The sequence below is a fragment of the Sinohyriopsis cumingii genome, chromosome 15, assembly GCF_028554795.1.
Source record: "Sinohyriopsis cumingii isolate HCF-2022 chromosome 15, ASM2855479v2, whole genome shotgun sequence".
Classification (NCBI taxonomy): Eukaryota; Metazoa; Mollusca; class Bivalvia; order Unionida; family Unionidae; genus Sinohyriopsis; species Sinohyriopsis cumingii.
In genome coordinates, this window is record NC_142975.1 from 8,331,899 (window position 1) to 8,392,846 (window position 60,948).

Below are 60,948 nucleotides of genomic sequence, written 5' to 3' on the forward strand. Positions count from 1 at the left end.
TCGCTAATCTGACCCACGATTTTTCTCCATGTTAAATTTCCATTGTCGCTAATCGTTCCCAGGGGGGTCTGTAATGCTAATTCCCATTGTCGCTAATGTATCCCTATTCACTACTTATATTTATATATATATATATATATATATATATATATATATATATATATATATATATATATATATATATATATATATATATATATATATATAAAATCAGTTATTTCATAGTAAATTAAGTTCCTTTTGAATCAAGCAATTTACAAGGTGATTAAATTTGTCAAGAAGTAGTGTAAACAAAATTTTGAATGTGAGGAGGATTGTGGCTTGAATTTTCCATTACGAGCTTCAACGTTCTAAGGAATCGTGATGATGGAGTTCCATGAATTTTATATGTGATTAAATCAAACCCGTTTCACAGAACATGTCAGTTTTGATTTTTCAATTACTTGGTTTGGAATAATGTGTGTGTGTGTGTGTGTGTGTGTGTGTTTGTGTGTTTGTGTATGTGTGTGTATTTGTGTGTATGCGTATGTGTGTTTGTGTGTGTATATGTGTGTGTATGTGTTGGTGTGTATGCGTGGGTGTGTATGCGTGGGTGTGAATGTGTAAGTGTGTGTGGGTGTTTGTATTTTGGGGTGTTTTTGTTCATCGAAGTTTAAGTAGGCATAACATTAAAATGCAGTCATTATATCATTGTCCAGAAAATAACCATTTTTATTTAAAAGGAAACGCTGAGAAATTTGAAGAATTCCATTTGTTTTAATTCAACACTGAAGGGACTTCCACGTGTGCAATTTTAGAATTATAAAAAGTTATTTTCAACTCTTGTAATCAGGGCCGTAAAGAGCGAACACAAGCCATGTGGTAAGAAACACCCGGGGCTATCCTAGTTCTTGTTCAAACCAAATGTTTCTTTTATAAAATTAAAAAGTGTTGTTCGGTCCGGGCCCCATTACCAAACAGGGGGACGGGGAGATATCCCTGGTTGTCCCCCCCCCCCGCCTTGTGATATATGTAGGTCACAATAAGGATAAGCTAAAAGATGAATCATTTTCAGAAATTTAATAAAAGTGAGACCACATTATTGATGATGGAGATGTCAGCATGTCATTATTCAAATGAGACGAATACAGCAATCATATTCCCTGAAAATGATCGGAAATACGTCATTTCATTTTTAGGTCTCGATCAATCGATCAGAAGAAAACGACGAAGAAAACGAAAACGAAATTTTACTGCCGGATTATGACAAAAGTGGACTTTTTCATGACTCGAAGCGTAAAATCCTAACGTACTTTTAATAATATGCTTAACTGTAGTTTCCTACTTTAACCGTGTTATATGCTAAGCTACTGGCTTCACGCCATGTTAATTTCACGGCGACCTTCGTTCACTATCATCCGATGCAGCTCTTTGCGAGGTCAGTCCCTCATGATGGTTATGTTCATCGTGAGCGGCAAGAGAGTTTAGATTTAACTTGACATAACAAACGTTGTCATTTAACCAAGCCAAGGTCACGACATATCTAAAATCGGAAGGGACAGATCGTTGGGAAAACGGATTATCTGAGTCATACACTTGTCTTGGGAACAAAATGGAGAAAAGTTCAATATACAGGAATCAAGGTTAAACTTACCTTCTAGTCTTCAGAAACAAATGATTTACACCTAAGTGAAGCTGATGTTGGAGTTCGTTCTGCCCGGCTACTTCAACTCATTTCGTCTTCTCTCTCTCTCTCTCTCTCTCTCTCTCTCTCTCATACACACACATGCATACAAACATGCACACATGAACATAACAAGAACACAACACACACAATTTGAGCTACAAATAATAACACTGAATGTGATAAAGTGGAAAGAGAGTCTTTGAGCATGACTTCGCAAAACTGTCACATTGTCCCCATTCAGATATACCAAAGCAAAACAATCCCATTTAATGTCATCTGTGCACTTTTGGTTTGATTTAATGGCTAGATGATTGGATGAAAACTCGTATTTTACCTTTTTAAAACTTCTAGTTATGTATCAAAAAGACTTGTTAACCAAATCGGATCACAAACCACTATGACCGTCATTTCTTTTCTGTTCATTTCAGTTTGTTGGTCGCGCCAACCTATATTTAGCTAATGAAAGTAATGATGAAACAATTCATTAAATTTTTTAAAGTTAACTGGACAATACAAGTTGGTATTTTGACCCACAAAGTTACACGTTACTTATTAATTGCAATTAGTATTACGTGACAGCATATGGCACTATGTGTATAAATACAGTTTTGCTTCCTAAATTTAAGCAAGCCTAGGAAAACTCCTTCTATTAAAAACGCCTGTCAATTTAGTAATTTTCCACACACACACACACACACACACACACACACATATATATATATATATATATATATATATATATATATATATATATATATATATGCATCACACTCTGTCTTGGATTTCCAAGTCGGATGAAAAGTCAGAGTAATATTACGACACTTTGATGAACCTTGTTAGTTTCCGATTTATTTTGACTTAATATAAAAGACACAAACATTCAGTCTATCATGACAAGGTCTCTGTACAACTGCAAACAGCAAAATAATGCCGCAGCTTTGAGAAAAAACAGTGTTATGTTACATGTATAAAACACTCATAAGACAAACTGTCCTAAACAAAACCGCAACATATAGGAGTTGCTTTGACAGGGTTCAATATTTCTATAAATTCGTGATCAATCCGTCTTCAGTGAAAGCAAATTAATCAGTAAAAATAAAATAGCAGAAAGTTCAATAAATAAGCACCTGCATTCATATGTCTGACATATTTAATATAGGCATTCTCTGGAATAAAGTCCTATAGAAATAAGCACACAAAACTCAAAATAGTCATAAGATGAGAAGATCCATGTTGGCACGGTGAAAATAAACCCGTTGTGCAATATTTGTTTTGACAAGATCCAAAAGAGAAGATCAATCGACGAGAATGCAATTGGACATACTAAACGTATTGTAAAGATAGTACTATCCAAACGTCACGGAAAAGGCCAGGCAGTGATCAGCATTACGTCCGGTTACCATAAGGAGCAGGGATCATCTAGCTTCATGTAACTCCCAGGCTTGCAATGAAATGCTTCTGCGAATTCGTGGTTATTTCGTAATTCACCTAAAACCCTGAAATAAAAAAGGTGCACAAAAACCAAATATACTGCAGGTGCTAACTATGATATGTTAAACTATGGTTTAATTTGGCACTATTAATTTCCATTACACTCAATCGTTATTATAGCTCTTTATACCAAAGTCTGCAAAACTGATCCGAAATAAGGTCGTCATTTAATATGGATGCAAACCCAGTCTTCCTATAAACATTGTGATCATATTAAGCCCGTTTGAACGACTCCATATTTTCTGTCAGTTCGTTACGTACCTATTTTTTAAATACTTGTTTCGCTTACACTTTCTGCAGGAAAATTAAGGGCACTAACTTTGAATTCCGAACTTCTTGAAAATCCACAAAGAGTTATCAGGCAGAACAGCCATTCTGTGCATCACAATGTCCGTTACTGTGTTGCTAGCAAAACTATTTCAAACTTAGTATGTACAGTCATCAGTTTTGACAGTAGGCAAGAAGTGCAAAAATAATAAGTTGCATAGGTCTAGCAAACGTCACGGTTTCCGGAAACTGTCGCATTTACTCTGGATAATACTGATGGTAAAAATGTCCTTGTAAGATCATCTGTCGACTTTAAAGTCTCCAGAGAAAATCGTAATAAAACATAACAGCCATGCTTAAAATAATGATGGGACCAGTTATTGCAGATATATATATATATATATATATATATATATATATATATATATATATATATATATATATATATATATATATATATAATTTGTTCTAGAACATTCGATTCTAATAAATGAAAGACAATTTCTTAACACAATGACGTACTGTAGAGCAATAGTGTTGTTGCTTTTTTCCAGAAAAGAGCAACACGAGTTAAAAATTTTAGACTTATAAAAAACCATAACCGCTTGTCCCACGGAATAAAGAGAGTAAGTGCACCAGCACCTGTATTTTGACGGACTGTGTGTATCAACCATTAAAAGTGTCCGGGCATATTCGTTAGAATATTTAGCACACCAGATCTGGAAAGATACAATGGACAATGAAAATTAGGAAATATAAGTATATCATTCTAGATACTGAAAAGCAGCAATGGATATACATGTTCTCGATGTACATTATGTGATATTAGTACTCTTAGGAATTATATCGCTAAAATTGTACGTATTAGTTTCATGCTGTAGCATTCACACCCCCTCCTGGCAGCTTGTTTAAAGAATAAAACAAAGGACTATATTAGATATAATTGCTGCATACGATTGTTTGCAGCGTCTGTTACCACAGTTTACCTCCCTTTTGCCGAAAAGCAATCTTGCCGACCTACTGACAAATGCGGATTATAACATTTTTTGGGCTGGTAACTCAGACTGATAAGAAAACAACACGCCATTACTCCTCTCTCTCATAACATATTATAATATATTTGGACCATGAATTAGATATTTCCTACTTTGTGAGCTAATCAAGGTTTACGTACAAGCTCCATTTCTCAATTCTTTACATTTATAGCACTACACCTGTTTGAAACTTTAAAACAGTGTGATACGAGCTGATAGATAGATAGATAGATAGATAGATAGACAGACAGACAGAAAATATTTCCAGGAAAGCATCAAAGAAATGCTAAAATGCCACCCTTCTAAAGCATATTTATCCAAAAGACAGCCAATATACCAGATTGTATATGTGCAACCCACTATTTCATGACATACAGATGAACGGACGAACAAATAGATGCTATCACACTAAACTGGACTTAAAGGATGTCTGCAACCTAACTAACAATGTCCACCAGTTTCTCAACTAACCGCGTCTAAAGACTCTTTCTTACCTGCGCGTTATTTATGAAGAATAGTTGTTCATTAGTAAAATGAAGTCCAGGTAGTTTCATGGTTTCTTCTCCATTCTCGTGTACCCAAAGTTTGTATGCCTAAAACAATTGAAACCATGATGTCATTATTGATGGATGTGCCCTTTTATTTGTTGTCTACAATCAGGATACCCAGGGGTGAATTCAATAAACTTTTTAACGTTGTCTGTGATTTCAAAGACATTCAATAATAATAATAATAATAATAATAATATAAATAAATAAAAAATAAATAAATAAATAAATAAAATTTCACTTCTGTAGCATCCTATGTTACAATATTACGAGAAACATCAAATCTATAACAAATAAGATCACAAGATACTGTAATCGTTTATGTTTAGCACATGTCCCCAGCTGACATGGTATCATTTACCATGCATATCAAGGTCGAAAATTCAGTCAAAAGATGTTTCGCTCTCCGATTTGGTCAAAATTGATCAAGACTATTAGGTTGTTATGTTTGTCAGAGCCTCGTTTCAACGATTAAGCTGGAGCCAGTGTTGCTGTATACCGATTCCGCAGGTTCTTGACATCATCCGGGATCTTGTCAGCTGACGCTACATATAACGTTACATCTAAATCCATAAATAACGCCTTTAAAGCAAGGTTAGCATTAAATGCACCACGTTATCGAAGCATGGGATCTTGTTGATATATAACTAGATCATAAATTTAATCAATATCTGAGCATAAGGTCATAAAGAACGCCCTCGGTGTTTTGACTGAGACAGCTGACATCTTATTATATCTCTAGTTATCGAACTCATTCGAGATCTTGTCTATAAAAAAGTACATAGTAAATTTAATCAACTCTGATCATACATAATACCTCTGATGAAAAAAACGTATTAGCCAATCAAAACCAAGACCCTTCGATAATTTTGATGGTTATGAAAATTGTGTGGTCTTTCTGCTATTAAATATACAATACAAGTTTCGTAAAATATGTTAATAAATAAAACAGTATGAGCATCATGGAGCCATTGGTGACTGACGCACGACACATGATGCACGACGTACGACGGACGCATGGCCATGTTATAAGCTCAACTGGTCAGCCACACAGTTAAAAAGAACCCAAATTTCGTCTAAAGTGGTGGCTTGAATAAAATCATTTACATCGTGCAATTAGAATTTAATAGCATTGCGTAAAATGCGGAACTTAGCATTGTGTAAAATACTATAATAGTTGTTGTAGGGTTTAACGCCATTTTTCAGCACAAGATAGGCTATACATAGCGGCCAGTATTAATGGTGGAGGAAGAACCAGGGAAAATTCCTGAAAGAACCATCGTCCCATGAGAAGCTGCTGGCAAGATTCTCTCTAACACACGCAGACAGAGGTGAGATGGCAGTACGTATCGGTTAGCGCTTAATACCACTCGTCCATAGCGTAGTGATTACAATAGCTAATGTAAAGCGAGTGTTACAACATCGATGTGAGTTTAATAGCATTTGTAATAAGCATAGCATGCTAGTGTCAAGTGAGTATACTAGCATGGTGCAAAGTGAATTTCATAGCATAATTTTCAGTGACTACAATAGCATAGTGAAAAGTGATTACACTACAATAGCATAAGTGAGCAGTACAGTGTGTGTGTGTGTGTGTGTGTGTGTGTGTATGTATGTATGTGTGTGGAAGATCACGGTGTAAATTAAGAATAATAACAGTGTCAAATAGCAAAGTGAGCTTGAGAGCATATTGTTAAATAATTAGCATAGTCTAGTGTGAGCATAAGAGCACATTATTAGTTTAATATTATAGTGTAAAGTGGGTATCATATTACAGTGTCAAGTACATATAATAGCATAGCGTCAGTTGAGTATAATGCATAGGGTATAGTGATTTCATAGTGTAAAGTGAGCGTAATATTAAAGTTTAAAGTGTGTTTAATAGCATAATGTTGAGCATAATAGCATAGTGTACAGTGAGTACAATGGCAAAATTGTGACTTGAGTGATATAGGAAGCGAGTTTAATGACAATGTGTGAAATACAATTAAAACGTAGTGTCATATGAACCTAATAGCATAAAGTTAGTTTAACAGCATAGTGTAAAGTAAATATATTAGAATAAATATTACAGTAAATATTACAGTAAATATATTACCACAACATTCAATTTCGACCACACATCGTTTGAACTAGTCCAAACAACATTCACACTGGAGCAAAGGTCAGTTCATTTTTTCTGCCTATACCGCCCTCCTCCTAGTAGAAAAAACAAGCTGGCTGACTCTCTTTTTGGAGCAGTTTCCGAATCTCCTGGACTATGAAAATTCGATAGGTGGCAACCTGGTTATTTTTGGAAATTTCAACTTTCACTTTGACTGTCCCGGAAACCCAAATACATCAAAACGTATAGATTCCATTAATGTTTTCATCTTCAAACAGTCAGTTAACCAACCCACCCATAAAATGGTCACATTTTAGACTGGATTCTTCATAGACCTTATGATAACATTATACGGTCCTCCCTGGTATCCCATGACCTTGCATCAGATCACCTCTGCATTATATGCCATCTTGACGTATCAGTCCCTAACCCTCCACCTTTATCTGCTACTAAGAGAAACCTCCGTATGATAAATAGAACCAAACTAATGCAGGACATCCAATCTATCTTAACAACTTGCTTACCTCCTACCGCAGAACAACTCGATAACTGCCTGCGTTCATTGCTTGACAAACATGCACCAGCTACCAAGTGCAGAGTATCAATTCGAAAGTGTTCTCCATGGTATAGCAGTGTTAGGGACCTGCTTCGCACTGCTAAAAGAGACCGCCGTAAAGTTGATAGGCTTTGGCCCAGACTCACTATTCATAAGAAAATCTATGAAGCCGCTAAGAAGAATGTCACAAATATAGTCCATGCTGCGAAATCAGCCCACTACACTACTAAGATCATGGAAAGTTCCAGCTGCGAAGAGCTCTTCGAGATTACTAACAAGCTAATGACAAGGAACAAATCTACACCACTTCCAACTACCTCCTCTCCAGTCGACCTTCCGTCCATGTTTGCAAATGTCTTCCGTGACAAAGTACGAACCATTATAGATAAGCATGACACCACAATTTCAATTGACTCGTCGTCACCATACAGTTGGGATACAGAATTGGAGCAGCAAAAAATAGCAGCATTTGAACCTGTCTCTATGGATTTCGTACGTACAGTCCTGATGAAGAGTGCACCAAGTCATGTGAACTTGATCCAATTCCAACATCACTGCTGCTTGAGCGCTTAGATCCAGTATTGCCTTCACTAACTGATGTTACTAATACCTCTCTCTCATCCGGGGAATTCCCACCATTTTTCAAAACTGCCATTGCAAAGCCTCTGCTGAAGAAACCAACACTAGACCATAACGATTTAAAGAACTACCGCCCAGTTTCTAATCTCCCATTCACATCAAAAATCTTAGAAAAGGTTGTTCTATCCCAGCTTGTATCTCATCTTTCTAGCAATGTACAATCTGCATATTGCCCTTGCCACAGTACTGAAACTACCCTTCTAAAAGTAGTTAATGACACTCTCTCTGCGGTGGATAACGGAAAGATTACAGTCCTCACCCTCCTTGATTCGTCTGCAGCATTTGACAAATAGACCATGATATATTACTTCACCATCTCCAGCATGTATTTGGCATTGATGATACAGCCTTACTGTGGTTCAAGTCCTACTTGGTCAACAGTACACAAATTGTATCTGCAAATGGAATACACTCCAGCCCAGTTGATCTATGTTGTAGTGTTCCACAGGGGTCTGTTTTTGGACCTGTTCTCTTCATTCTGTACACTCAGCCGCTCTTAAGTGTCATATATCATCATCCAGTGTCTCACCAATTGTACGCTGATGACACCCAAATATACAAATCTAGCCACCCAACTGAAGTTGATGCTACCATCCAAGGTGTAGAGAGGTGCATTTCTGATGTGAAATCATGGATGACATGTAACAAGCTGCAGATGAATGATGATAAAACTGAGGACATTCTGATCACAACACAAAGACTTTCTCATTCACATCCTTTACTTCAAACAATAAATATCAACAACACCAACATTAAATTCACACAATCAGTAAGAAACCTAGGTGTTACTCTGGACAGTACTCTCACATTGCACCAACATGTCATGAACATATGCAAGGCTGCATATCTTGAGCTGAGACGCATCAGCTCCGTTCGCAAATATCTTTCAGTTGATGCCACTAAAACACTTGTGTGGTCATTAGTACTTTCAAGACAGGACTATTGTAACTCAATTCTGTCTGGTTCATCTCAATATCTACTCCAGAAACTTCAAAAAGTTAAAAACACAGCTGCTCGAATCATACTTAGAGTACCACGATCTGAGCACACCTCCCTGCTGCTCTGTACCCTACACTGGTCATCCATTCGATCTAGAATCAAACACAAAATGTGTTTTCTGTGCTACGTTTCACTGCCGGACTCTAGTCCAACATACGTATCCGACCTTACCCATGTATACACACCAGCAAGATACTTACGCTCCTCTTCTGACAATCGTATACTCATTATTCCCACTATGAAAACAAAGTCATATGGACAGCGTTCTTTTGCATACCAGGGCCCAGCAACGTGGAATGAATTGCCCACTGAACTTCGACATAAAGACACTGTGATCACATTCAAGAGGGCTTACAGAACGCACTTATTTCGACTGCAAGAACAAACTTAAAGACCTAATAATGTTTCCTACCTTAAATATTCTCAGCATGTTTGTATTTTAATCTTTTCTAATTTCATGGTGTTTGTTTTTGGAATCATATCATTATATGTTTCTTATCTTATAGGTGTTGTCTAATGTTGTAAAGCGCTTAGAGCTTCTAAAAATCAGGCGCTATACAAAGTCCTCATTATTATTATAATGTGCGTGTAATAGGATAATGTAAAGTGAGTTAAATAACATAGTGTAATGTGAGTATATTAGCATAGTGTAAAGTGTGTGTAACAGTTCAGTAGCACCTATCGATAATGGCATAGTGTGATTATAATAAGAGTGTAAAGTGAGTTTAATTGCATAATGCAAAATGGATAAGACCTTTCGCGTATAAGCCCGTTCGCGTATAAACCGACCCCCCCCCCCCACCAACCGAACAGGTATAAACACTACAAACTGCAAAGCGAGTTTAAAGCATAGTGTAAAGTGAGCGTGATAAAATTGTTTCAAGTGAGTATGTTAACAGTGTGAAACGTGAGTATAAAAATATAGCGTCAAGTGAGTATAATACTATAGTGTTAATTTAGTATAATAGTATAGAATAAATTGAGTTTAATAGCATGGCATCGGGTGCGTAAAAAAGCAGTATTAAGTGAGTATACTAGCATAGTGTTAATTTAGTATAATATTATAGCATAAATTGAGTTTAATAGCATGACAAAATGTGACCATAATAGCAGTGTCAATTGAGTATAATATCATAATGTTAAATTAACATAATACTATAGTATAAAATGATTTTAATAACATGGCAAAACGTGAGTATAATATAATATTGTCTAGTGAATATAACAGCATAATGTTAATTTAATACAGTAATACAGTATACATTGAATTTAATAGCATGACAAAACGTGCGTATAATATTATGGTGTCAAGTGAGTATAATAGCATAATGTTAATTTAGTATAATAATACAGTATAAATTGAGTTTAATAGCATGGTAAAACATGAATACAACAATAGCACAGATTCAATTTGGAATAATTGCCGACATCAAAATATCTGCAAAACGCACTTTGGAATGAGAAGATATTTAACAAAGAAATACAAAATACTAAGGGGGGCCCCGAGTGGCCGAGTGGTCTAAAGCGCTCTCCGTTACGGATCACTGTTATCTCACCTCTGTCTGCGTGGGTTCTAGTCTAAGATTCGGCCAATGTTGGTATGTGAGAAAGCTTGCCAGTAGCTTCTCGTGGGTCGGTGGTTCTTTCCGCGGTTTTCCCGGGTTCTTTCTCCACCATTAATACTGGCCGCCATGTATCGTGTGCTGAAAAATGGCGTTAAATCCTACAACAACAACAACAACAAAATACTAATAAAAGATATTTTTCTCGTAATAAACTCACATAAAAACTTTGCCTTATCCCGCCAACGTCAGCTATATTTTCATCCAGAGTTTTGATACCATTCACCTGCAAGGAAAATAAACTTAGTTCAAGTTGCAGCAATACACTTGGTACAAGTTACAGTAATACACTTGGTACAAGTTACAGTAATACACTTGGTACAAATTGCAGTAATACGCTTGGTTCAAGTTGCAGTCATACACTTGTTACAAGTTACAGTAATACACTTGGTACAAGTTACAGTAATACACTTGGTACAAATTGCAGTAATACGCTTGGTTCAAGTTGCAGTCATACACTTGTTACAAGTTACAGTAATACACTTGGTACAAATTGCAGTAATACACTTAGTTCAAGTTGCAGTAATACACTTGGTACAAGTTACAGTAATACACTTGGTGCAAGTTGCAATAATACACACGAAAAAAGTTGCAGTAGGCTATTTACATGTGGAGATTTTCCCATCTTATACCTATCGTCATAGTTGCTGATTTAAAGAGAGAAATAGCGGTGCGGTGCTGTGTGTGGGTGGGTGGGGGGAGTTGCTTCATAAGATACATTTTGTTGATAAAATGGCAATTTTCGTTTAAATTTATGCATCCTACACATACTGTTCTTTTCAAATATTGCTGGTATTTGAAAACATTGCAAGCTGAGATCTAAATTATAGCAAAAATGCAATGCACATTTACTTTAATGCATCGATTTTCTATGGTACGTTATTTTTTATTTACGTCCTTTGTGATTTCCTTACCGTACTGATTTTATTCCTCAACTGCAGATAAAGTTAAGTCATAAAAACAAAATTCAATGGTCACCCTGTTATAATAATAGCGACAGCACTGAAAACACAATTCACGGCAGCAGCAATAAAAATTACTACCACCATTGACAAAAATAATAATCATGAACACATCGCTCCGGTGACCTCGGGGTTATAGCGTCCGTCTCTTATACGGTAGGTCACGGGTTCGGACCCCCACCAAGTCATACAAAAGATTTATCAAAATGGTAATAGCATCTGCCTCGCTTGGCGTTCAGCATTAAGAGGTTAATGTTAGGACTGGTCGACCAGGTGTCACGATAATGTGACTGGGTGGGACATCATGCTACCTGTATGCGGCATGATGTCCCAGTGCTAGACATCGCTGTAAACTGTCACACTGCAGATATCATAGCGATATGACTGAATAATTGTTAAAGCTACATTAAAAATCTTAACACACATACACCCACACACACACATACACACACAGATGAAAAAGTGAAAGTACCAGGTTTGATGGCTATAGTTTACAATAGTAACAAAAAGTAAAAGAGACAAGTAAACTAGCAAAACGATAGACAAAACGAAAATCAGAGACGATTAAAGTCAACGATTTCCTGCCTCGACAACTCATTGAGCTCAGAAATAATCTTACGTGTTAAATTATTCATGTATTGTAGGAATGTCATACAATATTTCATTATATGAAGCTCCAGACGCGACCGCACAGTCGAGAGAGCGCAGTCGGCAACCAAGAGGCAAGATCAAGTCTAGGTTATGTGCTATTTGTATTTACGTCTAATGTTTGTTATATTTTAGTGAGTATTTGTTTTCATCGCGAGGAGTTTGTGCTGGGAAGAGATTTTTCAAACCGATTAATTAGCCAGTTACTGGAATCAGGTCTCGTAATGTACAGTATTTATGAGACTTTAAGGTAGCATGTATTAATTTCATAATGTGGACTAATTTCTTAACATAGAGAATTATCGAAATATTCTGACGCATACTCATTTTGTTATTTGAGATAGGACTAATTCTGTTTATTACGTGTTTGTTTCATTTTTGGCAATACGTGGCAGGAAAATACCGATTTACGACTGAGAAAAGCTTACTGATAAATTATACGAATGTGAAGCAAGATGGAAAATGTGAGAAATTTTGCGTCGCTAGAAAGTGTGTTCGTTAGTTGATTAAAGAAACAAATTTTGTGTTATTAGCGCGTTTAAGAACCACTCAATTTATAGTAACTTATGCCTTTGGTGGAAACACCAGTATCAAGCCAGATTCACACAGGTGTTCGCCGTTGCTTGATTCGATTGGATGTGATGTGTTGTTAGACCTCTTGCATGTCTTGCCATACTATTCATCCTTACAAACAATTATATAAGTTTGGACTTTAAAAATATATGGGGATTCCCCCAGGGTTTCGAATACAACATATTTTATAAGACCCTGTTTCAGTTACAAAGACTTTAAACAAACAAAGAAACAAAAAGCCATTACCTTCATTTGTATATCTTTCACCATATAGTCTGCATAATGGTCTGATAAACATTTTGATTTGTTTTTGAATTTGTCGAGAGAAAAACTGCTCCACCAGTTTCTTATGAGCCCTCTTTCGTCATATGCATGTCCTATAAAACATAATATTGTAAATTGAACAAAAGAAAAGGATAGGTAATTCGGATAACTAGACACTCATCCAATTTGCAGACTAGTGTACTCTACATCAGTATTTTTGAAAAAAAAGTAATCTTGTCCATAGCCTTATGACGAATACTTCATTATCAAATGAAATATACTTTATGTTCAAGGTTAAGGAGGTCCTTCTGATTTTCTTTATTTTCCCTCTTTTTCTCTGTGGTACTTATTTCTTCTACAAAGATATAAAATGCTCACCTGATAAATCATAACCGTGGGTTATTTCATGGCCAATGGCCATCCCAATACCACCAAAGTTCATGGACCTGGAAGGAAGATGTTTTATAGAATGTACTTGTTGATAGCTCTTGCTAAAGAGAAAGAAAACTCATTTTTTTAATTGCACGTAAAACAATTAACCACTAAACTTTAATGTCTGAAAGGGGCCCCGATTGGCCGAGTGGTCTAAAGCGCTCTCCGTTGCGGATCACTGCCATCTCACCTCTGTCTGCGTGGGTTAAAGCCTAAGATTCGGCCAATGTGGGTATGTGAGAAAGCTTGCCAGTAGCTTCTCGTGGGTCAGTGGTTCTTCCTGAAGTTTTCCTGGGTTCTTCCTCCACCATTAATACTGGCCACCATGCATAGCCTATCGTGTGCTGAAAAATGGCGTTAAACCCCACAACAACAGCAACAACATCAATGTCTGAAAAACAGCAAAATCAGTAAGGACAATCATCGGACAGAAGACTAGCATGACTATATTGGTATAATCATCGGACAGGAGACTAGCATGACTTTGTGCGTACAATCATCGGATAGGAGATGAGCATGACTATACGCGTACAATCATCGGTCAGGGGACTAATATAATTATGTAAGCGTATAATCATCGGTTATGAGACTAGTATAACTATATAGGCGTACAATCATTGGACTGGGGACTAGTATAGCTATGTAAGCGTACAATCATCTGTCAGGGAACTAATATAATAATGTACGCGTACAATCATCGGTTAGGAAACTAGTATAACTAAGTAAGCGTGCAATTATTGGACTGGGGACCAGTATAACTATGTAAGCGTGCAATCATTGGACTGGGGACCAGTATAACTATGTAAGCGTGCAATTACTGGACTGGGGACCAGTATAACTATGTAATGTTCAACATTGTCATCGAACTAGACAGGGCATTCGATGATGCTTTAATTTTGTTCTTGAAATTTATTCAAATTAGGACTGTTTTGCTTTAAAAATTGGTAAATGTGATATTTTGATTAGTTTTCATATACGTTGGCACAAGATTGTTTGTTCTGAGTAAGACCTTCAAACATTACTATCCTTGCCAAGCGTTTTGAAGTCTAATATCCCCTGGTGTCGTTATATTCTCTATCTACTTTCTAGACATTAATTATGAAACAAAATATTCACCTTGACATAAAATTATATACCAGTTAGATTGAAACACATTATTATGATGATCAATAAGATGCGTTCTTGGTAAAATGTCTGCTTTGCTTTTGTTTTGTATTGCTTTGCTTTTGTTTTGTATTGTTTTGTTTTGTTTCTAAAGCTTGGCAAACAATGCTCATACCTTGGATAATTCCAGTTGTAAAATGGTTCTTTAATTATTCCGGCAGGAAATACTGCAAACAAAGATGTTATATATATATATATATATATATATATATATATATATATATATATATATATATATATATATATATATATGTGTGTGTGTGTGTGTGTGTGTGTGTGTTAGCATATACGATCTTATAATTGTATTTGCTCTGAAACTTATCAAACATACGTACTACATGCCGAGCCTAGGTTTTTAAAATCATGGGAATATTTAACAGTAATTTAGTTCTTGGATATTTAACTATGAAAAAAATACACACTAAATTCTAATATTCTACAAGCCACGAGAAATATTTTTATAGACAAACAACAACTTGCCTATTGCATTTTGCCCATTGTGATAGTAAGCATTCACCTCGGCTGGAATAGTGGGCCATCTGAAAACATTTAGAGAAGCATCAATAGATCAATAGCTGATGATGTAACGAATTATATATTCGTCGAAAGGTGAGGGAATTCAGCAAATGTTTAATTCTGATCAGACATGAGTGATGTATAATATAACCTTGACACTGCACGAATTTATCCTCTTCAGTCTCATGGCATCTCCCGTACAAGGCTCACCTGATACAGCTGACTGATTCCTGAAGTATCTTCTACATAAATCTCATTTTATACAGCTTTGTATTTCAAAGACTGATTCCCGGAGCATCTTCTACATAAATCTCATTTTATACAACTTTGTATTTAAAAGACTGATTCCGGGAGCATCTTCTACATAAATCTCATTTTATACAGCTTTGTATTTCAAAGACTGATTTCAGAAGTATCTTCTACATAAATATATTCTAAAACAGCTTTGTATTTCAGAGACTGACTCAAAGTATCTTCTACATAAATCTCATCTAATACAGCGGTATATTTCCGAGACTGACTTTCGGTGTATCTTTTACATAAATCTTATCTAATTCAGCTTTGTTTTTCAAAGACTGTTTTGACGCAGGATTGTATTTTCTGAGACTGATCTCGAATATCTTCTACTTACGGCTAGATTGATACAGCGATGTATTTCAGATAAATGATTCCGAAATATCTTCTATACAAATCCCAAATGATACAGCGAGGTATTTATGACAAAAATTCTCGTAGCATCAGCTCCTACAGAACGGTATTTAATCAATACAATTTACACATATTGTCACCAGTTCTACTCAGTCTTAGCTTTCTTTTACTAAAGCAAAGACAGAAGCCTCAATAGCTCACAAATACTCAGCAAAATCTCCACTTGATGTTTTAAGCTTACGATAATCTCGCGAAGAGAAAAGACAGTGAATACACCTTCTCACAACCGAGAGAGAGAGAGAGAGAGAGAGAGAGAGAGAGATTGCTGGGCTGATGATAGTGCTTAACATCTTAAGAACGATAATAGATGAAATCTGACAATAACTTCTCTTCTTATATATGTAGGTAATTTAGATCTATTACTTACGAGCATTTCATTTAATCGTTGTCAAATGGCATGTGATTATTTGGAAGAAGAAAAAAAAACAACCCCATATCCCTCCAGAGAATTCCAATATCTTATAAATAGATGATGTCCCAATGTCATGAAAACTTACATACTCGAATGTCCACAATATTTCCTAGAATGGACAGACATTTAATGTGGAGACGCAATTGCTGATATAGCAAAAGAAAAATAGGAATTAAAAATTTCGCATACTTCTTTTCGGCTTTCTTGGTCAGAAGTCGGAGCTGTTTGATGGCCAGTGCTTTCTGAGATCTTATAATATTTCCATATAGGTCATCAGGACGAACGTCAAACTGTGCGGTATATAAAGCGTAACATGACATGTATACAAAAGTAAAATGTATACCCCTATTTCAAGCTATGACTTTTGCCACAAGGCAGCTATTAAAAATGACCTAGTTATGGGTGCCATTGATAACCAAGAATGTTTTTTTTCTTCTTGTAATTTCGAAAGGTCTTTATAGGTATATTAGCTCAAAACATAATACCACAATACCAATGTAATTAAAGTATTGTATGTGCTTTGTATACGTCAATTAACCTCGTTATTTCATAAAATAATCAAGATCATATGATATGTATTGTCAAGGCTAATTAATATACGACCATAAAGAGATATAATATTTCATGTAACAGGTGCATGAAGGTATGCATATTGAAAACATACATTCCACTTCAGCATGTATCATATCTTAAAGTAGTATAATTTAGTTTCTCGTCCTTTTCCTTTCAAAAAATCTTTTCTTGCATAAAATGTTATAAAGGGAAAATGTAAACAATTCATGTCTTATCATGCGTCCATACTAAAGTATATGTCGTGTAAAATCATTTACAACATCTGATGTTTTATCTTTGTATATAATTCATATATAGAAACATAATACTAAACTTCAACTATATATAGAATAATTAAAAATGTTCTTATTTCACTCTTCAGAATTAATTTTCGTGAACAAATTATGTGAATGACTTTAAGAATACGAGTCTTTAATGACTGGAAAAAAACAATAGAAACAGTTATTTATCAGACATAAAAATATTCTGAAATCATACATACACCAGAATACTATTCAATGAATTGATACATACATCAAACTAATTCAGTCAAAATAATACATGCTTCAATAATATTCATTAAAATGATAATATCTTAAGAGTATTCAGTACAATGATACATACCTAAATATTATTCATTACAATGATACATACCTCAATAGTATTCATTGCAATGATAGTACCTCCATAGTATTAATTACAATGATACACACCTCAATAGTATTCACTACAATGATACACACCTCAATAATATTTATTACAATGATACATACCTCTGTAGTATTCATTACAATGATACATACCTCAATAGTATTCATTACAATGATAGTACCTCAATAGTTTAATTACAATGATATACACCTCAATAGTATTCACTACAATGATACATACCTCAATATTATTCATTGTAATGATACATACCTCAATAGTATTCATTACAATGATAGTACCTCAATAGTATTAATTACAATGATACACACCTCAATAGTATTCACTACAATGATACACACCTGAATAATATTTATTACAATGATACATACCTCTGTAGCATTCATTACAATGATACATACCTCAATATTATTCATTACAATGATACATACCTCAATATTATTCATTACAATGATACATACCTCAATATTATTCAGTACAATGATACATACCTCAATATTGTTCAGTACAATGATACATACTTCAATATTATTCAGTGCAATGATACATACCTCAATAATATTCAGTACAATGCCGCATGCATCAGTAGTATTCAGTACAATGATACATAAATCAGAAAAGCATTCATTGAAATGATACATACCTCAGAATAGTATTCAGTCAAATAGGTGTCGTTCTTTATGTCGTCTGGGTAGCCTATCATTTTAGTCATTGCATTAAGCTGGAAAATTGATGCAATAAATTACATATGGATATTTATTCTCAATTTTACTCTTTCCGTACGAATAATTTTTCATTTGCAAATGTATATTTATTCAACACCAAAATCAATATATTTCACAAAAAGACGATATAAATACTTAACTTGGAACAAATTGAAAAAATATTTAATTCTCCATAACCGTCATATCGATTAAATTTTGAACTTAAAAACAATATCTATAGAAGAACATCAAAAATTACGATCGATTAGGTTCCTTATGATAAAACTGAATAAATTACGGTTTATAAATTTATGAAATTCCTTTCTTTTGAAAAAAAAATAATTACGGTGTATAAATTGATGAAATTTCTTCTTTGTGATAAAACTAATTATGGTTTATAAATTTATGAAATTTCTTCCTTGTGATAAAACTAATTAGGGTTTATAAGTTTATGAAATTTCTTCCTTGTTATAAAACTATTTACGGTGTTTAAATTTATAAACTTATTTCTTGTGAAAGAACTAATTATGTTTTTTAAATTTATGAAATTCCCTTCTTTTGATAAAACTATTTACGGTTTATACATTTATGAAATTTCTTCTTTGTGATAAAACTACTTACGGTTTATAAATGTATGAAATTCCTACCTTATGATACAATTAATTACGGCTTATAAATTTATTAAATTCCTTCGAGAACCGGAATGTTTACGGAAATAGCTAAATAATTAAAAGGGGATTCCAAGACAGAGAAAATAGGGTCGATTAAATCAAAAGATGTAAGTTATGAGAGAGAGAGAGAGAGAGAGAGAGAGAGAGAGAGAGAATAACTTTTTAAATCCTATGACTATTTAAAAGTATGCGATTCATCTTTAGAAGCAAGCATTCAAATTAAATAAACACTATTATAATACTCATATTGTAGCTTAATACCTTTAATAGAGCGTGGGCTTTTGTAGAGTCATCCATCCACCCATTTTCCTTCACCATATTCATAAATGTTCTTTGAAGATACTTAATTATATCCAGTACCTGTCGAAAGTACATTCAAAGAGAATAATACCATTAACAACATTGATAAAGTAAGACGTAAAAAACATTGTTCAAAGACGAATCATTTGGAAAACTTTTCTAAGTAGATAAGTAGTATATACTTTCCTTAAAGATAGAAAAACAGGAGGTGACGGGCCCTTAGTTTATGTCAGAAATGGCATTGCAGCAGAACGACGTGAAGATCCTGAATTTAACTAAACAGATCTGTTTTGATACAGATTTCTCCATAATATATCATGTCCCATTTTATTGTCTTCATATACAGACCACCTACATCCCGCGTAAAATAGAATGCATATTTCGAATTAGAAATTGAAAAGGTTCCGGTTGATGACAATGAATAATACATTCTTGCTGATATAAACAAGGGTGTAAAAGATAGACTAATTTTGTTGAACCTTTTGGAATGGCAAAAATATTTAAGGAACCCAAAAGAATAACGGCAAATTCAAAACAGTTTATTGATTATATTTATACTAACACTCCAGAAAATGTTGCTGAAGTATATACAGTATCCATCAGATCGAACTGATTGATCACTATGTCATTCATTTTACACTAAAAACAAGCAACAACAGTAAGTAAAAGCATGTCCGCAAATTAATTTCTTAAGGGCTTTTTAAAACGTCTAACAACAAAAACATTATGTTTGACTTGGAACAGATTCCAAGGGATACTAGGGGCATTTTTGAAGAAAAAAATATGATATCTTAGATAGGCGCAAGACTTGTTTTAAATGTAGTCAATCAGAATGTTCATTTCAAAATACCTAGAATAAAGCATGATGAGCAACCAGCTGGATTACTCCAGAAATAGTGGATGATATTAAAACAAGAGACTATTTGAAAGCTTCAGGTTGTGAACTACAATCACAAAAAGACACAAGACCAAACTTTTCTTGATGGAAATAAGAATAATCTCGAAACTATTTGGAGACTGATGACTTAAGAACTGTAGAATCCAAAAACAAAAATGGTATTCCAGGCAGGTCGGCTTTAGTTAGCCAAAGGTTAAGGGAGTAAACCCTATAAGAAAATCCGGAGTGGAGACTTTAAGGCAGCTGGACGATATACTGCATCCCCTTCTGGCAACTCATTGGCCTGGAGAGGGATGGGCTCCAAGACATACTGATAATGCTGGACAAATCTGAACTTACCATACCGGATGGGTCGTCGCCCGGGTCAACAAGGACCGCGCCTGCCGTTGTCCACCAGGACGGAGGTGACAAGTGTGCTACTGGTACTCTGCATAAAATCAGAGCGAGAGACAGCATTGCCATCGCCACCTGGAACATTAGAACTCTCGCGCAAATTGGAAGACTCCAAGAGTTGACACATGAGCTGGAACACTACACTTGGCACATTCTGGGACTCTGTGAAGTTAGATGGAAAGCCCTAGGAGAACACCAAACTGAAGATGGGCATATATTATACTATAGTGGAGAGTGTGACAAGTCTATAAATGGAGTAGGCTTCCTTGTAAACAAAGTCATCAAGGGATCTGTGCTTGAATGCTGCCCCATATCTCGCAGAATCATTTCCATTGGTCTGAAAGCATCTCCCTTCAACATGAAAAGTATCCAAGTCTATGCTCCAACTACCGATCATGATGATGAAACAATATAGGAGTTTTACAACAAACTACACGGTATTCTAAACATGGTCAGTAAAAGAGACATCCTCGTCATCAAAGGAGACTGGATGGCAAAGTTGGCAAAGATGCTCTAAAAGACTGGGAAGATCATTGTGGACCTACTTGCAATGAGTTTACCAATGAAAGAGGGAGATGGCTGCTCGAGTTCGCAAGCTACAACAACTAGGTACTTGGCAACACCCTGGGCCATCATAAAGCTTCGCGATGCTGGACATGGCACTCACCAAATTGAACCCATCACAACCAGATCGACTATATACTGGATCAAAACCTTTACCGATCTGGCAACAATAAAGCAAAAACAAGGACGTTCCGAGGTGCTGCTGTTGGGAGTGATCACGACTTCGTGATTATGAACTTCCGAGTGAGTCTAAAGAAAATTAACAACCCAAAGAACATCAGGCTCAAATTCAACCTTGAACAACTGAAGGACCCTAACATCTGCAAGTCATTCCAATTCACATTGGAGGAACATTTGCTCCACGCCTTGTGACAGATGGTGATGTCAAAGGGATGATAGACACCTTCAACACAGTCATGATAGCAGCTTCCAAGGACATCATTGGCCTCCATCGCCTGAAGAAAAAACCCTGGGTTACAGAAGAGATTCTGCAGTTGTGTGATGTCAGAAGAGAACTCAAAAACACCAGACACACAACAGGGTAATGGTGGAGTACCGAGAAATAAACAGGAATATCAGAAAAAACTTGAAGAAAGCAAAAGAAGATTGGATTGGACAAAAGTGAACAGAAATAGAAATCAGTGTGATAAAGAATAACAGCAAAAAGGCATTCCAAATTGTGAAAGACCTCACCAGACAGAAACAACCAAGAGCCAGTACCATTCAAGACAAAAATGGAGAATGCCTCACAGAAGCGAGTGACATTGCAGAGAGATGAACTGAGCATTGCAAAGAACTATACAACCATCAGTCCACAGGAGACCCAGAGGTGCTTGAAGTTCCAAACTCATCAAATGATGATGACCTCCCCATTCTCAAAGAAGAGGTGGAGTCAGCAATAAGAGCACTGAAGAATGGAAAGGCAGCTGGAGTAGACAACATCCAAGCTGAACTTATCAAGAATGGGGGGGGGGGAGTGAAAGAGCTACTAACAAAAATCTGCAACAAGATCTGGCAGACAGGTGAATGGCCAACACAATAGACCCAGTCACTGATATTAACACTCCCCAAAAAAGGCAATCTCCAGCTGTGCCAAAATTACAGAACTATCAGTTTGATAAGTCATGCTAGTAAGGTAACGCTGAAGATCATTTTGAACAGACTGAAACCACAAGCAGAAGAAATAATCGCTGAAGAAGAGGCCTGGTTCCGGAGTGGAAGACGCACAACAGAACAAATATTCAATCTCAGGGTTCTGTGTGAAAAGTACTCGCAACACCAACAAGACAGCTATCATGTGTTCATAGATTTCAAAAAGGCCTTTGACAGAGTGTGGCATGAGGCATTGTGGGCCACAATGAAGAAGTATAACATGGGTCAAACGTTAACCAATACCATCAAGCAGCTGTACGCCAAGGCTACCAGTGCAGTAATTGCCCAAGGTTCTGGGGGGGGGGGGACTGGTTCCAGACAACAGTGGGAGTGCGTCAAGGCTGTCTCCTGTCACCCACGCTTTTCAACATCTACTTAGAGCGCATCATGAGCGAAGCCCTGGAAAACCACTGTGGGATAGTCAGCATTTATGGACGTAACATCACCAACCTCCGCTTTGCAGACGACATTGATGGGCTGGCCGGCAGTGAAGACGAGCTTGCCACCTTACTGAAGAACCTGGATGAAACATCTTCTAAACTTTACATGGAGATAAGCACTGAGAAGACAAAGCTGATGTCAAATAGTGGCAAACAAATCTCATCCAAAATTAAAGTCAGAGGACATGCGCTGGAAACAGTGAGCCAGTTCAAATATCTTGGTTCCATAATCACCGAAGAGGGATCAAGATCAGAAATTTTGTCAAGAGCAGCACAAACAATAGCAGCTATGTCAAAGCGAAGACCCTTCTGGAGAGACAAGAATATCTGCCTGAAAACTACAATCAGACTATTGCGAGCTCTAGTCATCTCAACCTTTTTTACTCATGTGAGGCCTGGACCCTGGCAGCAGAATTACAAAGAAGAATCCAGTCACTTGAAATGAGATGCTACAGGACCATTCTTTGCATCTCTTACATGGACCACATCACACATGAAGAAGTGCGTAAAACCATCAGGCGCAAAGTGGGCCAATATGAGGACCTCCTTATCACCGTCAAAAAGAGAAAGCTGAAATGGTATGGCCATGTCACTAGAGCCAACAGTCTATCCACAACAGTCCTGCAGGGCAGCATCCAGGGTGGCAGAAGGAGAGGTAGACAGATAAAAAGTGGACTGACAACAACATCACATAATGGACCAGGATTTTTTTTGCGGAGACACATGCATTGGCATATGATCGAGACAAGTGGAGGGAACTGGTCAGATGTTCATCAGCACAGTGCCTCGATGACCACACTAGGTCATGAGACTGATGATGATGATGATGATGATGATGATTCCATCTTTGAATAGTGATGGTGTACGATTGCAAGCATGAGCCTGTAAAACGTTATTAAATGGACAAAAAACTGGAAACATTTTATATTCAATGGATACTTTAATTATCAAACCTTTCCAAAAAAAGGCTTCCCTTAAAGAATGCCAAGGCAGTATATAACATTTCTGTTAGGTCTGTCGCAGTATACTTAAGACATACTTTTAAATGCACAGAAAGAGCAACCCTCCAAACTTTGATCGATGACAGCGAAAATAGTTCCAATTCCAAAACTGTAATTTTCAGCACTCTGTGACCACCATTATATGGAATAATATCCCAAAAGAACTTCAAGGATATCAGTTTTTCAGCATAGGTGTAAAAAAAATAGATGAAATTTAACTCATAATTAATATCCTCCAGGTACATGTTTGTATATAAGTATATGTTGCTACCTTGAACTTTAACATTGATTAGTGACATCTGTTAGTGTCTTTACAATTTTCATGAATGAGTGATTGGTAGTAAATGTACTCTGTATATATTTGTACATACGGCCTTAAGGAAGATTAGTTCTAATTTTCATCTAATTGATTACTGTCATGAAATAAAGTTATTATTAGTATTATCATTATTATTAATAATCGACTGGATGTATCTGTTCGAATACGACAGTACTTAGCTCCCATAGTAAATCATACAAATCACGAGATAATTATTTTTAGGAAAATGAAATATGCACGCATACTTGCTGGGCCGTAGAGAGCGATCACGGTCCATGGGGTAAGAAACACCCGGGCTTCTCCTAGTTCTTGTTAAAACAAAAATGTTCTTTTATCAAATTAAGAAGTGTTGTTCGACCCGGGCCCGTAAGGGTATATCCCCGGTTACCCCCCCCCCCCCCGTCGGACGTGTATACATCCTTACTTAAATGCATACGTACAAACATACAGATAGAAAGACTGTTGACAGAGATGCATGATATCCGGGATTTCTGTGTTTCAAGCGTACAATATACTAAAAGCAATAAATGGATGCATTTTGTTACAAATTTCCTTTGCTTTTATTTTTTATTAAAACGTCGATGTTGATGTACCCGTTGTTATTAGCGTTAACTGAGTCCTGGCAATAAACAAAGCGGAGGCTCATTGTCATGCCAGGAGAAGAAGGGCAAAAAAGAACTTTTACTTGAATCATGATGGACATTTTTTTTCTTCTCACGATTGACGAATCGCCCAGAGATAACTACGCCTACTAGTACTATTACGACTCTATGATCACAAACTAAGCAACAGTTAGAAGCACAACCAACAAGTGTTTTCACAACTTGACAAACAATTAAATTACCAATGCCATAAAATGAATAAAGGAACTTAACGAATTATGAGCTGAATCCAAACTAGTCCTGAAAAAGTTATAAAAAATATATGAAATGTTCCGTATAACTTTTAAGATCCAAGAATATACAGCACCGCTAACAGTCCTGATGTGTCAAAATGGTGTCGTCCGGAACTTCTTTGAATAATTCATAATAATGATATTATAGTAAATGAGCACCTCCTATTTCTGCTGAATAATCCAAACGAATACATTTCCTCGTTAATAATATCTAAATACAACACAAAATGAGTCTACATGATAGATGTTACAGCAAGAACACAAGAAATAAAAAAAGAAAACTGAACAGTCAAAGCTAATTATATAAAGGTGAAAAGGTAAAACACGTGTACCATCATTACTCCATACGTGACAAATCGCAAATTTCCAACATCGTAGAAGAACTCACACGATTTAACCCTTCCAATGTCAACGCAAGTAATTCTTATCAGATACCACCTAACCGACATGTCCAATGGGACAAAAGCCAAACCTTGTCAAGATATATACTAATAACTGTATTATTTATAACTGTAAACACATCCGTAAGTAGTCGTTTATAGATCTTACGAAAATTTACTTTCGTAACATCTTAAAATAGACCCTATGTACGTACATCAAAGCCAGCTATAGATAATCACTACAATTTACTGTCATGAATACAAATTACAAATGTTATGGATATACATAACACTGATCATTGCATTTTCTTTAAAATTAAATATTTCCTGTCAAAATTATATTAATTAATTAGATAATATATGTTGGGTCATTTTTAATGCTTTTTAATGGGTGCAAGATAGTAACGACACAACGGTTTGATTCTGTTTATGTCATTTAGTAAAATTGCACAACGTGAAAGATAGCCTAGTGGTTAGAACGTCAGCCTCGGAAGCGGGAGGTCGTGGGTTCGAACCCCGGCCGAGGTATACCAAAGACTTACAAAACAGGTTCTAACAGCTGCCTCGCTAGGTGCGGTTAGTGTTAGGACTGGTCGGCCTGGTGTCAGGATAATGTAACTGGGTGGGACATCATGCTCCATGTCTGCGGCATGATGTCCCAGTGCTAGACATAACCATAAACTGCCACGCAGCAGACATCGTAATGATATGACTGAAATGTTTTTGGAGCTACGTTAAAAATCCCAATCACACACACACACACACACACACACACACACACACACACACATATTTAACAAAACTGCACAACGTGAATTTAGGCATTTGTTAATATGTACAATCTTCGTAGGCTAAATCATTCTCTCCCCACCCACCACTACCCTTCGGCAGTTTATATGTTTCGTTCCTACAATCGCAAAACACGTTAAGTTCAGTGCCCTCAATGTTTCATGCTGATTGATTTACTCACGTCCTCTCTCTGTTTATCACCAAAGTGATTGTCGATAAACAGACGGCTTATGGCCTCTCCAATGTAAGATCTGGTCATCTTGGTGCAGATCTTCCACCTCGGTTGCAACTGCTTTTGACCAGACACAACCTGCAGCAAAACAAAATGTCTCAAAATGCGCGGTAGGGAACGAAGGCGTTTTTGCATGGCTGGGGGATGAAAAAATGGATTCTAGAAATATCAACTTCTTTGTCACCGATACCAAACATGTAGACTCAGTTTGCTTCATTGTCTTACAAAGAAAATGGTCTTAAAATAGTTTTAAATCAAGAAAGTTGAGTATAAACCCAGAAAGAAAGCACAATATAAGAATACAGTTTTAGTATATGATCGAGAATCATAATTAAAAATGGTATATATTTTTTTTAAAACTGTGATACCTTTTCAAAGTCCATCAAGGCCACTAAACACCGAGCTCATTTGCTTAAATAATTTCAGTACTTATCACATTTTTCTTAACGTAAAACAAAGAGTAACTAGTATCTGTCAACGCAGATAGACCTTAGGATATTGTAGGTATTTGATATGACTATTGACATTTGAAACACAGCTATGGTAGAAGCAAAAAAAAGACATCAAGTTCATAAAATGGACAGTTATTCTATATTAAATTATATTGTCTTAATTCACTTCGACTAATGCACTTTATAATTTGCAAATAATGCAGTATGTACAAATGTTTCAATCTCGCTTACGAACGATTGATATGCAATTGGTTTCTTTTGCGAGTTGGAATAAGGAACTGGAAAAATGAATTGGAGAAATAATCTTTTTCGGTCAATCTTACAAAACCCATAGAAATATAATATTACCTTTGCAAACTTCAGTTTGATTTGAAGCATTTCATCATCAAGGCTAATCAGTGTCGGTTCTATCACCCGCCAGACTATGTAATTCTTCACTGTCCTAAAATAAAGTTTAAAAAGTAATTTCCTCCGCAGAAAAATTAATCAAGTTTATTATTTTTGTGAAAGACTAACTTATAAACGGTATAAATATTATGTCATGTCTATATAAATGCTATATATTTGATCGAGTGCGTTTCATAATCACGGATGGAAGCAAAAGAGATGGGCTATGGAAAGCTAATTTCAACCCTTTTTCCTATAAAATGAAACGCTCTATAAGTATATGCTTATTTTAGTGTAAACCACTTATTAAAGAAGTATTATTTATTAATTAATTCTAAACAAGCAGCCAGTAATACAATCTTTAAGAATCATATAAAAATCTCCATGAAAAAAATATTACCGATCTACCTTGAGATCAGATATCGCATACGTAATGCACTCAGTTAGTCATGCGATATTTGCAAACTTAAAATAAAAATTTGTTATAAGTTCTAAAATTCGATGAAAAAAACAAAATATTACAAGATCATTTTCAATTTGTATCGACATTTAACAGATATGCAATGTGTAATATATGTCCAGTGATATTAATTCAAGTCTCGTCTAACGATTACACTAATTTCCATTAACGTTAAAATCATATATATATATATATATATATATATATATATATATATATATATATATATATATGAAAGACAAAGGGGCAAGGAGAGAGAAAATCATATTGACATTAATATAGCAAAAACTGCACTTTTTGTATCAAGTCCACATTTAAAAGTACTCAATGTATATCTACCAATGTAAATTTATAATCATACTTTGTCATTCTAATTAAGTCAAGTTCAGACCAACCAAGCTCATTTGGAGGTCGGTTATTTTAAAAAATATAAATCTTTTCAGACTGATAAAATTCTCGTGACAATGAATAAAAAATTTTCGGACGGAGCTAAATTATACTAATCTTTACAACGTGAAGAAATTCCGTCTTACCTGGTTCTTGTATGGCTCAAGAGTTTGAACAACTGCTCAAAGAATGCTGGCATCCACAATATAACTGGTTCCGTTCCATTCATCGTAATTGCTGACGCATCGAAGGCAAATACAGTTTGCAAATACAGCAACCAGTCAAACTAAAGAAACAAGTAACAGGCATCCTGGCTTTGGGACCAAAATATGATTTTGCAATTCTTGTGATTCTTATTATTTTCCTCAACAATAAAAGAAAATTATAGCTTTTGTCTCTCAAAAAGTGAGAGCAAATTTGAAGGAATGCTTTAAGTATACTCTGTGATGAAACTTTGACTACTTTGATATTTCTGGCTTTGTTTGTTGTGCAATAAGCATTCGCTTGTTTCAGGTTTTAAGCATATGCATGATTTTTGCATATTTAGGTCAATATATGCATGATTTTAGAATATTTAGGTCAATATATGCATAATTTTAGCATATTTAGGTCAATATATGCATGATTTTATCATATTTAGGTCAATATGTGCCTGACATTAGCATATTTAGGTCAATATAAGCATGCTTTGGCATATTTAGGTCAATAAAGGCATGATTTTAGCATATTATTTAGGTCAATGAAGGCATGATTTTAGCAAATTTAGGTCAATAAAGGAATGATTTTAGCATATTTAAGTCAATAAAAGCATGATTTTAGTATAGTTAGGTCTTTATATGCATGTTGTTAGTATATTTAGGTCATTATTTATAGCAAATATCATCCGTTCTTTGATCCGACGAAATTCAGAAAACTATTAAAACAGAGCAAAGCATAAAAGCCATCATATTTAAATACAGATGTATTTCTCCAACGATAATGACGTAATCAAAGTCTTAAAACTTGAATTTTCTTACTGACATATGTCGATTACGAAATTTGTATCTGTAACACGAGTTTCTTAGTTTGAAAATAGAAGTTGATTGGATGATTAAATATCTCAAATATATTCTTATATTAACAGAAGGAATTAATGAAAGAAGTTTCAGTCATCAGGGTGTTTTGAAGATAGAAACAAATATGTACCTTAATCGTGCAAAGACCTACCTTCCTCCATTATACTATAATGCACCAACTAATTGCATTGCTCAGAATCTATACAAGTTGTATTAAGTCTCCATCGCATTTTCGTATTCAAAAATAAAAAAGTTGTATTAAGTCTCCATCGCATTTTCGTATTCAAAAATAAAAAAGTTGTATTAAGTCTCCATCGCATTTCGTATTCAAAACTAAAAATGTTGTATTAAGTCTCCATCGCATTTTCGTATTTAAAAATAAAAAAGTTGTATTAAGTCTCCATCGCATTTTCGTATTCAAAAATAAAAGAAGTTGTATTAAGTCTCCATCGCATTTCGTATTCAAAAATAAAAAAGTTGTATTAAGTCTCCATCACATTTTAGTATGCAATATCTGTTTTCTTTCTCTGTAGATTTTTTCATTAACTCTTGGTCAAAATATGGTCATAAAATTTCATGTCAGATATCTGGAGTGTAACCTGTTGTTGTCGTTATCTTACCTGAGGGTATCTTTCTGAAAGTATCTGGACTGTCATTTTGTTGTAATTTTTTTCGACGTCCCGCCTTTCATGGGAAGGCACTGTTATCTTAAACAAATGAAAGCACTTTGAAATATTTAATAAAGGGTGAACTACTTTGAAAAGAACATAGTAAAGTACACGTTACGTTATGGAAAATAAGGTATTTTATTTTGGCACAGAATCAGTCAGGAACAAAATGGAATAATTTGCAATGCAAAGGCTTGACTTGGCTTGGCTTGAACTAAGTAAATGGAATTGGTCTGTATACTATCACCAAACAGTGCTCCAAGTATTGAGTTTATTCTTTTATAGAGATGGTTCAGGTGAAATGTATTTTTGCACTGTGAAAACAATTGACTGTCCTATCTGTGCATTGTTTTAATTTTTTTTTGCAAACGTACTGTCGATATGAAATACGTGAAGTAATTACATTCGCTGACACGTAAAGTAATTACATTGGCAAACACGTGACATAATTACATTGGCTAACACGTACATTGGCTAATTGTGTTTCGAATTCTATAATATCCTTGAAATCTTTTGCTGCCTGTATTCTGTCAGCTCCGAGTTTTACGGCCACTGCCTTCCCAAACTCGTGGTAGGCCTTCATCACGGATGAAGTCGGCCCCTGTAGGTATACATCTCTTCCTCCCAACACAAGCTCTGGCTCATCGAGCTGAAATTATAATTTTATGTAACATAAGATTAACCTGTGCTCTGATAATCCATCATGAATGTCAGGAAATGTCATATAAACAGCGGAAGACCTAATAAACGACAATATCAGTTTTGTAAATTAGAAATCTACAGCTGATCGCCGTGTCCATGTCCTGTTCTTCAACATTCATTATCCCACATTCGATCCCTCTACTTTTCTTCTCTCGTCCCACCACCGGCCCACAGATTACCATCTCAACACCTCTAAGTGCAGCTTTAAATAGTTCTGCTAGTTCTGCAATCCTACCGCAAAGCCATGGTTTTGGAATAAATGTGTCAGATCTGATATTATCAATTAATAAAGGCCGAAACACTATTGAAGAAATATGAAGACGGGACTATAACATAGAACTCATCTGAATATGGGTCACAAAAGCAAATACATACAGATTTGACTCGCTTATGAATCCAATTGCAGGCAAATATACCTTGATTTTCGAGACCTTTAAATGTTTCTTTGAGGCGTTTAAATGTTTCTTTGAGGCCTTTAAATATTTCAATATTCCATTCAAACCTTTAAACGTTCCACTGAAACCTTTAACTGTTCTACTGAGGCCTTTAAATATTCTTTAGAGACCTTTAAATGTTTCGTTGATGCATTTAAATGTTTAATGAGGCCTTTAAATATTCATCTGAGACCTTTAAATGTTCCATTGAGCCCCTTAATGTTCCACTGAGCCCCTTAATGTTCCTTCGAGGCCTTTAAATGTTTCTTGGAGGCTTTTAGATGTTCATGTGAGGCCTTTAAATGTTACCTTGTGGCATGTCATTGTTCATTTGGTCTACATGGGATTACTCACATACAGAGCGTAATTTCCGGCCACTTTATAGTCGTGCAGGACGGTCAAACCGAAAATGACACCGCTTGGTATCAGCCAGTTAAAAAAGGTGTTGTATTGTCTGGCTTTACCCAAAGACTTCTCTAAGCTCCAGTTAGTGTCATTGAATTCCTTGAGGGATAAAACAGGCCAGTCACCCATTTCCTCAATAAACTGGAGAATGGTGGATATTGACACTTCATTGATCAAACCTAACAAAACAAAAAATTACGAAAATACAAGTAATGCATTGCATGGTAGAGCTTGGAAAGTGTGTAAATAGTATTTTGGGTTTTGGAATGAAGACCTCGATGTTAGTATTAATTAACTTAATTAAAATCGAAGATATCTAACACGCGTACTGGTTATTTCGACCCCGACCTCTGTATAGTCTTCCAGCCGACCAAACATCAATCTTCTTATAACACATCTACACTCCAAATGTAATTCTGTACGTTTTTCTACGATAACGTTATTAATTATAATTGATAGAAAATCCAAGTAAAAAAGTTTATTGGGACGGATACCGCCAACTTCTGAAAAAGGTCCCATTATGTTAGAATATAACTCTTCACAAAGAAAAACGCCAAACATCTACTTATTTAAATAAATTAATACAAACTGCCATTAATTCTACTCCAAATCCACCCACGTGCCTATAAAATATGGTCATTATTCATTTACTGAGACTGTCCAGGAAGAGTAACCATATAATTGGCTTTGTTATTAGCACATCAGATCGATGTAGTCAGCGAAACACGACTAAACTCCTTGTTATTAATGTGCAGACATAAGAGAAACGTTGTCTGTGCTATGTAAAACCTTGTCAAATAAATCTGCCTTTCACTAATATGGCCCCGCTGATTAGAGATCGTCAAAAAACAAACAAATAAATAAATAATAAAAAAATGAATTAATGAATGAATTAATTAATAAACTTATTCAACCGGGTAGAGATTCGTATTGTGATTTATTTTCTATGATAATGTTCACATGAATAATTAATAGAATAGGCTATTTTATCGTTAATTTATACTCCAATAGGTAGATTGTGAGCATGGTTGTAAGTCTTAATTCCTCTGCAAAATATGTAAAAACCTGCACTAGTGTTCAATGATAGCGAATAGACTTCCTTTCTTTTAAAATGGAACCGTTCATAGAATATGGCTACATTTTATTCTATCAATTTTCGGTCAGACTACAAAGAAAACCATGTGCCAAAACGTATTTGGACAGAGTATAGATAATACATTCTGATTAGAGGCTGTGGAACCTTTAATGTGGTGGAAAATTTCATTTCACGGCAAGATAAAACGATCGCTTATCTCATGGGGGTGGGTGGTTCTATAATGGCTTTGATGCAAATGATGATTGGTTAGCAACACGTCAGCACACTCCTGGCCATGTATTGCCAATTACATGTATAGTTCTAATAATATGAAAGAAAACAACTGCAAAACATTTAGGAAGGTAAAACCTTTGAAACAAGTGTTTGTGTTGTCTTTAAAGATCAAGGGTAAATATTTTTACAAAGTTAAAATATAAAGGTAAAAGTTTCACCTGAATTAAGGTGAAAACCAATATTCTGAGATGACATAAGAAGGAGTAATTTCATATACTTACTTTCATTCATACAGGACTTGTAAAATGTTCTTGCGATATGGATGGGGCTCTTATCGTCAGAATTGGGCACTTTTTCCAATAATACTGCAAAATGGAAATTTATTTACATGCTTCCTTTGACAGAAATTAAAATTTTGTCTAAAAAGCAGAAAGTGCTAATAATTAGGAAGGCAGTGAAAGTGATCACGTTTTGAAATCATACGCTCAAATCTCATGTTTCATTTTTAAATATCTCCTAGAAACAAATATAATCAAACTGGAATGTTCCAATTAATGCGTTTCTCCTTTCCAATTCTACCGTTTGTATGCTAGCCCCAAATGCTAACCCTCATGGCACCTTTAAATAGCTTATTGATTCGCTTCTTCTTCCAAACATTACTGTGGTAGATTTTAATCTTGTTTTATGTGAAAGGAAAAATGAAGTGTTAAAATCTATGTTCGGATTTTAATCCTAATTAATTTACAGGTACTGATGCATGAAAAAAAAAACAAAAAAAACAACACTTACAAATATAAGTCTAAACCGTAGCTGAATTTGCCACCGAGTTATTCAACTATTATAGTTCAAATTGGGTTATCCAGCAAACATTAAAGCTAAGCTAAAGTTAACACCATGCTAAAAGGTTATAACAAAACTGACCACCACCAATAACGACAGACTCATACCAGCCCTCACTACTGATTGAAAAGTATCTGAAAATCATGTTGCTCGCCATTTGCTTTGTTGCATTACTAAATATAACCGTTTTTACGCAGAACAATCAGGAATTTGAGTCAATCACTATTATCAAACTGTTTGGATTAAACTAAGAGAAGATTGGATCAACTTTGCAGATAATGCCGCGATTATCTACTTGTTTAGATCATATCGCGATAATTGTGCATATATTATTTTATCTAATAAATGTCATTCTAACTTCAACATAATTACTTGAGGTATTTTATTTCTAATTTATATAACTGATCTACCATCCCATTCTACCCAATGTAAGACTTTCTTGTTCGTCCCTCGAGTTTGAATATAGCCATAACATCAATATCTGATTTGGTTTCTGTGAGTACCCGAGTGGCTAATCACGTCAATTTTGCTCGGATCTGTCTGTGGCACACCTGCTAGTAGATGCATCTTGTGTTGCCTTGATAAATAGAGGAGGTGCTGTAGTTTGAGATTTATCCTGCTGACACTTTTGCATAACCTCTGCAATACTTCTCAGTTCAAAATCTGTTGATGTGGTATGGATGAGACTGCGAGGCAAAGTGGTCCTGTGCGAGATTTTTCCAAGACTCAATGTCAATAATGAAGTATTTCATGGATGACTTGAGGAAATCTTTGAAGCGTTTCGTCTGACCATCCAGAGACCGCTTTCCTTCTTTCAGCTCGACGTATAAGATATTCTTTGGTAGTCGCTTTTCTGGCATCCTGGTGCCGTGGCCAACCAATCGCATCTTTGGTTTCATCAACAGATTGCAGATTCTTGCAATGCCTGTCCATACGAGAACGCCAGTATTTGGGAATCTGTCCTGCGATCATTTTCTTATCAACTCTCTCAGCTTTGTACTCCTGGAGTATAGTTTATTGAGTCCGCATTAACTGAAAGTGTTTAGTCAGCCTCTGGCTTTTTAGACCTATGCTGGTATGCATGTGCTCCAAGTGAGATGCCCTTTGATGGTAGGTCTATTACTTTCTCAATTTCAGTGAGCATCGGGGATCAGCAAGTGCTATGATGACTTCCACTTGGGGCAGTCAATCAATTGACTCCTCACTGATCGATGACTGTTGATGGAAGATGTTGTCAAAATGTTCTGATCATATTTGAAGGATCTTAAATTTCTCAATGATCAGTGTGGTGCTGTCATTACTCAGTACTGGAGATGTTCCTGATGTCTTCTTGAATTTACATGTGGTGTGACCGAATGTTTTTGGATTCAGTTAAGTAAGCATGTTCTCTGAATGATGCCTAGTTTTCCTCGACCTTCTCGAAATTCATCAACAGATTGCAGATTCTTGCAATGCCTGTCCATACGAGAACGCCAGTATTTGGGAATCTGTCCTGCGATCATTTTCTTATCAACTTCCTCAGCTTTGTACTCCTGGAGTATAGTTTATTGAGTCCGCATTAACTGAAAGTGTTTAGTCAGCCTCTGGCTTTTTAGACCTGTGCTGGTATGCATGTGCTCCAAGTGAGGTGCCCTTTGATGGTAGGTCTATTGCTTTCTCACTTTCAGTGAGCATCAGGGATCAGCAGTTTTTTTTTTATACAGTAATAGTCTTTGGTTTCAATAGCTACATGCAAATGACATTATGACATTCATCATTAATTTTCGATGCGAATGAGGCACTAATTAATGACATATTATTGTCACTTCCAATTACACTAATTAATGACATATTATTGTCACTTCCAATTACACTAATTAATGACGTATTATTGTCACTTCCAATTACATCTCTATACATGTATCTAGGGTCTTTTACTCAATAGGGTGTGTCTACATCCCGTAGGTCTGCATTCATATTTCTTTTTCAAAATCCAGGAGTAAGACGAAGGTTAAATATGCGAATAAACCAACAATTTCACCCCGTCGGAAATAGAACTAAGCCGGAATCTGATTTGAAAATACAATACAAACCAAATATTTACAATAAAATACCAAAGTGTTTCGTGCGACAGGTGAATTTTAGCGTGTGTTTGAATAGAGCAGTCATCAAACTTTCAAGGAAACTTTTCATATCGACCTTTAGGAAACTCCGTTTTTCTTAATATTATGTCATCTTTACTTAAATAATTTCCGATTTATTTATGTAAGAGATGGAAGTATGACATTCTGACCAAGTCATGTGCAAAATAAAGAACTAAGCACAGGTAGTTTCAGTAAAGCTAGATGTTTCATTGTATAACTGAAGCCATTTGGGGTTTAGGATCTTACACACACAGATATATATATATATATATATATATATATATATATATATATATATATATATATATATATATATATATATATATATGTGTGTGTGTGTGTGTGTGTGTGTGTGTGTGTGTACACCACGAAAAAATACCACCAGCGACGTGCTATTAGTCGCTTATGTAGCATGTATGTGAATCTATTCGATACCCTCGCCCTCCCCAATCTCCCAAGACTGCTAATACCTCGTAAAGATTTTAGAAGGTCGTCATCCAAAATTTTAAAGACATTTATAAACCCAGAATCATCCGGTACGATTTGGTCTTCGATCCATTTGCCACATGAAAACTGGTAAAAGTCATCACATGGATCCACCTTCAGGTCCAAACTGCCTAAAATGCGAGCCGCTGCAAATGAAAACGATGGGTCACATTGATGGTAATAAGATTTGTTACTATTATCGCTATTATATATACATATACACTGTATGTTATATATATATATATATATATATATATATATATATATATATATATATATATATATATATATATATATATATATATATATATATATATATATATAGACATATTCATTGTATAGAGACAGATAGATAGATGGATAGATAGATAGGCATATTCATTGAATAGAGACATAGACAGATGGATGGATGGACAGATAGATGTAAAGATAGATAGATAGATAGATACATAGATTGATTGAAAGATATATATATATATATATATATATATATATATATATATATATATATATATATATATATATGGATAGATAGATAGATACATACATACATACATAGATAGATAGATAGATAGATAGATACATACATAGATTGACTGATAGATATGTAGATAGATAGATAGTTAGATAGATACATAGATTGATTGATAGATAGATACATAGATAGATACATAGATAGATGGAATGTGCATCTACATTGCCTATCGTTCAAGCAGGCAAAAACCTGCTGATGAATAACTCTGCCAGGATTTCTACTTTTGAATTGAAAAGAAAATGTTTCAGTGCTTACGGCATGATAAATGAATGGCCTTTGATGTAAATCTACTGTATCTGACTGATGACGTCATTTGCCCCTCATATTATTTATGATTCAAACAACAGCCGACTTTCATGATGATTGGAAGATGAGACGATATTAACAAGGTTTTTAATGCTGATACTCGTCGACTTTATGTTGACTACAAACTGAAATAAATGGGGATAAATTCTTTTCATGCTTTATTCGTGTAGGTTAAGTGTAGCTGGCCTAATGCGCCGTGCAGCACTTCTTCCAACGTATTTACAGCTACATTTACAGTCATCATAAACGCAACGGAGATCGCCATTGGTCAGAATGTTACCATGTGATCATGTCGAGTTGCGTTTATATCAATATAATTTGAGGATAACTACTTTTGCCTCAATCAGAGTTCATCCTTTGAAAAGAATATGAAATATAACAGTAATTAAAAAATTGAATATAAAAATAAAAAATAAACTGAATACAATTCTATTTATAATATTAATTTTGCTTTATCTGCGTCTCTCGCGATATGAACTGTCACTTGCCGAATGACACAACTGCTAATACTTTTACTGGCTGTATGACTCGGGAACTTATAGTTTATGCAAAGATAAACACAGATAAAAGAAAATTAAATTCTTCTATATTTCTGTAGTTGAAGAAATGTTTATCTGATATATTATTTTTTTACAGCTGCATACGGTAACATAACATCAGTGGGCCACAAGTTTGTACAATTTATCAAGGGTCTTCATAGGCGAGACAAAGCAGGTAATGATAAAAATAAACCAAATGAAACATACCAAAAATATAAACAAACTAAAACATTAGTTTATAAATTAGAACTAAAGAAAAAGGAAAAGGAAAACTATTAGTTTGACCCTGCATTATAAAAAGATCAGTATCATGTTTTGGGATCATCTCATTATCCGTGAAAGATTAACAAATGATACCAGGACAAACTCTGGAGAGAGTAGATTTTATTATATATATATATATATATATATATATATATATATATATATATATATATATGGAGAGAGAGAGAGAGTCATACGGTCATGGAAAATGATAATTCTAGGGTAGTATGGGCTTTTCAAAGTTTGCTTACTTGACTTTTAGGTGCTAAGAGAATATGAAAAATTAAATAGTGATTATCAAAGAGATGTGAGAACATTTAAAAGGAAGGATTTACTACGTATTCAATAATGAAATTAAAGTAAAGCAGACAAAAGAAGAGCTTATACAAATAACAGATAAAAAGTAAACATAATTATATATAAAAAATATATAAGTCGATATTCACTAACATAGTAAGACACAAAAATAAGTGTTGAATCTTTCTTACACCAAGTCTGCCGTAGAATCTAGAAATTCTCAGAAAATAGTGGAGCACTAGTTGTAGTTCTATACCACTGCTCAATTTATAGCATTATAGATTTATCACATGCCATAAGCATCTCTTTCAATGCTAAAGCCAATAAACCGAAAATTTGACTAATACGGAAAGATATAGACTGTCAACTTAACGATGTATTTAGGTTATAGTGGGACTTTCGCATTTAAATTCTTAACTAAAAAAACATTTTAAGCAACTCTTTGTCATTTGTTATCAAGATTTGTTGAGCATGTTTTATATTATTTAAACCTAAATTACGCTACTCTTCCATTGTCTTTAGCTACATTATTTATCAAATTGGCAAGATTTGTTTTTAATTTGAGATATTTGCGCTCTTGAAGCATAATTAGAAAGGATAAAAATGCTTGTCTAATCTAACGGCAAGAAAGAATTATTAGTCATAAAAATAACCAGTAATCGAAAATTCAATGGCGGTGTCTGCTGTACCCGTTATAAAGTAATGTTTCTTTTCCTCCTGCTCAACAAGACAAATCCGCCCAGAGCCATGCATGCAAATAGCAACGAGAATAGTTGTACTACGTATGTGATACGGTTCAATGTATTTTTGTCTTGCTAGATAAGAAAAATCAACAACATAGTGTAGTGGGCAAACAGTACTGGGTACATATTCACTGTGTACATCGTAAGAATACAAACCAGTTGTTCTGTCATGCAAGTCGATATGTATAATAAAGTAAACACTTTATAAATCGTAAGATTAAATGTCGTTTGTTCTTTTCAACAAGACGAAATCTATATCATACATTGTACTGAGAACTGTTGTACTGTTCCGTCATGACGTAAATGATCAAAGATTACCCCCCACCCACCCAACAACACAAAATTACTATACGTACTAGCCAACAAGTAGCATTAACGTGGCTACAGTATTTGCTAACGTTATATTGTTAAAGGCCACATGACTTGTGTTAATTAAAGTGCTATGAACGACTCACGGGTATATGGATATTTCTTTAATTTGTAGATTACAGAGAAAAAATTACGTAACGAATATACATTTAAATGGACAAAGTCATACGCGACGTCACACCACGGTCAGCAGTGGTACGACTAATATGGCGTCTATCACTTGCCTCAAACCAAACCATTGTATAAAAAATGTTAATACTGATATTACAATGCAGCTGTTATGTGGCAATCCATTCAGAAACAAATTTAATCAAACAAAATCTAAGGCATCTACTACATAAGTGTACATGATTTGTTATAAAGTAGTTCTTAATACACTGTATTACTATTGGGCACACTTGTCGTGCATGTGCGTGCAATATGAAGGTGTGCAACATTGTACAATACTGCACGATTCTGACAACGTAAAGTTAGCGGAGACGAACATGAACATATAATAATAGTGTATACAATTACAGTGTTGTTTTCACGTCACTGGAACTGTAGGGGAGACAACTACCTAAAATTAAACTTACGTAGTTTACGCGGCACTGCTCTTGGTCTTAACGAAAAATAATAAACTAGCTGAATTTAGAATCCTGGCTTGTAACACGATGAATACGTGAAAGTGCGTAATTTTTATACATAAATCTGTAGAAAGAAAATACGGTTTTATCTAATTTAGTTCAGTATCATTCGACGAATTCCTATATCATATGGAAACTTTAGGCATTGGTGGTATTTTGCAAAATAATATATACTCTTTGGATAATTTACGTCCCCGTTTATAGCTTTGTTCAATTTTACTGGTTATTTCATGATTATGGATCGTAAGTTTTGGAAGATATTACCCAGTCTGAGTTATCTGCAAAGATTTTTTGATAAAATGGGTAAGTTTTGCAAAATGGACCCTCCCAAATTTCTTAACATGTGGAGTTCTCTGGATGGTATTTATTAATTTTCAAAGAATAATTCATTGTACTGGGTATATGTGTCGTGTGTTGCATTGCAAGGTGTAAAGTACTAGTATTTGGGCTTAAATGGCTTATTGATGAATGATACAAATGTAAAGCAAGAAAAACCACGCAAATGTGATAGTATAATTTTGTCATGTGTGGTCATTGAGATGATAGAGAAAGTTATTTGTTAATAACCTTTCAGTGTCTTGAGGTCGTTGAAAATAGAGGAGAACATGGACTATCAAGCCAACCTCAAGCAGGTTTTTGATTTTTGATTTGCTCGGTATGCGACCCCTTGGGTGTAGCTCTATCCCAAGCGCATAATTACAAATACAAAGCACACGTGTAACTGTAGCAGTAACATCATTGGAGGCGGAAGAAAAGGGGAACAAATCTGGTGATCATGACAAGTATGTTTGGCCGTTATTCTGTTATTAACTATAACTGTTACAGTATTTTTGAAAGCACACATTCAAGATCATCCAAGAACGCGTAATTGGCGAATGGGTAAAATCTCAAAACAGGTTGCCCAATATTTCACGTTTGCGACTAAAACAACCATCGGATTTTCTGCAAAATTCCAATATCATCGGCCTCTTCCAACCCACCTCGCCGAAGAAAGAAAACAAAATGACAGCGAATTCAATCATACGCTAAAGCTACATAACATGCAACCATGTCAAACAAGATAATGGTACCTTCATGTGATTATATACACAAGATAATGGTACCTTCATGGGATTATATACACAAGATAATGGTACCTTCATGGGATTATATACACAAGATAATGGTACCTTCATGTGATTATATACACAATATAATGGTACCTTCATGGGATTATATACACAAGATAATGGTACCTTCATGTGATTATATACACAAGATAATGGTACCTTCATGGGATTATATACACAAGATAATGGTACCTTCATGTGATTATATACACAAGATAATGGTACCTTCATGGGATTATATACACAAGATAATGGTACCTTCATGGGATTATATACACAAGATAATGGTACCTTCATGGGATTATATACACAAGATAATGGTACCTTCATGGGATTATATACACAAGATAATGGTACCTTCATGGGATTATATACACAAGATAATGGTACCTTCATGGGATTATATACACAAGATAATGGTACCTTCATGTGATTATATACACAAGATAATGGTACCTTCATGGGATTATATGCACAAGATAATGGTACCTTCATGGGATTATATACACAAGATAATGGTACCTTCATGGGATTATATGCACAAGATAATGGTACCTTCATGGGATTATATACACAAGATAATGGTACCTTCATGGGTCTATATACACAAGATAATGGTACCTTCATGGGATTATATGCACAAGATAATGGTACCTTCATGGGATTATATACACAAGATAATGGTACCTTCATGGGTCTATATACACAAGATAATGGTACCTTCATGGGATTATATGCACAAGATAATGGTACCTTCATGGGATTATATACACAAGATAATGGTACCTTCATGGGATTATATACACAAGATAATGGTACCTTCATGGGATTATATGCACAAGATAATGGTACCTTCATGGGATTATATACACAAGATAATGGTACCTTCATGGGATTATATACACAAGATAATGGTACCTTCATGGGATTATATACACAAGATAATGGTACCTTCATGGGATTATATACACAAGATAATGGTACCTTCATGGGATTATATACACAAGATAATGGTACCTTCATGGGATTATATACACAAGATAATGGTACCTTCATGGGATTATATACACAAGATAATGGTACCTTCATGGGATTATATAAACAAGATAATGGTACTTCATGGGATTATATACACAAGATAATGGTACCTTCATGTGATTATATACACAAGATAATGGTACCTTCATGGGATTATATACACAAGATAATGGTACCTTCATGGGATTATATACACAAGATAATGGTACCTTCATGTGATTATATACACAAGATAATGGTACCTTCATGGGATTATATACACAAGATAATGGTACCTTCATGTGATTATATACACAATATAATGGTACCTTCATGGGATTATATACACAAGATAATGGTACCTTCATGGGATTATATACACAAGATAATGGTACCTTCATGGGATTATATAAACAAGATAATGGTACCTTCATGGGATTATATAAACAAGATAATGGTACCTTCATGGGATTATATACACAAGATAATGGTACCTTCATGGGATTATATACACAAGATAATGGTACCTTCATGGGATTATATACACAAGATAATGGTACCTTCATGAGATTATATACACAAGATAATGGTACCTTCATGGGATTATATGCACAAGATAATGGTACCTTCATGGGATTATATACACAAGATAATGGTACCTTCATGGGATTATATGCACAAGATAATGGTACCTTCATGGGATTATATACACAAGATAATGGTACCTTCATGGGTCTATATACACAAGATAATGGTACCTTCATGGGATTATATACACAAGATAATGGTACCTTCATGGGATTATATAAACAAGATAATGGTACCTTCATGGGATTATATAAACAAGATAATGGTACCTTCATGGGATTATATACACAAGATAATGGTACCTTCATGGGATTATATACACAATATAATGGTACCTTCATGGGATTATATACACAAGATAATGGTACCTTCATGGGTCTATATACACAAGATAATGGTACCTTCATGGGATTATATACACAAGATAATGGTACCTTCATGGGATTATATACACAAGATAATGGTACCTTCATGGGATTATATACACAAGATAATGGTACCTTCATGGGATTATATAAACAAGATAATGGTACCTTCATGGGATTATATAAACAAGATAATGGTACCTTCATGGGATTATATACACAAGATAATGGTACCTTCATGGGATTATATACACAAGATAATGGTACCTTCATGGGATTATATACACAAGATAATGGTACCTTCATCTGATTATATACACAATATAATGGTACCTTCATGGGATTATATACACAAGATAATGGTACCTTCATGGGATTATATACACAAGATAATGGTACCTTCATGGGATTATATACACAAGATAATGGTACCTTCATGGGATTATATACACAAGATAATGGTACCTTCATGGGATTATATAAACAAGATAATGGTACCTTCATGGGATTATATGCACAAGATAATGGTACCTTCATGGGATTATATACACAAGATAATGGTACCTTCATGGGATTATATACACAAGATAATGGTACCTTCATGGGATTATATACACAAGATAATGGTACCTTCATGGGATTATATACACAAGATAATGGTACCTTCATGGGATTATATACACAAGATAATGGTACCTTCATGGGATTATATACACAAGATAATGGTACCTTCATGGGATTATATACACAAGTTCAGTAAAAGGAAAAAAAAAACACTAGTGAGTTCATGCTTGAAAAAAAAAAAACTGGGAATGTTACGTTCAAGAATACATTATCTGAACAGAGTCACGCAAAATGAACTCAATGATAATTTGTGATGTGCACATGACGTCATTTGGTAAGTAATGTACATTATTGTGCAGTGGTGGTTACTGTCTGTTGTTGGGGGTTTTCTTTTCCAGAGGTGCATTTTCAATCACTAAGATTGTCACTGGACAGCTTCGCATTTTTACACCTCCCTAAATTTTAAGCTAGAAGGCATAAACCTAATTATCGTAAGCCTAGAATTTATACATTCACACAGAAGCTAAATCTGTAATGTGGTTTAGATTTATTTTGAATAAGGCTTGAAACTGGGTTGGCTTGTTTGGTGACTGCCTGTCACAGTTAGCAATTGGAGATTAAATGCGTAAAATGGACTGTAAATGAGCAACCGACTTGGCTTACTTATTTACCTATGTCTGCTACAGAGGTAAATATCTCAAAATCGAGCTGGTTGAGGGGTGATGCAAAGTATGCTAATTTATTAAAGTACAAGTGAATTTTATTCATGCATAAGGCACAGATACTGATTCTTTTACCTGCCTTGTCACAGGAAAATATTCAAAATAACTCCTTGCTGTATAAAATGATACTAAAAAAGAAGGGTTGGTGGCAGGGTTGGTTCAGTATAAAATCCACCAGTTGTATAAGGAATTGGCCTGATTACCAGAGTCACAGTCTCACATGTATCCTTTCTACACAAAAATCATTAGTTTGCTTTTACTTCTATCTTTAGTGTAAAATTGTTCTCATTTTCTGCAATAGGTCATTGTCGGATGAAAATTCACCTGATGAACTGTCCAGTGAGAACGGACGTAATGACTTGAGCGTGCCCAGATCGTCACGTGGGAAGTTTAAAAAAGTAATCATTAGAGACTGTCTGGTGGCTGCTGTTAAAAGAACTTTATCTAAATCTTAGTTTGTCCTTTTTAAATGACCAAATTGAGAAGCATAAGATTGACTTGTTACTACTATCATCTAAACTCATCTAGAAATGCAGAAATGCTAGTTAAAAGTCTCACTGTAAACACTGCGAGGCGGTCCCGAATACATATTCAAATAGACTACAGGGCGTATTCGCCAGAAGGTAGATCGCTCCGCCTACCGAACACGTGACTTGACAACCTCTCAACCTCCGACAAACAGTCTGTGAAAATGGCGGGCCTGATAACATTAAAAGATATACCAGACGATATTGGTGAGCAATATTTGCCATACTAAACAACACTGAGACAGAGACAGAAAGCGAGAGCATTATCTGTCCATCGCTTGCACTTCTCTAAGTTAAGCCGGTATGCGGAGAACACGTCCCATGGAGAAGTCGCCCCCACGTATCTGGAGAAGTCGCATAAGAGTGGTTGGAGAAGTCGCCCCAATTGGTTGGAGAAGTCATCCCAAAACTTGTCACCCAAATAACCGTTTTATAACAGAATTAAGTCAACTTTTACGTGATTCATATTTATATTTTATATATACGTGATCACAACAGAGATATTAACTAAATGAAAGCAATATCATTGTAATATTTATAAGGACGAAATTAAGTCTGTATATAATCTAATGAATGACGACAGTATAGTGATTAAAAAGGATGATAAGTCAAACATTATTATTATTGTGAATCAAGATGATTATGTTAAAGAAGTTGAACGTCAATTAGAAATTAAATTAAAACTTTCAACATGCATTAATGAGATCGCTAAAATAATAACTCCGTATGTGAGGAATTTGATACTTTCCCTCTTAACATACGGACACCTCAGTTCTACATATTACCCAAAACTCATACAAATCCTGATCATAATTTACCTTTAAATTTTCCAGGACGAACCAATATATCAGGTTGTAATTCATATACTGAAAACCTATCCAAATTTATTGATAGTGTTTCACAACCTTTGATTAAATCACTTCCTTCATACATTAAAGATACAACACTTTCATTAAAAAGTCGAAGTCTATTCCACAACTATCTGATAATTTCAATCCTGGTATCATTAGATGTAACATCACTATATACTAACATTCCGCATGCATATGGTATTGAAGCGTGCAATATTTTCTTGATAGCAATCCTAATAATAGCACATTATCTAGAGAAGATATTTGTAAAATAATAAAAACCTATCTTGGAAAATAATTATTTTCAATTTAATAATACGAATTGCAGGCATATAATGGGTATTATTATGGCTCCTATATACTCTTCCCTTTCATGGGTGAATTAGAAAAGGATTTTTATTCAAAACGAAAAGTTTAATCCATCTCTTTAGTTCAGATTTTTAGATGACATATTTGTGATCTGGAAGCATTCAACTGAAGAACTGAAACAAATTATTGATCGCCTAAATCATTTTCACCCGACGTTTAATTTACTTATATTACATCTAGTACGCATGTTTCATTTTTAGACTTAAATGTAATTTTAAAAAATTTGATAACAGTATCTCTACAAATATTAGTAAAGCCCCCATTGACACCTCTTCACCATTGTGGATCGAAAAATTGCCGAACCATTGCGAAATTTGTAAATATACACAATAGCCGAGTCGATCTCGACAGAAGCAGCCTGTCGGAGAAAAATGGCGGACGTAAACAGTGCCTAAAGGTTTGTATAATAGCGCTCGCTGATTGGTCAATCCATGAGAATGATTGACAACTAGCGATAGGTCAGTTGTCAGTCATTGACAGTGTTGTGATAATATGACTGAGAGGCATGGTCGGTTTCAGCAAATCGCCTGTAGAAAACAAATTCATTCTAGCTCATAATTTATACCTACCTGTAGCTATGCAGCTTTCCTCTTGACAAACGTCTGAAATAATAATAATAATAATAATAATAATAACAATAATAATAATAATAACAATAAAAATAACAATAATAGTAATAACAATAATAATAAAAATAACAATAATAATATTAACAATAATAATAACAATAATAAGAACAATAATAATAATAATAACAATAATAATAGTAATAACAATAATAATAACAATAATAATAATGACAATAACAACAACATCATCATGAACAACAAGCAACAAAGTAAAATTATGGAGAACGATAAACTAAATATTTAGTTCAAATTTTCTCGGAAAAAGTATATAATTGTAAACAAACAAACCAATAACAGAATACACAAATACAAGATGCTTTCCTCCCAAATACCGACTTTAACAACTATTTCCAGCGTATTCTTTGCATCATCTTAAATTGTTCGACTATGGTCTTGCCAATTAAGTCTAACCAGATAGTCCAATTTGGCTTCTTTTGTTTTCGGGTAACCCTAGTGTTGTGGACAAAAATTATATCATTGTACGGGCAATGACGTTGTGGTTTTTTGTAAGACTAAATTTTGTCAATAATTCTCCTGAGGGATGGTCATGTCAACATTCAGTTGACACCAAAAGTCTCCTAATGGTGTCTGGATTGTCCGAAATGAAAATCATCCATTATGGCTGCCACAGTGGCTCATTTGAAAATCGTGCAGTTTAAGAACATCTGACATGATTCCAACACACATCAGTTACAAATATTTTTTTTAATTGCCTAGTCTTCATGTCCTTAAAATTCTTTTCGGAGAGTAGAGAACCAGTCCCTTTGAGAGAATTTTATCATCTCAAAGAAATAAAAATAAAAATAATTAATCTACATAACAAACTGCATTCTGGACACCCGCAGTACTTTTATGGCTTTTTAGATTTAACTTCATTTAATTTTGTTTATAACGTTTACAGTGACATATATTAACGGAGGAAACAATACGAAAGGTGGCATGGCCGTTATGTGGTTCTCTGACGTTGTATGAACAGCTTTTATAAAACAGAAAACAGGTTATGGAGATCAAACTAACTCAAAATACAAGTTGTATTTAAAAAGTTAAGAATACTAGTGGGATGTATAAAATACTCTTTATTTGTGAAATGTTCGTCTGTCCGTCTCCTCAAATGCTCTTACTGCATACATATATATATATATATATATATATATATATATATATATATATATATATATATATATATATATATATATATATGCACGTTTTCAGCAGGAAATGTTGGATTTACTTTTTGATATGCTGGGTGCTTTCAAGTCCATCAGCAAATCTTTAATAAAGGGATTCATCCAAAAATCCCTTAGAGACACATCAGAGCTGTCTGGACGAGGTGGCAAAGTTCTGATGCTGTGCTTCTTCAGGTCATATGTTACAAAGGCGGATTTATGAGCCGGTGCATCGTCATTTGGTGGATGGATACCTCGAGTTCGGCGCGCGGACAGGTTATTCAGTGGTGTTCCAGCACTTTCGAGGCATACAAATGCCCAGTGATTCTAGCATAGTCAGGCACATGTACCTGGACAGCAGAATCTGTTCCATCAAAAGGTAATGCGTATAAAAACTCTCTTGTCAGTTCTGATAAATCACGTGATATCCGGTTCTATTCATTTACTCTGATCCAAATCACGTGGTTCTGTTCATTTCATCCGATCCAAACTGTATTATTTTCTCTTGAGTCTGGTTTAAAAAAAAATTACATCCATGTTTCATCACCCGTGACACTCAATAACTCTTTTCATTTTTCTCAAGAAGCTGTTCGGCGATTTAAAACCTGTTATGTGTTTGATGATCCGTTCACAAATACAAGATCCGTCCTGCACAAACCTTTCTGAGCTGAATACCCCTGATAATTAAAATATATGTCACTGTGTATCAATTGACTTCATCTGTTGTCCGCTTAAGAACATCCATCTCCTGCTCACCAGTCGGGGACAGCGGTCATCTTCCAGAACGTGGGTCATCTTCCTGGATTCGCGACCATATTTAAAACGATGAAACCACCGCAGAATTGTAGAGTTGTCGTAGATATGACAAGGAATTGCTTACGCATTGTTTTATCTTAAGTCGGTCCTGATATCCTAAGAGTGCCCGGATTTTAGAGCATGCTCTTGCACTGTAGAAGAATCGTTCTCCTTCTCTGACATTTTTATGTCACTGTCATTTACCTATGTTAAGTCACAGGTACATATCAGCAGGTGTCCCGTTTTGCACATGCAACTGCAGACCAATTTACGCAACGTTATTTGATCTATCGATCGGCATTACATTGGTTGGCAGATTTAAAGAAACAAACAAATTATTGTAAAATATTTACAACTTTTCAAATACCGCTCGCATGAAGCGGATACGCGTGGAACACACCTAAAAACAGAATTTGATATGTTGGTGATCCTATAGTCAGTGACATTACATTTGTCTATGAAGCAATAAATACACTTAACTGTTCAGTAATGTGTACTGTTATAAGCCAAATTCTCTTATGGAATTTCACTGGAATGTCTGCTGAAGAAATTAACCAGCCGGACATGTATTACCCATTTACATATATAACAGGGATCACTTAGCGATGGCAAGATCAATATAAAATAACAAACAATACAAGGAAAATGGAAAAACACCATTCATGGATAAACCCCACCTTCCTTTATATAAACGAATCAATCGTCGCATTTTATAACCACTAAACCGCATCCTGTTTATGTTCGCGGAAATAGTATGACCTTTTGTTGTAAAATGCAAAAAGAAATATATGTAAACAAAGGCTCGTTAGTTACTACAAAGAAGTCACATGCCATTTTATGTGATATTTCAAGTATGTCGAGTTTTAAACGCCTTTAAACAAACCCCAGCAAGAGTTGTAAGTGCCGAGAGAAAGCATACATTGTTTTAATGAACATTTTACTGTTCCCCGTATCGTTGTATTTTGCTTGACAGTATTTTGAATTTTCCCTTATTTCAACCCACAATATTATCATACAGACATTCAATACTATTTCAGAAGTCATTAAACATAGTGCAAAAAAAAGTTTAAAAATAGCATCAGAGTTGAAATATAACTGTTTGAATAAATAATGTAAAACGTATTCTATTTAGCGTCATACATTACTCGTGCGTTACCAGAAGAGCTTTCTGTTCTCGTTCTCTTGCTCAGCTCCACACCAAGAATTACTGCTAATACAACCGTAGCACAGACTGTGGCCAATAGGCAGATGACCAGGATTAGAATAATTCTGATTTGTTTACACCTTCATTAGAAAAATATAAAATAAAATCACATCATTATAATTCATCAATTATTGACAGCTTGTCACTAAATTTAGATGATCTTTTAAGAACATAAAAAAGCATCAAATGTTTAAACTTTATTGATTTCATGTCGATTATTTAAAAAAAAAAAAAAACATTCGCACAATGCATGCTCACTCTGCGCATTAGTCGCTAAATAAGCGACTCTGCTATATGCCGATTTACTCTATCCAATTTAGGATATTATCCATAGGCCGACCAACTCTGAGGTGACGTCTGTATGTTAAACGTAACGAATTAGTTCCAAACATGTGGCCCAATTACTTTGTTAATTTTCATGACTTACTGAAGTAATATAATACATGTCTTAGAAATAATTTTAAACAAAGCAAAATTCCTTCACAAAAGCGTGTTAATATGTGGGGTTTTTTTGTATGCAAAGAGTAACATTAGAGCACTTTCGTTGTCAAATCTTCATTTTCGGAGGTGCGTGCTTTAGCACTCTGTAAAGCTCTTCAATTTCGTAGGCAAGTAAATCTGGCTAGTAGTTCGCAATCCCCTAATGCTTAAACAGAAGTGATCGGTTTTCAAAAGAAACCGGAATTTATGAAATTTGATTGCATGCTTTGTGCTACCGGTGCCTTAGCGAAATGTTGGCAATATGTTTTCATTGTGATGGAGAAAGCCTCAAGTATTGAAGCGTTGGACTCGTGGCCAGAATGGTGCAGTTCGATTCCCACCATCAGCTCAGATTGGCTGCTACGGCGTGTACTTAGCGATGACACTTTTTTTTACTTGCTTCATCAATTTAAAATCTTTCAAGTGTTGATGTGCAGTAAAGCACACACATATACACGCACTCAGAACGATTTCTATGCAATGGAGTGGGTTTGTTTTACTGCACATTAACACTTTAAAGGTTATAAGGTCACAATGATCTCTACTAAACAGCGTGTGTGTGTGTGTGTGTGTAATTTGGATTTTTAGCGTAGCTTTAATTTTTTTAAGTTCTATCGCTACGTTGTCTTAAGTGTGGCAGTTTATAGTGATGTCTAGCACTGGGGCATCATGCCGCAGACATGTAGCATGATGTCCCACCAGGCCACATTATCCTGACACCAGGCCGACCAGTCCTAACACTAACCTTTTATTTTGAGCACCTAGCGTGGCACCTGCTAGTACCATTTTTGTAAGTTTTTGGTATGACTTGGCCGGGGCTCGAGTCCGCGACCTACAGGATCAGAGGCAGACGCTCTAACCAATAGGCCACCGGAGCGGTCGCAACATAGAGAGCTGGAGTACCCGAATTGAACTACCGACATTTGAAAGAAGACGATTTACTCCTGCACGTGCCTTGGCATGATTATATCCATCAAGGTTAGTAAATACAGTTTCCTTGAGGATATAATTTTATAAACTTTGTCCATGCATTTCAGTTTGTCAAATGTTACGTCGAAAATGATCGCCAATGAAAAGTCAGACCAGTAATTATTTGAAGATCAGATATTATTTCGTCATTCAAGCCCTAACACGTGCAAATACCCATGAAGTATAAACCACCATGCAATTGTATCGCTAGCAAACGTGTGAGCGTCGTGTGATTTACAAGTACACCGGCAGCTTGACGGCTTTCAAGCCTAATGTCCGTCGCGTATCCGACTGTCGCCGAATATCAGGCACAGACTCAAATCGGTATAACATAAATAATTTGCAATCTTTTTTCCTGAAATGTACAGCATGCAGTCAAAACCTAAATCACGCTCAGTAAGTCTCAACATAGCATACTTATAGTTTATAAGATATGTCATACTAATGGGTTATGTTTGTTCTGACGAAAAGTTGTTTTGTCAGAACGAAGACGTTTTTACGTCAGTGTTCATTTTGTTACCCATAGATTCAAACGTTTGCTGGAGATCCGTTTTATGAAAAAATAAAATAAAACGTATGTCCTGCGACAACAGATCACCCAAAACAAATTAGCAGTTAATATATTTAATTATATTTATTTTCGCCATATCGCTATGTCTCCCATTAAATGCACCGAATCAGTATGTCAGGCTGTGAACTTTTCACACTTATTCAAAGTGTAAATGAAATGTCAATATTGAAATCCGTGACGCTAAATTTCGATATGCCTACAAGATTTGTAACCTCCTGTAGTTATATATGCTTTTTGTTTTGGTTTTTTTGAGAATGTTTTCCAATATCTTTTTAGTTTCTGTAAAAGAAAAGTCTTCTACATTTTGTAATCAATGGTAATGTAAATCAGAATGAAGAGATAGCCACGCCTCCTCATTAGCATAACATAAAATATGAAATTTGAGTATTTACTGCCCACATTTTATAACCAGTGAATTCGTATTAATACTGAAGTGTATCTTGCACAATACATGAAAAATAGTGACAACGTTTTTCAGGTATAGAACATTTAAGTTAATACAATTTATAAAGGCAGTCTGTTGAATGAGGGTCATTACTCCTGAATGTCGGACGAGATTCCGGTACCACTGTAAATGGCGTGTTGTCTCACACCTTTCAAAATTATTTTCCAAATTATCAAAGTGTTAAGACGACATCCTTTTAACGTTGGCAATAAAAATAAAAATTTCAATCTGAATCAATTGGAACCCTACAACAACGCAGCATCACCTCTGTCGGCACCTCCTCCTCCCTCTCCACGTAAATACAGGAGAAATAATAAGCATCCGGTACATGCGGTAATGCGTCGAGTAGAGGCTCCGATACTTCTCATTTGAAGTGTAAATAAATAGTGCGCGGTACACTTGAATCACCAAAATTGATGCTCTCAAAAGCACACAGATTAGGGTCTCACTGGATAGTTTCGTATTTTGACACCTCTCTATATTTTAAGGTTGAAGGCATGAACTTAATTATCACAAGCCTAGCATTTATACATTTACAGAGAAGCTAAATATGTATTGTGGTTTAGATTTACTTTGAGTTAGGCTTGAAAACAGGTTGGCTTGTTAGGTGACTGCCTGTTACAGGTAGGTCAAAAATGCGTAACTTGGGCTGCACATGACCTGCCGACTTGGCTTACGTATTTACGTGCGTCTGCTACAGAGGTAAATATCTCGAAATTTAGACTGTTGATGGGTGATGAAAAGTATGCTAATTTATTATAGTACTAGTGAACTCTATTCATGCATAAGGCACATACTGATTCTTTTAGCAGCTTTGTCACAGGAAAATAATAAAAATAGCTCTCTGCTCTCAAAAATAAATATAAAATTTTGGGGTTGGTGGCAGTGTTGGCTTAGTATAAAGACACCAGTTGCATTAGGAATTAACCTGATTGCCGCAGTCAAAATCTCGCATGTATGCTTTCTATAAAAATCATTTGCTTGTTTTTATTTGTATCTTCAGTGGAAAATTATTCTCATTTTTCTGCAATAGGTCATTGACGGATGAAAATTCACCAGATAAAGTGTCCAGTGAGACCTAGGGATAAAATCTTGTTGAGCGGTGGCTCCATTCCCAACCAGCAAGTTGACGTACGTGGTCGGATGACTGCACACGTCTCTAATGCAAGTTCAGTCATTCACCTTTGACAGTGATAGTATACGTCTGTGGTCTCGAGGTATCGACACGTGTTTGACATACCGCGTTCAATATCAAAAGAAATTAAAGATCAGGGACGGATCCGAAAATATCGTTTAGTGTCGTTTATGGTAAGCCTAAAGAAATAGTCAATGAGTCTGTTGGATGGAACCCCAGGTGGGGAATTAGGGAGTTAACCCCTAGAAGGTCCTGCACTCTAAGACTTTCCTATGCATGATTTTAATCACCCAACTGCATGAGTAAATTTTAGAAAATATTTCACGCGGGGGGGGGGGGGTTACATGGACCGTCCCTGGAGATCGTGAACTATATTTTCGTGCACACTCCTCGTTAGAACTCATAATTAAATGTTTATCTTCGCTGTATTTAAATTCACATTTTCAGATTTCAAGTGTAAATTTTCGTGCCCTGAAAAAGCCACTGAAGTTGCTTCTTCAAGAAACATCTATCTCAGCTTTTTCTACAAATGTCACTGGAGTTACGTTTTGTACAAATGTCACGGGATGTTACTTTTTCCACTAGTGCAAATAACAATCGCGTGAGTCACGTTCGAAATATGTTGTTATTGAAAAACTCAAAGTAATATATACAAGAAAATATTTAATTGGCATGGACGATATTGCTCGTCCTCGCTATATCCTGTACCCAGCCTTAATTGACAAGCCAACGGGATTGGCTATTAACCAGCAAAATATCTGTCTCCCGACTGGTTGGTCAGAAATATCATTCGTATAACATCCTTGTTGTTCCCATAACGACTACTTTGGAAAGTTCGCAATGAACTGCTGGGAATTAGTTACTAGCTCTACATCGGCGTATTGCATCACGGACAAAGAGTACGAGAACACGTACTTCCATTAAGATGGAGGAGGATAGTTACCCGCCGTCTCATGAATACATGGAGCAATAATGTTTTTCTACGAGTTATTTTGAGAATTATCACTGCGATAAACCAAAACTTTGTACACCTTAACATCATATCATGTTTAATGATTAATTGTTCAAACCGATATATCTCTTTACAACTAGTTATATGGAATTCCAGTACAAGCTGTATTATCCTCAGTCTAATCCTTCATACACTTCAATTAAAATGTTTTTGTCGTGACAATTTAATTTGAGATCAACACCTGGTATATGAAACAAAGGTATTCGAGATTGATTCTACGGGTAATTGTGTTCCCCTATTCCTTTCTTGAAAAACATTGAGTTTCAACCATAATTAGATAATACAAAAACCACTTGTTGCCAGTCATTGGTATTTTGTTTTAAGAGGTCCTTCTAGCATCAAGGCTACATAATCTGTCGGGTCCCCGAGTGGTCTAAAGCGCTATCCGTCACGGATCACTCCATCTCAGCTCTGTCTGTGTGGATTCGAGTCTCGGATTCAGCCAATGGGTGTATGTGAGAAAGCTTGTCAGTAGCTTCTCGTGGGTCGGTGGTTCTTTCCGGGGTTTACACGGGTTCTTCCTCCACCATTAATACTGTCCGCCATGCATAGCTTATTGTGTGCTGAAAAATGGCGTTAAACCCTACAGCAACAACAACAAAACTAGTACTAATATTAGTACCCTTACTCGTACCTCGTGGACAGGGTACTAACATGAGCATATACGTGTTAATGGAGCAAGCCGGGTGTGATTCACACCCGGCGCTCTTTTAGCCTAATAATAACACTTTAACCTTGCATATAATCCAATAAATTGAGTAGTCCTCTTATTTAATATCGGAAATATCGAAAATCATTGTAGAAATAGTTGAAAAATCTTGTTTACCTTTTTTAGCCGATATTTCGTTTAGATCGTCCGCCATATTATTTCAAATAATGATTGTGGGTCGGTGGTTCTTCCTGGGGTTTTCCCGGGTTCTTCCTCCACCATTAATACTGGCCGCCATGCATATCCTATCGTGTGCTGAAAAATGGCGTTAAACCCCTCAACAAGAACAACAACAACATCAAATAATGATTACTTCCGTTCTCAGCCTCGTTTGTTTGTGTGCCATATAAGGACATTGACGCCTTATTTGGAAATGTAGACAAATCGTAGTAAAAATTTGGCGCCGTTTGGGTCAGAAATTCTGCGCATTAAAAGTAAATACGGTTTACCGGCAACTTTGAAATTCACCAAGAAGCGATTATTCGCGCTTCATTGATAATAATATAGCGTAGAATATCCAAAATATGGTATGGCAAGCCTTACGTAGAAAAGGGGTCACGGCGAGAATCTCGCGTTATTTGTCATGGCGGACAGTATAAGGTTAGAGTAACCATGCCAATTTATTTTATCGTGTAAGGGCTTAATAAATTTAAAATAAGCCAAACTTCTATCACAGCATGATTATACTTATGTAGTTGATTTCTACACTGTTTGTGTTTCTGACTTTAGTGATGATATTTTTTGCTCCATTACATGATATGGGATCAGTTCGTAGCCTCAACCACAACAAAATCAAGTTGAGGCTACGACATCGTAGCTACAACAAAACCAACATAATCTGCCAGTTTGTCCATTTATTGGAAGGTCAGTGTCAGTGTACACAACAGTGAAGACTACAAATGTACGGATTTTGTGCAACAATCTTCCTTTCATAATCGGAGAGAAGTATCACGTGCCGAGGTACCATGAACATATGTCATCATACGTGCATCCACCAATGGATTTGGCCCTTATATCTATTATAAGGAAAGGTAAAATGGACAGGTAATTTTTTTCCTGCTACGAAGGTTCTACTGCCTCCACAGAAAGAGTTTTAAATGTGTAAACGACTAAGAGCTTCAGACAAATGTTAATAAAATTCAGAGAAATTCCGAAAAATTAATCCGAAAACAACATAAGACAATCTGCAAGAAAAAGGTAAACCTGTTATCAGTTGTAATTCAGGGGATTGCTAGTCTTCAAACCTTCGAAGACAGGATTTGGGTACTTTTTCTACAGATGTAATCAATAGGTAGCTAACTAAGTGGTCAATTAACTGATGAAACTGACCAATCAGATAACCCTGTCTCCAAATTAGGAATTCACATTGATGCAATACAATTTTACATTAAATCAATGTTTAAAAAATGGGCGCTTGTTATTTTAACAAAAAAAAGATTAGACCCGATGTGTGTGTGTATATATATAATTCAGTTTTATTCCTTAATCTACGATATCTGTATTAATCTTTTTTGTCATGATCATTCTCGCCAGTTTTTCATAATCATAATTAAATTAACAAATATACGCCAAAATAAAAGGGAAAGTGTTATCTCTGGATTTAACAGGAGACGGCTTGATAATACTAGACAGAATTAATATTTAATATAAACAGTACTAGCTTACAGTTTAGAGAAGTTTTAATTCGTCTCTACGGAGACTCTCTCTTTCTCTATCACTGTCTCTCTGGGGGCCTCGAGTGGCAGAGTGGTCTAAAGCGCTCTCCGTTACGGATCGCTGCCATCTCACCTCTGTCTGTGTGGGTTCGAGTCTCGGATTCGGCTAATGTGGGTATGTGAGAAAGCTTGCCAGTAGCTTCTCGTGGGTCGGTGGTTTTCTCCGGGGTTTTCCCGGGTTCTTCCTCCTCCATTAATACTGGTTGCCATCAGTAGCCTATCGTGTGCTGAAAAATGGCGTTAAACCCTACAACAACAACTCTCTCTCTCTCTCTCTCTCTCTCTCTCTCTCTCTCTCTCTCTATATATATATATATATATATATATATATATATATATATATATACACACACACACACACACACACACAACACCATAATAATATTAATACACCAACCTGCACCCTGTTGTTTGCTTCGATTCCGACAATTCAAAATTCCCTTTCGGCATTTTACTGGTGTCGTGGGCCTTGGGCTTACACTGAGCTTTGTTTAGACTTTTTGCTTATAATATATATGCCGTTAGGCATAGTGTCAACTGATGAATTGAGATCCGCTACACCTGTCCTATTTAATGCGTCTTACATCGTCACGTATGTTCATCTCTGAACCGAGAAATGCAGTCGTTATAGATACACTATTTCTTAGAACCTTAAAATGATATATGTTTCCTGGCTATTAAAGGATATGTTTTCCATGCTATATTTTGATTATTTTGATGTCGTACAGTCATAAGATTGACATATGACATGTTTTAAAAAAATATCCTATAAACTTAGATTTATATATTGCTTGATTAAGAATGAAACTTACCCTCCCCCCCCAAAAAAAAAAAAAGAGAAAGAAAAAACAAAAACTCTTTCATTGCTTGTTTTTGGACCTTGACTATCTATGAGGCTCCAGGTATCCCCAGGTGCCAGAATGGTCTAAGGCATCGTCTTTGCAGATCGCTCATACATCTCATCTTTGAGACCAACCTGAGTATGTTAGAAAACTTGTCAGTAATTTCCAGTGGGCTGGTTATTCTTCCATTGCTTTCCCGGTTTCTTCTTCCACCAAATTTGCTTACCGCCTTGTATAGCCTTGTATGTGCTCAGAAATGATGTCATACGCAACAGCAAGTGAATATTTATAGCATCATTTTCAACTGAGATTTAAAAAAATAATACTTTGGTCAAACTGTAGAAGAAATACACTAGTATCCGAAATGTATACTATTAATTGGCTTGTCTTCACTGAACTTGACATGAATCAAAATACTAGTCAGACATTTAATGTAAGCCGAAAAAATATTCGTAATAATCGGTTTCATGTATTAAAAGAATCAATGACGAGTTTAGAGATAATTTACTATATATATATATATATATATATATATATATATATATATATATATATATATATATATATATAGCGCAATTTTGAATCAATGTTGCATATAAAATAAGATATAGATATAATACAGCCGTTGATCCAGTAAAATCTGCATTCCTTGAAAAGTGACAAACGCATTGGTAGAAACAATATGAACATAAAACGGTACCAATACTTTTCACGGTATTTTTCCGTTACCTACCTCTCAGCATGTAATATTGTATAAGACCATCATTTTATTTGTTTTTTTTGAAAATATCTTCCATACAATATTCGAAAGATTTACCCAGTTTAAGAAACTAATTTCAATAATAAAGAAAGAAAAAAAACCTACACTTAATGTATTCTTCGTCCTCATACTCGCAACTATGACGAAGAATGCACATAATGCAGAAAATTAGCACATATAGAGAGCCTTGAGATATCTAACATTACAATGTTTTGATCAGTTAGAGAATGTTTGACCAAGCTCAGCTGTGTCCTTGGGAAGAAAGCAGAGGAGGTCTTTATTTTACCAAGGTCATAGTTGCCGTATCAAACAATATATACAGATATAGATCTGTGATCTCACAGATGGGAATTTCCCAGCGTAACCAGAAGAAAAAAATTAAACGGAAAGTTCAAATTTTCCTCTCTAAAATCCTATGCAACCTCAGTCCCACCCCCAGAAAAGAAAGAAAGAAATATGGAACGATATGTGTAATATATTTTAATTTCATATTGCATAATGTCGATTTAAAGAATTAATTTAAAAAAATTTAATGGACGAAACAAGCCATCGTGCACAGATACATTTCGTTTTGATTGCTTTTTTATGGAGCGTTACAAGTATTGCAATACCTAGTACGTACCTTTATGCGTATACTGAATCTATTTCGGAGAGCGCGCATGTTCCGTTTAGACAGCTTATGAGCGGCCACATTACCTGGTTCTATATTTTTGTTTGTTTGCGTAAAAGATATAATTATGTAATTCGCATTGTCAGCTAGTAACTAAATAGTGACATCTTTGCTATTTTCTAGACTAGCTGTTCGCCGTTTTTATTTATTTATTTACTCCTCCTAATTTATACAATTCGACTCACTTTTGTTATAGAGCAGTCTTAATTTCCATTGTAACTAATTTTGGTTATATTACGCTCTTAATTTCCAGTGTAACTAATTTTGGTTATTGAGCTAACACAATTAATAACCCCAATTGTAATATTAGGTAATTAGGATCTCATATGCATATATTTGTACTAATTGACCCCTTACTTAAAGGATTCTGCTTCCAACGCCTCTCAGAGCATCTAAATAGGGCCCCATTCTAACAGCAGAGCCGATTTCGAGAAATTTGCTGCTAGAGAAAGGAAACTGAGTACAGCATATACCACTGTACAGTTGGGCCATTACGTCCCTTCTTTAGAGTTTCGATATGGACCCTTCTTTAATAGTGGGTAGAATGCATCCACAAATAAAGTCCTGACGAATTTCTTCGTGTGGTAAGAGCGAGATAAGAGGTATCGGACGGGCACAGGGAGTATAAAACACTTAAATATTCATTGATTTTATCAGTAGCTTGCACTATCGGACGGGCACAGGGAGTATAAAACACTCAAATATTCATTGATTTCATCAGTAGTTTGCACTATCGGACGGGCACAGGGAGTATAAAACACTCAAATATTCATTGATTTTATCAGTAGTTTGCACTATCGGACGGGCACAGGGAGTATAAAACACTCAAATATTCATTGATTTTATCAGTAGCTTGCACTATCGGACAGGCACAGGGAGTATAAAACACTCAAATATTCATTGATTTTATCAGTAGCTTGCACTATCGGACGGGCACAGGGAGTATAAAACACTCAAATATTCATTGATTTTATCAGTAGCTTGCACTATCGGACGGGCACAGGGAGCATAAAACACTCAAATATTCATTGATTTTATCAGTAGTTTGCACTAATGGAACCTACACTTAGAATATTTTGATTTAAACGTCTCTTGGGCACTATCTAGCTATGGACCCGTTCTAACAGCAGGAAAATACAGAAAAACAATTGGTCGAGCTAAATTTGAGAAATTTGCGACTAGATAATGGAGATCGAGTACAACACATGTCGTAAGATTATATCTTACGTTACATTTAGGACACTACGTCACCTATTCAGTGAGTTTTGACATAGACACTTCTCTGATATTTTATATCTTGGAGATAGAGACTACCCACAAAGGAAGTCCTGATGAATTTCGTCGAAAGGAAACATCGAAATAAGGGTCACCCTATGGGTACCGGGTATGAAAAACACGCAAATGTAAATAAATTGTATTACTAGTTTGTAATGATTGTACTCCGACTTAGAAGATTTTGATTTCAACGTCTTTTGGACAGTATCTAAATAGTGACCCGTTCTTACTGTACAAAAGGTGTAAAGAAACTTCTTCATGCCATTTTCGAGAAATTCGCAACTGGAGAAAAATGGTCGAGTACAACGCATGCCGTCAGAAGATGACATCATACCTAATCAGTTGGGCCATTAAGTCCAATCTAAAGAGTTTTGACATGGACCCTTCCTTGATGTTTTATCTCTAGGGGATAGATCCATCCACGATGGAGGTCCTCACGAATTTCGTCAAGAGGAAACGACCAAATAAAAGGTGTCTGATGGGTATCGGGTTTGAAAACGACGCAGAT

At 35.3% G+C, this 60,948-nt stretch overlaps 1 protein-coding gene across 3 annotated transcripts; it reads right to left on the reverse strand.

The window, feature by feature from the left end:
• Nucleotides 1-2,499: 2,499 nt before the first annotated feature.
• Nucleotides 2,500-57,447, reverse strand: LOC149781232 (neprilysin-1-like). 3 transcript variants are annotated; one of them, XM_089935315.1, is made up of 22 exons: nt 57,291-57,447; nt 49,810-49,937; nt 46,633-46,665; nt 36,257-36,418; nt 33,105-33,188; nt 31,464-31,693; nt 30,443-30,622; nt 29,926-30,012; nt 28,397-28,536; nt 27,365-27,458; nt 26,514-26,642; nt 19,463-19,561; nt 18,470-18,547; nt 16,795-16,895; nt 15,450-15,508; nt 15,085-15,136; nt 13,752-13,819; nt 13,356-13,486; nt 11,087-11,152; nt 4,953-5,051; nt 4,067-4,143; nt 2,500-3,162 (listed from the first exon to the last, which is right to left on the reverse strand). In XM_089935315.1, the coding sequence occupies exons 1-22, from the start codon at nt 57,341-57,343 to the stop codon at nt 3,063-3,065; spliced, it is 2,250 nt and encodes a 749-aa protein (XP_089791441.1). In that variant the 5' UTR covers nt 57,344-57,447; the 3' UTR covers nt 2,500-3,062. The 3 variants fall into 3 exon arrangements, with proteins under 3 accessions (XP_089791441.1, XP_089791443.1, XP_089791442.1); XM_089935317.1 differs by lacking the exon at nt 49,810-49,937 and having other exon boundaries at nt 57,291-57,370; XM_089935316.1 differs by lacking the exons at nt 49,810-49,937; nt 57,291-57,447 and adding an exon at nt 47,924-49,181.
• Nucleotides 57,448-60,948: the final 3,501 nt, after the last annotated feature.

Excerpts from the sequence above, each read along its gene's own strand:
- LOC149781232 (XM_089935315.1), bottom strand. The coding sequence starts at position 57,343 with ATGCCGAAAGGGAATTTTGAATTGTCGGAATCGAAGCAAACAACAGGG. Across the intron at positions 30,013-30,442 it reads TCGAAACACAATTAGCCAAT|ATAACAGTGCCTTCCCATGA; the intron begins GTACGTGTTAGC and ends CATTTGTTTAAG. Across the intron at positions 13,487-13,751 it reads CCACGGTTATGATTTATCAG|GACATGCATATGACGAAAGA; the intron begins GTGAGCATTTTA and ends TATGTTTTATAG.